General features: G+C 36.3%; 1 protein-coding gene across 6 annotated transcripts; it reads left to right on the top strand.

Annotated features, from left to right (window-relative positions):
- The first annotated feature begins 18,336 nt into the window (after window positions 1-18,336).
- Window positions 18,337-48,428, top strand: LOC129747067 (uncharacterized). Of its 6 annotated transcripts, none has more exons than XM_055741079.1 (6): window positions 18,337-18,451; window positions 27,851-28,594; window positions 37,364-37,618; window positions 45,475-45,624; window positions 45,868-46,031; window positions 46,627-48,428. In XM_055741079.1, the coding sequence occupies exons 2-6, from the start codon at window positions 28,312-28,314 to the stop codon at window positions 47,782-47,784; spliced, it is 2,010 nt and encodes a 669-aa protein (XP_055597054.1). In that variant the 5' UTR covers window positions 18,337-18,451; window positions 27,851-28,311; the 3' UTR covers window positions 47,785-48,428. The 6 variants fall into 6 exon arrangements, with proteins under 6 accessions (XP_055597054.1, XP_055597057.1, XP_055597055.1 ...); XM_055741082.1 differs by having other exon boundaries at window positions 18,348-18,451; window positions 27,918-28,594; XM_055741080.1 differs by having other exon boundaries at window positions 18,352-18,566.
- The last annotated feature ends 4,756 nt before the right edge of the window (window positions 48,429-53,184 follow it).

Raw genomic sequence — 53,184 nt, 5'->3', positions numbered from 1 at the left:
TCAACCAGATGATGCTTGCGATCATCATTTACGGAGCGCAAAATAAAGAAACAAACTCGGACGTGTGCCATCATCATCGCCGAGTAACATAATAGCCTTTCCGTTCATCAAAAGAAGAGTTCCGATGCTGTGAGGTAGTTGGTATCAAAGTTTAAAGATCAGCGGTTATTATCATCACATCACCATACTTCATTACCAACGTGGAGAGGATGACTTTGGGAGTAAATGTTGCCTTTGAAGATACACATGTACATACAATGAGTACTCTGCATAATGGTTTCGTTTAAATAAATTGAATAGATTTAAAGACATAGAAAATTACATATTCGTTTATAATTATGATTTTTTTTTTATAAATATGCGATCAATGTTTTTCCCATTCTCCCCTATGGTTAAATGACGTAACACAGTAAAAAAAGGCATCAAATGCATCATAGATTAAACAATGTTAAAAAAAAACCAATAAACTTATCACCATATTTATTCTGTCAATAATATTGGTCTCTATTGGCCGATTTCTTTCCAATGTAATTTTCTTGAAGCTCTAATTATGATAAATGTTTCATCCCAAAACTACATTGCTATTAGGGCTATGGTGAAGAAGATATGTATGTATAGCGACTTTAAAAGTCTTTAGATCTACCCTAAACATGAAAATTTGATTGATTTCTAAAGTTTTTATTTTTCGAGTTGGATTCGGTTGCATTCTAATGTAAATAAAATAAAACCATATTTCAGCTACACTGCCGTTGGAAGCATAATTGTCACATGTTACATTCTGAAATGTCCTTCTTTTTGATGTCTAGAGGACTTATTTCAAATTATTTGTTTGTTGTTTTTTGATAGGTACATTAAGTTTACTCTAAAAAACATGTTTTTATTGAATGGAATTTTGAATGGTCGTACTTTTACCCCACATCATTCGAACTTTTGCCCCAGAGGTGGGGTAAGAGTACGTTTCGATAGCAGTTAGGCATTTTCACTACTGTTATCAAATGCGTCGATCGATTATCTTCGTAATTTTGTAGAAGAGAGGTAAAAGTCTAAAGAATCAAATGCTGTTCTTGGTTTTTTGGAAAACAACTGGCAAAATTTTCTAAAAATAGGATAGCACTAAGGTCGTACTTTTACCCCACCATACTCTATATTAAAAATATTCATTGCAACGAAGTGGTGGACATCAAAACACCTCACATATCGAAATGTAACATGTGACAATTATGCTTCCAGCGGCAGTACATTACTCTATCAATTTTCAACGAAAATCACATAAAATAAATAGCACAGCAATACGCGTTAAAATTTTATCAGCATTTCTAATAAAATACTGAACAAGATTCAGTAATGTTCATTAACAGGAAAAACTGTAAATAAACTTGAAATGGTGTCTAAAAGTACTGTCTGCATAACCGAATATTCTGCAAAAATACCATTGTATGGCCCAATTTTTGATGCAACTTTCATCTGAAAATGATGATTTTATTATACATCGTGAGATAGTTTTTAATGGTTTTTTACTCTTATCGAAAATAATAAAAATCGAGCAATAGATGCGCAAATTTTTAAATTTTTTCGATGCCTTAAAATTTTTTTACTCAGTATGATTAAGGTTGCCAGATCGCCCGGATTTATCCGGGTTTGCCCGGATATTTAATACTAACTTTAAGAACAGTCCGGCCCGGCCCTTTTGCCCGGATTTCATTAAAAAAGCCCGGATTTTGCCCAGATTTATTCACTTTATCTGGCAAATTAAAGAAAAAAAAACAAAAAAACCTCCAAAACGAAACTTTTCGAGCAAGGTTTATTAAAATAATCATGAAACGTTTTTTGGAAGCCTTAAATACGGTCTAAAATGTTATTTTATTTATTTAAATAGTATTCCGTCTCACGACATAACTTGGCGAACATAATTCCTAAAATTCACTCGGTCTATGGCAACCGTTCTTCAATTTCTTGGACACCCCACGTTCGCCAGATCACGCTCCACTTGGTCTAACCACCTCGCTCGTTGTGCCCCCGCTCTTCTTGTTCCTACCGGATTCGTAGCGAACACCTGTATTGCAGGACAGTCGCCGGCATTCTCGCAAAATTTTCTGCCCAGCGTATCCGGCCAGCGTTCTCCACCTTCTGGATACTAGGTTTGCCGTAGAGTCACGCGAGCTCGTGGTTCATCCTTCGCCTCCACACTCCGTTCTTCAGCCAGCCGCCAAAGATGGCTCTTAACACTCGTCGCTCGAATATTCCGAGTGTACGCAGGTCCTCCTCGAGCAATACCCATGTCTCATGGTTCAAAATTTATTGATGAGTTTTGATGAACAAAAAAAAAAATTTCTTTTTCTGGATTTTTGTTGAGGAATTTCTGAATTTTGAAAAAAATTGCCCGGATTTATGGTCGTCAATTTGAAATCGGATGCCCGGATTATGCCAGGTTTTTATATAAAAATTGCCCGGTTTCTCCGGCCCGGATACGTACTGAAAAAATCTGACAACCTTAAGTATGATGCAGTAGCTTTCTGATATCACCTACAAACTTTATATTGATCAAAGATTCACCTTTCAAATCTCGTTTCCATATGCTGGAATATGATTGTTTTGCATCACCCGTTTGTTAATTTCAAAATTTCATCCATTCAAACATTTATTTTCATAATTTCATCTAGAAATTTTTTTTTGTAGTATTTCTTTACCGCTAAATGTATGCAGCACCCTAATGTTTTTTCTTCAAAAACATTCTTGACAGAAAAAAAAAAAATGCAAAATTTAATTCGAGCAACTCCAAAAATTACTGCAATTGGTGCTTGATGCGATATGGCATCATAAATCGTAGGGTGAAAATCGCATGTTTTTATAAATTTAATATAATTGAGGAAACCTGAAGTTGATGTCCCATCAACCTTAAAACTTTTGTTGTACAAATGGTATAATTATCTGTAGACATTAAGTTTTTTGAACCCATTGACATTGCAAAGTGTTGCATGATGCCCCAGTTGAAGGATTTATTTTTTATTTTTCTGTTTTTCGAAAAATGGAAAAATAGAACCCATCAAAGAGCAATAAGGCAAATTTATTTGGCCCTAATCTCCAGAAAAATACTCAATTTTATAAACGTGTCGTTCGAAATCAACTTGTAGTTGTCCTGCAATTGTTCGTTCCGTGATTAAACATTACTACACAGTTCTGAGAATCAACAGAAGAAGATTATTTAGGAGTGCAAAAGTGTTTTCCATATTTTTTGCATTTTTTATGATATTTCTTCAGATTATTGATAAAATTTGACGGAAATATAATTTTTACAGCAATCAATATGTATAACTAGCATATGAATGTCATTTTCGCAAACTTCTGAATCAAAACCACAATTCGAAAAAAAAAAAACGATTCACAGAGTTGGCTGCATCTGTTAAACTATTGGATCAATTTTCACCACAAATACCAATTTGGAATCTTGTTTATACCTACTTCGTTGTTATTATGTTTGAGCATCGTAAAATTTCAGGAAAAAAACGAAATGGTCCGATAATTATGTTGGTTTTTAACAAAAATTCGATTTCATACTGTAAAAATTACTTCTAAAGCTCTCTGTAGCTGGACTTTCATTATTTGGTCAGTTGAAAGTTAATAATAAACTGTGAGGTGGTCTTCTGCCATTTCAACTTATTTTTATTTGTTCCACTATTCTAAGAATGCTCTGAAGTGATTTGAAGGTAAAAAAGGCACTTTGTATCCAAAAACATAAATTCTTTCGAAGCACCTGAACTAACCTGAACAAAATACTGTGGTATTTTGAAGTAGGCACCCAGTGAGCGGCTCAAAGATATTTATTTTGAGAATCAAATGAAGAAAAAAGTAGATTTCTGTACAAAAGAAGCTGCTTTCAGATGTTGCACAAATTTTTCTGGGTATTGTTGGGCCTAATGTACAATAGTACGAATATGATTTTGAACTAAAATCAAGTAAAAATACCAAAAGATCACAAATGGTCAGTGTTCGGCATCGCTAACTGAAAAACTAGCGCCGCTAGCTAAATCGCTAACTCATTCAAAAATAGCGATCGATAATTAAAAACGCTAAATGTGCCGAAAAAGTTATCGCTTCGCACTTAAAGCGCTAATCGCTAATTGTTGATCAACAATAAGGCCGGAACAAATATCAAATTTGTCTATTATCACTTAGACTTGAAACATCACGGAGGGGGAAAATAAAAAATAATCCAAATTTTCAACAAATGGGAACAAATTGGAAAAAAGCTTGGATGCAATCTACAGTGCACCAAATTGAAAAATTGAATTATTTAAGATCGAAAATTTGAAAAAAAAATTTTTAATCCTAGAGGTGATTCAATTACCAAATTGATTTACGCTCTTTCAATTGTTTACATTTTTGAGAAATTTATCAAATTTTACAATAAACTACCTTACACTGTACTTGGGGGGTCGTTTGAAAAAGAAGAATTTGATATTTGATCCAGCTTAATAATATACTTACTTACTTAATGATCCCGCGCCGATCCTCCGGTGCATAGGGCCGTGGTAAAAGACCTCCACTGTTGACGATCCGGAGCCAGCGTCTTCACCTGGTCCCAGTCAAGATTCTCGTCGACAGTTCGGATTTCAGCGGCTAGGCTTCGCCGCCACGAATTTCTGGGTCTGCCTCTTCTTCGATGACCTTCTGGATTCCAATCTAGCGCCTCTCTGCAAATCACGTTTTTATCTCTTCGCAGCGTGTGCCCAATCCATCTCCACTTACGTTCCCGAATCTCGATTTCTAGCGCCTTTTGATGACACCGGCGATGTAGTTCCTCATTCGAGATCCAGTTGCCAGGCCACCAAGCGCGGATGATATTCCGTAGGCAGCGATTTACAAATACTTGCAGTTTTCGCGTCGTTACCGCATATGTGCACCAAGTTTCGCACCCGTACAGCAATACGGATTTGACGTTTGAGTTGAAGATTCGGATTTTTGTTCGTAGAGAGATCTGGCGTGACCGCCAGATGTTTCGGAGACTCGCAAACGCAAATCGGGCCTTTCTGATCCGTGTTTCGATGTCTTTTCTGGTACCACCATCTGGCGTAATCTGGCTACCAAGATACTGGAAGCACTCCACTATCTCAACTTGTTGCCCAGCTACCATGAAACTGGAGGGATTTCCTGTGTTGATCTCCATCGACTTGGTCTTTCCGACATTGACTTTGAGACCTGCTGCCTTGGAACTTTCGGTTAGGTCGTCGAGTTTGCTCTGCATATCTGGTTGTGTTTGGGCGAGCAAAACAATATCGTCAGCCAGGTCAAGGTCGTTCAGTTGCTCCATTGTTGAAGGATTCCACGGCAATCCTCGGTTCGGTGCACAGTCAATCGATCCAATCAGAATCTCATCCATTACGATTAGAAAAAGAAGCGGTGATAAAATACATCCTTGTCTCACTCCAGCAGTTACCGGGATTGTATCGGACAAGACACCGTCGTGCAAGACCTTGCACGAAAATGCCTCATACTGTGCTTCGATGAGATGGACTAGTTTCTCTGGGACCCCTCGTCGCCTTAGAGCCGCCCAGATGTTTTCATGGTTAAGTCGGTCGAATGCTTTTTCGAAATCAACGAACACCAGCAGAAGAGAGTCCTGGAATTCGTTGATTTGTTCCAGTATGATTCGTAGCGTTGTGATGTGGTCCACACATGATCGTCGAGATCGGAATCCAGCTTGTTGCCGTCGGAGTGTAGCGTCTATTTTCTCCTGGATCCTGTTCAGAATCACTTTGCAGAGTACTTTGAGGGTTGTACAGATCAACGTTATGCCTCGCCAGTTACCGCACTCTGTCAGGTCTCCTTTCTTCGGGACCTTTACGAGGATACCCTGCATCCAGTCGGCCGGGAATGTTGCAGTATCCCAGATGTCAGCGAAAAGACGGTGCAACATTTGTGCTGATAGGGCAGGGTCGGCTTTCAGCATTTCAGCAGGGATGCAATCGATCCCAGGTGCTTTGTTGGATTTCATGCTTTTGATTGCCGCTTCTATTTCAGCCAGCGAAGGCGCTTCCGGGTTGACGCCATTTATGCGACTTACTGTTGGCGCTTCGAGCTGCAGATTCTGTTGGCCATCGCTATTCGTAACTCGGAAGAGTTGTTCGAAGTGCTCAGTCCATCGTTTGAGCTGATCTGTTCGATCGGTCAATAACTGACCTGCTCGGTCTTTCAGCGGCATTCTTGCATTAGTCCTAGCACCACTGAGGCGGCGAGAAATGTCATAAAGTAATCGGATATCTCCATTGGCGGCGGCTCTTTCTCCCTCTTCGGCTAGGGAGTTTGTCCAGGCTCTCTTGTCTCGTCTACAAGCTCGTTTAACTGCCTTTTCCAGCTCCGCATATCGTAAGCGGGCGGCTGCTTTGGCTGACCCGGTACATGCCTGCTCAATTCCGACTTTCGCCTTTCTCCGATCATCGACCATCCTCCAAGTTTCATCCGACATCCATTCACTTCTTCTTCCACAAACTTTACCGAGAGTACCATGGCTCGTCGTGATAAAGGCATTCTTGATTCCACACCACTGTTCTTCGACTGTTCCGTCTGTCGGCAGCTCCGAGGCTCGGGATTCTAGCTGTTCAACGTATGCCCTTTTCACCTCTGGATTCTCCAACCGGCGGACGTCGTATCAACACCCGACTTTCTCCTCGCGCCGTTGGACACGCGCAACTCTCAGTCGTATCTCGCCAAGGACGAGGTGATGGTCAGATGCAATGTCTGCGCTTCGCTTGTTGCGGACATCAAGCAAGGAGGCTCCTTCTCCATTTTCGGCTGATGCAGATGTGGTCAATTTGATTTTCTGTTCGGCCATCTCGGGATACCCAAGTGACCTTATGTGCTGGTCGATGGGGGAAGAGCGATCCACCGATCACCATGTTGTTGTTGCCACAAAATTCTACAAACAGCTCTCCGTTTTCGCTCATCTGTCCTAGACCATGGCGCCCCATGATGCGCTCAAAGTCCTGATTATCGGAGCCAATCTTTGCGTTGAAGTCGCCTAAGTGGATTTGAATGTCACCCTTCGGAATTCTCTCAACCACGCTGTTCAGTTGACTGTAAAACTGCTCTTTCTCCTGCAAGTCGGCAACGTCAGTTGGCGCATAACACTGAACCATTGTAAGGTTTCTAACCCGTGTTCTAAATCTGGCTACGATTATTCTTTCGTTTATCGGTTCCCATCTAATGAGGGCCGCGTAGGCCTGCGGGCTTAACAGGAAACCAACTCCTCGTTCCCGAGTAGCATGTTCTCCTCGTATGCCAGAGTAAAGCAGGACTTGCCCGGATTGTGTTTTGTGTTCTCCAGTATTAGGCCAACGGACTTCGCTCAGTCCCAGAATTTCAAGCTTGAGGCGGCTAGCCTCTCTAGCAAGTTGTTCCAGTTTGCCTTGTTGGGCAAGGGTTAAAACATTCCAAGTTCCAATTCGTGTCCGTGTTTTCATGCTAAAAGTCGTCGCCAAAGTTCCAGGTCGGTCATTTCTTTCGGATTCCGTAACAATTTGAAATCGGGAGCAGTAGGTTGTTAGCCTAAAGTCCCTATCCCGCGATGGGGCTACCATCTTGGACTTAGCTGGCGGGAGCCGCATTTCATAAATTCAGCCGCTTGCTGCAAGACAGACGCTGTTTGAGCCGCCCCTGACCTGGAGAACAGACGCTCGGTTGTTGTTGCACGCCGCCCCTGACCTGGGGAACAGACGCGTGCGGCCACCTTCTCAGTCTGCATGCGACCAAAGCATCCACCGGGGTTGGGTACCCGATCTCCGCTTAGGTTACTCGCACCCCAGCCGGCACCGCGGGGAGGTAGAGATAGGAGTTGTGAATAAGAGGTGATATGACCACTCTGGGGTCTCGTGTTGCTTTGCTTAATAATATATAGGTAAATAAATAATAAATATAAATGGGAATAACTAAATATTAAATATTTTATTGGAGTTAGATAAATTGATCGAATTGTCATATAAATAGATGAACAAAACACAATCTGTCGAAGATAAGAATTTTATCACCTCTCGTTCTAAAAATTAAAAACAACAATCTTATTTTCAAACAATTACAAGAGAAAATTGAAAAATGTGGAAGATATAGTTTTGTATTGTTTAACGCCATTTACATATTGTTTTTTTTTTCTGTGAATGTTGTGTAAAGAAGTGGTAAAGAGGGAAAAATCACCCAAAATACATATTTCCTCTGACTCTAATATGCATTCCTCCACTGAGATTATTAGAAGTGACAAATTTCGCTTGCAGCGCATATTGGGGTCAGAATGGTATTCAATGTCACCTCAACTAAATAAATGACAAGAAGTATATTATAACAGCAATAATTCGAGAGTTTGATGCAAATATATGGAGGTTAGCGGTCTTCAATTAGCGGAACCAAAAATTAGCGGAACTTTTTAATTCGCTAGCTCAATCAAAACTTAGCGCCAAATTTCAACCGCCAACAAAAAGTTAGCGGACTAACTAGCGATTAGCGGAATAGCGCTTTTGTGCCGAGCACTACAAATGGTTTATAGTCCGTTAACTGAAAGAATGAATTGGTCAACTAGGTAATTTTTTACAACGTTTTTACTGTGATGCAATTTGATATGGGGCACTCTTTATATAATATCAGCGAAATAAAAATCACTGTAAACATTTCATTCAACAAACAATCTATTTAACCCTCATCCGCATTAGGGTGTCATTTTGACACCATTGCAAGTTTGAAGGCTTGTAACTTTTTTCAGAAGCTTCAAAATACAAAAATTTCTTCGGGACCCTAAATGAATTCAAAAGTTCTTCAATATTGCATCTTTACTTTTTTTATGGACGAACCCTGGAAACCTGGACAAAAAAACTTCCTTTTCCGACTTTTGGTGTCATTTTGACACCACAAAAGTAAAATCTATTTAAGTCGTTTGAATTATTATGAACTTCATGTAAAACTTATATCAATAGAAACCTTGTAACGTCAGTAAAATATGATTAGGACATTATATACAGCTAAAGTTACAAGTTTTCTTGTTATTCAGCATGAAAGAAAAAAAATCTGAAAAAACATGCCTCACAAAAACTGTTGTAGTTCATATGTTACACGTCCAAAAAAATATTTGCCTTATGCATATGAAAGCTGAAGTTAATGCCTACATCATGATGACAAGAAATATTTTTTTAAATTTTTTTTAATGAAATGGTCACAAAAAGTTCAAAAAAGTGGTCTAAAAAACCTACTTTTCATTCGATTGTTAGTAAATACTGTTTGAGCGATGGTAGAGTTTTGAAAAAAATATGACTACAAAATGTATTAAAATTCCAACATTTTGCTGTCTTTAGATTTTTAATGCAACAAAAATTGAATTTACTGGAATTTTTCAAAGTTCACTACTTTGCGCGATTTTTTTACAAATTGAAATTTCATCTTTTTTTGTGGTCCACCGTCATGTTGTACCCGGATTATCAGTGCTTTTACTTTGTTTGGACCAACCAAGAGTATATTCATTGGAAAGCACATTTAATCTACATTCTAGTGAGGTGCTGCAATTCACGCTGTGAGATTTCACAAAAATATGAAAATTATAAACATAAAATCATTCCTGAATTTCTAGAACCACAAGCACCTCGTCCAGCAAAACGTGTTTGTTTGCTCTCCGAGTAGGTACGGTGGGTGGTGATTCGGGCAGAGAGCGAAGCCGACAGACGAAATAATGATGCGTGTCGTACGTTTCTTGGTTGGAAATTTTCTATTGAGAGTACCTAGGTTACATTTGCTTGTCACGACACGCATCATTATTTCGTCTGTCGGCTTCGCTCTCTGCCCGAATCACCACCCACCGTACCTACTCGGAGAGCAAACAAACACGTTTTGCTGGACGAGGTGCTTGTGGTTCTAGAAATTCAGGAATGATTTTATGTTTATAATTTTCATATTTTTGTGAAATCTCACAGCGTGAATTGCAGCACCTCACTAGAATGTAGATTAAATGTGCTTTCCAATGAATATACTCTTGGTTGGTCCAAACAAAGTAAAAGCACTGATAATCCGGGTACAACATGACGGTGGACCACAAAAAAAGATGAAATTTCAATTTGTAAAAAAATCGCGCAAAGTAGTGAACTTTGAAAAATTCCAGTAAATTCAATTTTTGTTGCATTAAAAATCTAAAGACAGCAAAATGTTGGAATTTTAATACATTTTGTAGTCATATTTTTTTCAAAACTCTACCATCGCTCAAACAGTATTTACTAACAATCGAATGAAAAGTAGGTTTTTTAGACCACTTTTTTGAACTTTTTGTGACCATTTCATTAAAAAAAATTTAAAAAAATATTTCTTGTCATCATGATGTAGGCATTAACTTCAGCTTTCATATGCATAAGGCAAATATTTTTTTGGACGTGTAACATATGAACTACAGCAGTTTTCGTGAGGCATGTTTTTTCAGATTTTTTTCTTTCATGCTGAATAACGAGAAAACAAGTAACTTTAGCTATATATAATGTTCTAAACATATTTCACTGACATTACAAGGTTTCTTTTGATGTAAGTTTTGTTTAAATCGGTCTAACACGCCAAAAGTTATAACGATTTGAGCTTGTGGTGTCAAATTGACACCACAAGTGCTGATTAGGGTAATCAAATCTAATGCGGATGAGGGTTAACTGAACATACATACAAACATCAACACTATCGAACATCTCACATATCACTTTAAAATGATGAATATTGAATGGAAACTATGTTAGTAAATCTTGTATAAATTCCTCAGCATAATAGCCCGAGAGCTGTTTACATAGCATCGTTTAAGGTTCAATTACCAGCAGCCCAAGTTCATTCATAGCAGTCAAGCATAGAGTTGAGAGTCGTTGACCCCGTCTTGTTTGCAGCATCCCCTGCAGCACCAAGCAACACCTTCAAATCGTCTTCACCCTCGAAGCATAGAGGAGCACACTCGTGGTCATGATCCGGTCGCCGATAATGAGCCCCGACGTGCGATTAGAAACAAACCAGAAGCCTCTGTGCAGCCGAGAAGGGGGAGTCCATGAAAGTGAAAACGATCATCGATTGTGGGTAACCGATTCCAGCCCAGCTACAAACATCGCGTCATGCCATGATGCTGCTGAGTAACGATCAAATAAGAGGAGAAAAACATTCAATTGCGGGCCGGCGCAGCAAGTGGAAGACGTCTGCCTTTTATGAGGTCGCAGCTTGACGACACATGAACGCGTCCGTTATTGCTTGCAAGGAGGCATAAATAAGATGATGGCGCACAAATAAATCCGGCCGACCGCCCACTGCCCTTCCGATCCGATTCGATCCAATCCAATCCGATTCGATTGAAACCGAGAGAGCCTTACACGAATGTATGTAACTCAACGGGGTATTCGGTCATTTCAGACGCGACGTCGACGACAAGGTGCAAAGAGGAAAATGCCGAAGTTGCTGGTCGGGAAAATGCGAAGGCAAGATTTCTTCGAAGCGATATCACAGCTCAAAAACACACACAATCCGTCCAACGTTTTTCTGTCGGGCGGTCGGCCCTGGTAATCTCCGCCGGATGGATGAGGTTGATGATGCGAAATTCAAGACTCCACCAGTTGCTCTGTAACCAGTTTTATTATTTACCTTTTTTGCGACATTTGGCAGAGTGTGGCGGAGTTGATCTCGTTTGTAATGAGAAGGAGGATGTTAGCCAACCGAGAGAGGGCGGATTGTGGTCATTTCACTTTCGATTCTTGTCCAGCAGCGTTCAGTGTCTTCCAATCCAACTCAGCACATATGAACGTGAAGATTGAGGCTATACAGGGCCATGGGGCAGGATGAGGATGACTAAGCGCAAATTCCGTCGGAGAAATGTTGTTATTATTAGCTCTCTTGGCAAAGAGAAATTACGAAAGCAGCGATGGTGTCATTCTGTTATGTGTCAACTGTCATGGGGCCACTGTCAATCGGTTTGCCGATAATTTGATTAAATAATATCTGGAGCCATATCATACAGCCAAACAGGGCATCAAACATAAATGCATAAGAATGCCTGGTTTTATCCAGGTTTGCTCGGATATTTATTATAAATTTTGGGATCAGCCAAGCCCGGCCCGGATACCCGGATTTCATTGAAATATGTTCGGATTTATTAATTTTTTTTTGGAAAATCAAACTTTTTTTTTAATTTTAGTTAAAAATTTTTTAATTTTAGTTTAAATTTTTTTTTTTGATTTTTGTATACTAATTTCTTGGACTTGAGAAAATTTCGCTGGATATTGCCCAGATTCATGATCGGCTCTTTTGAAATCAAAAGCTCGGATTTTGCCAAATTTTTATATAAAATTGCCTGCTTTATCCGGCCCGGATTTTTGCTGAAAAAATTCTGCCAACCTTAATCATCAGGGTCTGATAAAGTCAAGGGGAGCTTTCATACAATTTTTTTAATAACTCGTTTGCTTATTTAGCAAATGGTAACAAATTGGGAAGAGTATTAAAATTCAAGACGATGAATTCTTGATGATTTGATTCCCCTCACGGGATGGAAAAAGAAAAGAGGTGCCGTACGTTTATTTTGGCAAATTCTAGAGCTCATCAAATAAATTTAACCAAATTTTGCAGAAGAAAGTACAAGTACACGAGAAATGATTCTATGGTTATTAAAAAAACTTTTTTCACCTTCCAGAGGTGAAGAGGTGAAGCGATGGGAAAATAGTTCCGGACATTTTTTTTTGTATTATGGTAGGTGTACCCTCTTCAGTCGTATCCCTCTTATTCGTCTTAATTCATGAATGCATGTTTTAGAGCCGAAAAATCACTTTCCACTTTAATAGGCTACTTCACATGATAAACTTACGCCTGTGAATTAATTTTCTATCACAAATTTGTCACTTTTGAAACTATTTTTTGAGATATTTGATTTTGAAATCGCGAGGTGAAATGAATTATTGACGCACTCCGCCATATTGAAAGACGAACTTAGTGATCCCTCTAACGTGTTTCTTTGCTTTAACGCTTCCTATCAAAGCCTGTAACGATCAAAATCATAAAATCCAACAGCAAAATTTTTAAATAAAATTAGAAAAATGATCTCAATCTAATCTGATTTATGTAAATTTGTCAATTTTCGATTGAAATCGAATCGCTCGGATCCCATAATTCGTCGTAATTTTGCGACAAGCATAGGAAACCGTTTTGCAATTATTGGAATTAGACCGGTTCATTTTTACTATTTTTTGATGACCACAGTCGGACTCATAAAGAATGAACATAATTGATTTCCAAGTAATTTTGTTTATTTGACCTCATTCAAGCTGGGAACTTAATACGCTGGGATATAAGTGCAAAAAGTCTATTTATATTATTAAATTACTTGAATGTATTCAGCATTGCTTAATGCATGGTTTTAAATGAACAAAGAATTTGATGGCTTTTTAGCTAAGTGGTTGGTGTTTTACAAATTATTTACTACCAGTACTGTGCATAATTCAATAGACGTTATGGTGCACGCATGAATATCTCATACTTTACACATATCTAACGTTCAACTCCAGTGACATTGTTTATTTAAAATTTAATATTTAAAGATTTGATTTTTTTTTTGGTTTTATAATCTGATGACATTAAACATTTTCTTAAGTATTCGAAACATAAGACACATCAATTCTATGAAAATAAGACTTTTTGAACTTCTTTCATTCAAACTGCAATATTTCACATACGTTCAAACGCTTTGCTCTACAGAATGGTCACTGAGAGATTCTTGAAAACTAAAACTAAAACCTCTCAATTTTTTAGAGATTCTTTGAATTGGAATCAATAACTACTCGAGGAAAACATTTGAATTCCTGCACAGAAAAACTCGATTTCTACTGAATTGTAACGATGCATGGAAAAACAATGCAGTTAATTTCCTTTGAAAGTCAAAATGACAAGCAAATTTGGATGAATGGATCATAAAAATTTTGAATTTAGAATTCATGAGTCTCTGGTTTGGATCTCAATACAAGTTGAGATAAAAAATCGGTAGATATGATTTTTTGTACATAAAGTCGTTCAAAATCCAACAAAACCGAACCTGCTTATATTCTGATTTCTACCATATAAGTTTTGAAATTTGACTCATGTTTTCTTCATTTTTATATATTCTCAGTGAATTTGCAACAAAAGATTTGACATATTACAGTTTGAATGAAAAAAGTCGAAAAGTTTAATTTTAGTTGAATACCTTTACGTTATTTCCCAAAAACTTGCAATAAAAAATCAGTATTTGCAACCTTGACAACAACAAAATGTTAGAATAACGAAGCGTCAATTTCCGAAAAATAACATTATTGCAAAAACTTTTATCGCTCATAAAAACACAAATAGATGAGTTGAACCAGTCAAATACACATTACACGCATCAACGTGGCGTTGCTTTGTTTCGATATCCTTCGCCAGGGTTCCCACATTGATAAGAATACACATGTTGACCAAACGCAAGAGTGATTCTGTCTCTCCTCAAATGTCTTACTATTCAGTCTCATTACGAAGAAAAAACATATAGTACTATTAATAAATGTTTATGTTCTTTAAATATGTGCAGTTTCTGTGAAATTAGTGCAATGTAATTTGTGGAAAATATCTGTATGAATGTTTTAAAATCTTATTTTACAGACAATCCTTGATCATGACAGCCCTGTCCGTTGGAGAGTGTGTTAGTATAAAATACATTTGCAGGGTGGATTCAATTTGTAAGGTCTAATATTGTGCTGCCTGCAATTGCCTTAGCCAAGCAATGGTACCTAGCTACAAAAACGCTACCTTGGGATTTCTTGGCCAGTCCATTTTATTGCGACTTAGATCTTATTCGAACTTTGCAGTTATCCTGCGCGGTTGATCCGTGCGAAGTAAATAATTGCATTTGTATGAACCGCAACCGCAAAATTTCAAATCTATCCCTCATGAGGGAGGAATAGTTTGAGACAATTTCGGTAGAATTGAATAGAAGGTATGATACTTTTCTGCCTGTAGATGCATTAGCCAAGCAATGGTAGACCTGTTTAGAATAAAGCTATCCTAGTTTCATAGCTTATTGCGACTGGTTACTCGAGAGAACTTCTGCTGTTATCCTGCGCGTTTGGTCCGTTCGATGTAAGCTGATGCTAATTGCATGAACCGCAACCGCAATTTTTTTAATTTATTCCTAAAGAGGGTGGAATAAATTGAGACAACTTTGGTCTCTTTGTACGACGGAAGTAAGGACCTGGTACGACAATGAGAAAACTTGAATGTGGAAAATAAATCATTAATTGTCTCAAAAGTACGTAATGAAATGATCTATTTCCTGCATAATTTCATAACACAATATTAAAAATATAGTTCAATGAATGAATGACAGTTTTAAACCAACATGGAAGGCAAATCTATTGAACTAATGAAAAAAGCTTCCTTAAGCCGTTGTCATAAAGGCTTTTACCCTATTTGAGAACTCATCCAACGATCCATATCGATAGAAGTTGGTTAAAGGGTGATACGGTCAAAATTTGGTCAAGGAAAACCGCGCGTAAATCGGTGAAATCGTTTATTTAAATAATCAAATTAAATTTCTTTTTCAAGTTTAAATAGTATAAAATTCAGGAAAAATATTCAGTTAGGCTTCCGCTTTTCCAAATCCGAATTGTCGGGCCTTACGCTTAACCCCTGCCATCAGATTTTGTACAGCCACCTTGTCCATCTTCTTCGCCGCAGAAAGCCAGTTTGCCTTGAGTTGCTGCTCGTCCTTAGCAGTTTTTTTGGTCTTCTTTAGGTTCCGCTTGACAATAGCCCAGTATTTCTCAATTGGGCGGAGCTCTGGCGTGTAGGGTTCTTGTCCTTGGGAACCACCCGCACGTTATTGGCGGCGTACCACTCCATGGCCTTTTTACCGTAATGGCAAGATGCCAAATCCGACCAAAACAGTACGGAACAACCGTGTATCTTCAGGAAAGGCAGCAGACGTTTATTCAAACACTCTTTCACGTAAATTTCTTGGTTGACAGTCCCGGAAGCTATGAAAATGCTGCTTTTCAAGCCACAGGTACAAACCAGGCTTGCCAAACCAGATATTTCTTCGCGAGCTTTGACAGTTTCATGTGCTTGAAAATATCTGCTACTTTTCCCATTCCTTTTGCCGTATGAAACTCCTGTCCCGGAAGCTTGTAGTCGGCTTTGACGTAGGTTTCGTCGTCCATTACCACGCAGTCAAATTTCGTCAGCATCGTCGTGTACAGCCTCCGGGATCGCGCTTTGGCCGTCGTATTTTGTTTATCATCGTGATTTGGAGTCACTACCTTCTTGTAAGTCGATAGTCTGGCTCGTGTTTTGGCTCGATGCACGGTTGTAGACGATACACCCAGCTCATTTGCGGCATCTCGAAGAGAGAAGTTAGGGTTTCGCTTGAAACTACCGGCAACTCTCTTTATCGTCTCAGCGGCTTCCGGTTTTCGATTTCCCCCCGATCAAGACTTCCTGGCTGTCGACAAACGTTCCCCAAACACTTTAATTACATTTGTAACGGTTGATTTAACAAATTTTTGCGATTTTGCCAGCTTTGCGTGCGAGTAGCTCGGATTTTCGCGATGCGCGAGCAAAATTTTGATACGCCGCTCTTCTTCCTTGGACGACATTTTGACAACTGAAGAGTGAATTCCAAAATCAAAAGAGGAGCAACATTCTACACACACACCTTCAAAGTGAGGGGTGTTCAGGTTTTTTAAGTGGAAAATTGAAAGAAATACGTCCAGATGATATTGACCGAATTTTAACCATATCACCCTTTAGCTAAAAGTTATTCATCATTTGATTTCAATCTCATAGATTTTCAGATAACTATCCTTTTGTTTCAAAATATATCTTTTCAATGCCAATAATATTACTGCCGTCAAAAGTTTGCGAAACGAAGTTTCCTTATTGTTATTGTTTGATTTTGAACGAAATAGTATTTTTTATCAAATTCAAGGTATTAATCAGTTGTTTGAAAAATAAAATTTGAAATGTAAGCCATACATCAAGGTAGATTTGTCTGTGGTAGAACCATAATTTTTCTTGCTCAATCTGATCCATTTTTCCAGTTTAAATCGTGTGAATTTTTAGTTATCTTGCATTTTGTATTAGCTTCGGAAATTCCCGGGATATTTTAGCGATTCCCGGAAATCGGAAATTCTCGCTTGTTTTTAATTCCCTGGAAAGAGTAGTGCACTCTTGAGTAGATCTTCTTGTGATATCAAAAATTGATGATTTATTTCATGATTTTTGATTTCAAAAGGCAGCAAAATTCATATCTTCGAAGGTGCAAAGAATATAAGAGGTAATTTGAAAAGTTTTGGGGTTCTTATTCCAAATATTTATTTTTTTTTGTTGGTTCTTGATTCTTATATAAATATTTTTTGAAAATAGGTATGTGTAACTTTATTGCATTGTAAACAAGATTTAAATCATTGATAATTTTGAAACAAACCTATATGAAATACTTTAAGACTTCATGAAATTTGAAAAAGTTAAAAGTTTTTTTATTTATAATTTTTTTTAAAAATGTAGAATTTTTTTTTTAACCGTAGAGACGAACCAGCCAAAGGCTGAAAGTCTCTCTAATGAACAAAAAAAAATTTTTTTTAAAGCAATGTTATCACTGAAACAAAATGAACTCGACAATGATTGAATGAAGGATAGCAAATTGATTTGAAATCAGCTTTCAGTTTTCATTTAGGTCTATAAGTTTATCAGTTATCAAAAATCGATTTCACCCAAAACTTATCAATTTTAAAACTTCCACACGACATATCTTCAAAACAAGCGTTGAATCTGACAAATGTTCTGAATGCAAGAAGACTTAATCTTCCAAAATCAGTTTTTAAAGCATAGGCTTCTTCTCTTCTTTTCTTTTGATTTAGTTCAATGAGATTAATCTGGTGAAGAAGAGGCAGAGTTTGGCATTCCTTAACTATTCCAAAATTAACTTTTTTCACTTAAAATTTTGGTTTTTTTATTGGTACATTTTTTAAAATTTGTTTTAGAAACAGATAAATTTATTTTTTGAAAGAAAAATGTGGAAACTGATTTAAACGAGAAGGTTTGTCCGTTTTTCAGATAAATCAATGAAACCCCAGCTCCGAGTAAAATTTCTCAATCGTCTAATGGGCATAATTAGCTGATAATTTCTTTCCGACATTTCTTATGTTTCCCACATGTAAGTGGATGCGTCTAAATGTAAACTGGTACCTATTTGAACAAGCGCTCGGAAAGTCAAGAGATCTTCAACGCCACCACACGCCACGGTCCACGGTCAGGTTCAGATGCGCCACTTGGCTTAAGTCGCGCTGAGTTTAACGTTGACTTTCGAGCGGTGCGGTTGTGTTTTCTGGGGTTTCGAGTTTTGTCTTGCGTTTTCACGCGCAATCTGTCTGGGTACTTACAAAGTATGTAGGAAAGCGTCCAAGATCCGTGATCGAACCAGGTGAAGATGCAATCCGGATTTGCCCAAGCATGGGCAATCGAAGTGGAATAACTGTGGTTACTCAACTGTCTGGGATCAAAAGTGTGTTAGCTGACAGGTTCCGGGAAGATACTTTGTAAGAGAAGAACAAAATTTGCAAATTTCTTGGTTGTGTGACTTTGAAGAAAGAAAAAAACCTGATAAATTTGGTTCCCTAGGAAAAATTGATGCAAAGTCAGGGTGTCTGGAAGATTGGTAGAAATCGACCCTAAAGTGTCATACTCGATGAAAACGATAGTGATTTTGCGCTGAAAGTTTAAGAACCATCTCATAACCTATTATCACGATACCTTTTCGGCTACCGTTGGTGTTATTAATTGAAATTCTTTTTTTATGGGTCCCAGTAAATCTTCCCGAGACCCACAAAAAAGAGGGGTCGCCGGAGGTTCAATTTGGTGCAGAAATTAAACGAAATGGTGAAGTCGAAAACATGCAACCCCAACGGCGGATCTGAGAGAAAGTGTCATGTGATTATTATATTTCGGTTAACGTGAAACAAGTGACAACGTTCAGCTGGGAAGGTAGAAGAGTTGAACGAAGCAAAAAAAAAAAAACCCCAAAAGAACCAGTCGAAGATGTAATTACAGGGGAGGGCATAAAAAATTAAACGTCAAAAAGGGCACACGAGTGGAGTTTTGTGTGATTTTTTTTTCGTTTTTGATAAACCGCACTGCAACGACTGACTGAAAAGTGACTGCAGGCAGGGGTGCGGAGAAATTTAAAGCTTCGTGCATTTATGGATGTGATATTTGTTTTTTTTTTCATTGAGTTTTGTTGAAGAGGCGCTTACAGAGGGTTTATTGATGCATTTAGTTTGGGTAAACATTGCAGTGAAGTGCGTTAAGACCTCCATCTGAATGAAGTGATGTGATAAATGACGTGTAAATAAGAAAAAGATAACCTCGTAATGGTGATTATTTGATTGCTTTGGAAATTAACATGTTGCCGATGCGAGCCAAGGGCGTGAAACATTGTTAAGCGGAACATAAGAGCCTACAAGTGGAAGAAATGATACTAAAAAGTGCTAGCTGTGTGGGAATTTTTTTACGTTATGTTTAAGCTCATGATTAAGTTCATCATATTTTGATTAAGGATTGTATTGAAAAAAAAAATGCACACTCATTTGTGACTAACTTTTGAGCGGATGAATAAAAGTTGATGAAACTTTCTGTGATACTACCTATTAATGTAATGTTCACATGTGCAAAATTTTGTGCCAATCTGTCAATAAGTTTTTGAGACAGCGTCTAATAAATAAGTTCATTGTTAAAAATATTTAGGCAACAAATGCGCCATCTATATTACACACTTTGGACTTCCGTTTGTCTAAATCAAGGCAGGGCAAATCCATCGTTAACGTATGGGACTTTAAATATTTTCGCTCAAAAAACGTGCTGATTCCCGAGAGCCAAGTAGAAGAATCGTATCCATGGCAAAAACCTGTGTTAAAAGAAGCCATGTTAGAAAATCTGAAGGAAATCAAACCGCGTAAAAAAATCTTAGTGTATAGCAGATTGTCAACCTTCTGCAGGAAAACAACATTATGAACTTTTGACCACTCTCTCCTGATATTTTTTTTTTGTGATGGTTCCATGAGGCCCATTTGGGTTGGTTTTTGTAGATATTTTTTGGTATATTTGACCATTACTTTTGCTTATCGTATTGTACCACTTATCGATTTGCATCTTCCACAGATCGTCAGCCAAATTTATAACTGGATAACATATTTATTTTTGTAATTTTTCCTCTCGATCTTCTCCGGAACATTCAGGCGAGGTTTTTAATGAAAAATTTCCGATAGGAGATTCGCCAAGTGCACTCTAGAAAGTCCGTATCGATTTCCTAATGGATTTTTTTTTTAAATTCACCTCACTAATAAGTCTACCATATTACGCACGATTCATGCACCGTATTTTGCTTATTTTATCGATGATCAGCTTTTAGGCCATTTAAACACGAAGTTTGACCTGCTTAACCACTTCTCCAATTGAATGGTTCGGAAGACGCTTTAATAAACCCCTCACTTCCTATACCTTCATAGCATTAATTATTCTTACATTTATTTATATTTTAGCTCACTGTTAGATCCTCTACGACTTTTAGAACGATTTACCAAATGAATTTTGATCTCATAGTTGATTTCCAGCTGTTGTGAGGTCTTTCAATGGGACTTCCCCAGATTTTTTACGATCCTGCCCAAAAATGTTCGTAAATTAATTTATTCATTAGACGCTATCTCAAAAACTTCTTGACAGATCGCCACAAAATTTTGCACATACCAACGTTATATTACTGGGTAGTATTCGTGAATATTTCATCAGTTTTCATCAATCCGTTCAAAAGTTATTCACAAATGGAAGTGTTGCATTTTTTTTTCGAATACGGTTTAAAAACTCTAACTGTAAAATTTTTATAGCGATTTTTAACTTAACAATCTTTGTAATAGGACTGCATATTATGATATTTGAAATTTGTGAATTATTTGGATAATGAAAATGGGATTTCATGGGTAAGTTAAATGTGAAATAAATTAAATTTTCTTAAGTTTTGAATAGAGATCAGATCTCATACATTCAATTTCATTAAAATTAAGTGTTTTTCAACAGTCAATCTTAACCGTTAGGGTGTTTGAAAAAAAAAAAAAACATTTTGTTCTGAAAACCTTTGATGGTTTTATCCTACTCCAGAACTACTCAACTCGATAATAGTTTTGCCGGAATAGGTTTTCAGAAACTGTCCTCCAACTGCCAAATTGAAAAAAGTCGTTGGAGAAGAAAGAGTTTTGGTCGTTGGAGAAAGTTTTTAAGAATTAAAAAAAAAGGAAAAATTGTCCAAAAAATAGCTTTATTTAAAAAAATTAATGCAACCTTAAAAGATCGTTTCTCTGAGTCGCCGTCATGTATAAGTCATATTATAAGCTTTCATTGGAAAAATGAGCACATAATCCCAGACATAATTCAGTTTTGGGTTAACCCAGTATACAATCATAATGTAGGCCTTCGAACGTTACATTACTGGATTTTCCGTTCTTCCCCCTTATATTGTTTCCAAACTAAGACTTAGCATGACAATTAAGAACACAAATACAAAATTCAATTCCAGGATATAATTTCCAGCTAGAAGCAATGCTACCAATCAAGATAAATAATATAATCGAAGGAGAAGTCATTGCATGAAAACTAAATTTGAACTGAATACTCCTTAGCACTGATGTTCAACTGTTTTGCTAAAGAGATTTTGAAAGTGCATCATATTTGTTGCAATTTGCTCTTATTAAGCTATTTGAAATAAATTTTTTAGATTAAGATTTTTTAAATCTTTTTGATTTAATTTCAAAATGTATATTAAGATTATACGTGGTTTTTTCCTTTAAAAAATAACCTTTTCGTTACTTGAAAGGAGTTCAAAATAAAAAAAATATAATACAAAAATTTATTTGATTGCATGAAATACAATTTTGTATTGAATTTTAATCTATATCTGTATATCTTCAACCCGTAACAGACTTGCTTGAATTTTTTATATAAATTTTGTGTTTTTCGATTTCTTGTTTCTCATTTCTGTGATTTATTTATATGAAGGAATAAAAAAGTAACTTATCCTAATAACAGAGCTCTGATTACAATTTGATGCACCCGGTGTACACTGCTACACCATCTTAGAATAAATGACATTTGTTAGAAAATACTATATTTTTTATTTTTTTGGCATTGCTCTATATTAATTTTAGCAAAGATCAGAAACAATCATTTGAAAATAAGCTTGCCAGATTGCCCGGTTTTATCCGGACTCGCCCGGATATTTGACACAAATTAAGGAATTGTCTGGTCCGGATATCGTTGAAAAATGCCCTGATTTAACCCGAAATTATTAACTTTAATTATTTACAAAATCTAACTAAAAACTTATTTTGTTATAGTAATTTTTCATTGTTACTCAAAAAACGATTTTTTTAGCAAGTTTTATCTGAATAATCATGAACGGTTTTTTAAAGCCTTAAATAAGATTTTAAATTTGCAATAGGAGTTTTTTATGGGTAGTTAATACAATATTTCAAGAGTTTTCATTTTGATTTTAATACTTAGAATAAATCTGTGGTTTTGATCAAATTTGCTCGGTTAGTACCTGAATTTCGGGTAATAAAAAATTTGGATAGGAAAGGGAGAGGGGTATCTAATAATTATAAAAACATTTCACGTACTCAAATACCCTCCCATGCTAAATTTGGTTCCATTTGCTCGATTAGATTTCCAGTTATGCGAAAATTTGTGAGGGAGCCCCATAACCCTCCTCATGTTTCCCCAATGGACGGAGGGATGCATACCAAATATTCACTGAAACATTTCTCGTACTCTAATACTCTCCCACGCCAAATTTAGCTCCAATTGCTTGATAAGTTTTTGCATTACATTTATACTAAAAAGACGGAGGGGTCTCAAATAATCATAGAAATATTTCTCTTAGACACGAATGTCATAATGCTGGTAAAATGTCAAAAATAAAACTAAAAAAAAAAATTGAAATATTCTTCGTACCCCATTACCCTCCCACGCTAAATTTGATACCATTTGCTTGATCGGTTCTCGAGTTATGCAAACATTTGTCTTATGTTTGGAAAGCCCCCTATCCCGTTTTTCAGAGAGAGGGGTCTCAAACCATAACAGGAATATTCCTAGGCCTCCAATACCTCCACCTACTTAGTTTCTAGCAAATTGGTTCAGTAGTTTCCAAGTCTATAGGGAACAGATAGATAGAAATCCATTTTGTATAAAGTGAAGAATGGGGATGCTTGATCCCCTTTTCTTTTTTTCATCATATATTTTTGAAAAAAATTAGCAACTCGCCGTCAATTGCATTTTGTGGCAGCGTGTAACTTCAAGTTTATATGCTCCAAAAGTCAACACGATACATGAACCCATATATGAACCAGAATAAATAGGGTGGCTAGAATTTTTTCAGGACTTTTCCGGGCCTGACGAATCAGGGCAATTTTATTTCAAAAATTCAACAAAAATCAAGAGATAATAAACGTTTTTTTTTTAAATTTGATTTGCCAAATAAAGTGAATAAATCCGGGTCAAATCCGGCCCAAATCCGGGTCAAATCCGGGCAGTTTTCGATAAAATTCGGCCGGACTGTTCCCAAAGTTTGGTATTAATAATTCGGGCAAACCCGAAAAGCCATCTGACAACCTTTAAAAAGAAGCATTTTCGTGAGTCGAAAAATTTTTTGAGTTAAAGAAGACATGATCCTTTATGTAATGAGCGAAAATCAAGTAAAATCCATAAATAAATGGGCCGCTGACTATTGTTGTTCTCATTTCACAGTTTGTAATTGTCAGACAAAGAGAATTTTTTTTTCTTTATTTTTTTGGGATTTTAAACCAATTGGTTTATTCATCCCCCCCGTTGAAAGAGAATTAAAAAAGTTAGTCTTCTACCCTGAAACCATTTCATACTTAAAGGCGCAATTTTCTAGGTTGTAGAGAAAAACAGTTATTGAGTCCTTTTTATCCATTAATTACTGGTTAGGAATTGGATAAATATTAGTAATTTCGTGCTAATGATCACGATTCATTCAGAAGAAAAACATATCTTTTTGGACTCTAGGGATCAATTGAACCAATTTCATACATTTTGGAAAACTTTTTCTTAAAAAAAATTGAGAGTTTACTATGGCATTGAAAATATGGCATTTGAAGTTCATATCATACTGAAACGATTGTCGCATTGGAATAAATATTTTCAATATAATTTTATCATTTGGGAATCATTTTAAAGTGATCAAAAAAGATCTTCAAATAACACTTTGTTAAATTTTTCAAACAAAGTTCAATAACTCAAAAATCAAACTTTTTAAAATTAGATTAGTTAGCAATACAGGTTGCCAGATTGCCCGGTTTTATCCAGGTTTGCCCGGATATTTAATTCAAAATTTGACAAATATACGGCCCGTCTCGGTTGCCCGGATTTCATTGAAGAAGCCTGGATTTTGCCCGGATTTTTCAAAATCAAATTCTGTTGTTAAAATTTTTATTTTTGCATCTTAAACGATTTTCTTTTGAGCAAGTTTTATAAAAATAATCATGAGAAATGTTTTGAAAGCCGCAAATACGAATTTAAACTGCTGATGAAAAAAATTTTTTGTCCATGTTTTTTTTTCTTGATTTGTGTTGAGTAATTCCTGGATTTTGAGCAAATTTGCTCGGATATTGCCGGATTTTGGAATCAAATTCACGGACTTCGCAAGGTTTTTAGATGAAATAGCCCGAATTTTCTAGCCCGGGTACGCGCTTAATTCTGGAAACCTTAAGATCATTGATGTTTTGTTCTTTTCAGCATATTTTGATCTTTTTAAGATATTCCGGTTTCGAAATAGAGCGAAGGAATCCTCATTCTTCCCTATAGTTAGTTGCTGTAAAATTCTCTTATTGTTTTCATAATAACTTTAAATTTTAATTATGAATCAATTGCTAAGATATCTTTAGACTTCGTTCCAAACAATTTATCGATAAATAACGATTAAATGTTAGTTGACAAAAATTATTTATTGTAGGATCATTTTTATTAAGTTTTATTAACGACACATTGTAGGATAATGATCAAACCAATTTTATTCAAATATCAGTAATTTCATTTCTCAGTGTAGTTTATTCTTAAAATTTCCTGAAGTGTTATCCTAATATTGGGAAAAAATGTGAAAACACCTTTGATTTGATTATAAATAAAATTGTACAATCCTGATAAAGATATCAAAAATTTTGGAATATATTTTCATTTTCCAGTCTTGCTTAACTTTTTTCGAAGAACCTATCAAAATATTTGGTTTGTTTCCCGTCCGGTTCATAATTTGAAATGTTTCCAATTCATAAAAGGACTACAGAAATCTTCTGTCATTGTCTGTGGAGCATGATAAAAATTTCTAAGATCTTTTCTGAGTTCTTAGATTTTTTAAAATATACATCCATTTAAATCCAATGCGATAAAAAAGAACAATTACTTCTTTACGTATTGCATGTTGAAAAAAACGAAAACTTTGTTATTTGTTAAACAAATTGTGACTCAGGTCCAACCTATTGAATTATGGCTTAAGGCTTACCTTTGAGATTATTGATTGGAGCCACCAGCCCAACTCAGCTCTGTCCCATTTTCGTTGAACTCTTGATGCGCATGTAAAAACATATCAAAACATCTTGTTCGGCAAACACTAATCTATGATCGATTTATCACAGGAAATAATCTAATATATAAAGATGATTTGGACTATATATGTTTGTTTGTATGCACCTTATACAAATCCACACCGCTTAACCGATCAGCCTGAAATTTGGTACAGTTATGTGTTTGGACCATGGTAAGGTTTTAGTAATAGTTTTGAGCCCCTCCCACCTAAGAAAAGAGACCCTCCCATTCAACTTTCGTTTTTATTCCCACGAACCAAAAGTCATGGCACCCATTTTGCCAGCCGATTTTCGTTTCCTTTGGCGGGGTTGTTTTCACCATCACCATGGGCTGGGCATTAGAAACGACCATCCAAAGTTAACGTTCACTGGAAAGCAAATCAAAGCCTGCTTATGATTAAAAATTTGATAAAACAATTTTTGGCGGGCTACTTTATTTCTTCTACTGTTCGTAGCACAGGTTACAAGCACGTGGTTCTGGGATGAAATAGCAAGTCTACTTTTGGGTTAAAAAAATACTCTTAATTGCCTGTTCGGGGTAAATTGATTAGAACAGTAGTGGTTTTCAATGTGGTCCCCCTGGGGGCGTTGAAGGTCTACAGGAATATGCAGCGCGTAAAATGTGGATGCAATGATTAATCTTCGTAATGAATTGACTTCTTGGACTATTTGGACTGTTTGCTGAAAACATATGTTCCAGCTTTTAGGAATCAACCATTTTGATAAGCTTCATAAGCTGAAGGCTGCAATTTCAACGCATCCATAGCGGAGTTGAAATTTAAACGGGGGACTAGACAATTAAACGTGCATTTTCTGGAAAATGTTAAAACCAAATCTATTGCATGAAACTTATTAATCGCATGAAATTTAATCTGGCATTTTTAGTTTTGTACAATTATACTTCATAGCCTAATTTTTAACTTATGAGTTATTGTTGACCATCAATGCGGTCAGTTCTACCATCCAATTATGAGAAAAATTAAACCGTTTAGTACTGCGAATTAAAAACAAGATTTATAACGATTTTCACATTGATCACTTATGATAATTAATAAGATAGTTGTGTCAAAAAATAGAAAAACTTAAATCTAATTTAAATGACATATTTTCCATAACATTATAAATTGGGCGATTTTGGTTCCGAGATGATGAGTGTTATGTTAACTGCGAAAAACTATTAGTGGAACTTTCAACATATAAATAAATTATTCATAAAACAGTGTGAAATTAAACTACGGAAAAACCACATAAAATTAAAAACATTCAGAGTAAGTTTTCAACAAGGTTTCAGCGAAAGTCTTATTAGGAATCTCTTAGTAAATTAAAATTGAATATATCATTCTACAGGTAGATTAAACATCTTGAAAAGTTTGACAATCTTCAAAAGAGGTCATTCGCATATGTTTACAAGCTTAAGATACTGGATTTTCATTAGATAGCTCATGGAAAAGATAATGAAAAAACATCGTTATCATTTGAAGATAAAAAAAAGGTTCAATCAATTCAAGCTTCCTTAAACATTATGGTTTACACTTTTTTTTCGTAATAGGAAATAGGATGAATAAGCATTAGAGGGAAATTATCCTAAATTTCTATTAGCAACTAACAGTTTTTTAAAAATATAAAAACGATAAACTTTGTAAATACGCCCAGTCATAGCTATAAAAGCTAACAAAATTTACAAACTTCACATGGCCTAACATTTATGATATCCTGAGCGACGAGTCATCACAAGAAACAACGATTATGTGATTCATCGAATTAATTGAAACGTAGAACAAAATTTGAATGAGGTCGAGCTATTTTTAAGTATTTTTGAACACGAATGCCATATTCATGGAAAAAGGCCTCTAATAAAATAAATAATAATAATTACGTAGCAAAATAAGGGCAAAATTTGAAATAAAGATGAATTCAAAGCTTACGAAATTTCCAGAAGTCAAATGATTCATATTTATTGATATTTAAAGTGGACCCGAGCAAGGCCGGGTAAAATCAGCTAGTCAGTTTATAAAGAGAAACAAAAATTTACAAAAAATGTGTTCCAGTATTTGGTAAGCAATTGGCCTTTATCAATTATCAAAATTTTTCGGGCCGGATTTGCTCCTTTGTGCAATGGATATCATTGTCATGATATTGAAAATCGACTGCTTTATCCGGTGTTATCATTTGTTTTTCAGCCTGAATGCCAATGTTTTCGTCAGTTGTTAAAAGTCCGAATTAATTAGTCCGTCTCGCCCGTCGTAGACCGTATTGCGTGTATGTAGTGGAAAAACATCACCAATCGATGTTCCAGTTGCCGACCACAATCATTCGGAACCCATCCGTTCCGGTTCCGTTCTCGATTCGGAGCACATCCTGATTTAGTGTATCGGGATTCGAATGAATGCGCGACACCGACTGCAATCAGTGAACCATAATTGGGTCGGAACGTTCGAAATTCCCAATTGTGCCAGTTCAGTAGTGAGTGAAGAGAAACAGTGAAAAAGAGGCACGAGGACGCGACTCGGACGGAACAAACTCCCGGAATAAGTGAAATCCAACCATGCAATGAATTTAACACCGCCACCGCACGCCAAAAGCCACTTCCAAAATCAACAGCAACGAATTTGCATGTGGTGGACCATTCGATCGAAGAAGAATGCTTTTGCGCCGGAAAAATATGTCAAAGTTAAACACAAATAAGTGGGGACCCCGGGGATTAATTAGCGTTGGCGTTGGCGTTCGAGTGACGCATTGCTGGGTCCCACAGCTGATGATCATCTCCTGCTGCAGCATTTGCTACGTCCTCCTGATGGTGGGAGTTCCGGTGGTCCATTCGGCTCCTTCGGTTGCGGCTAAATCCTGGCCGGTGATGAAAAACTATGACATCTGGGGAACGTCCTCTGATGCTGCCGGCCAATCTCCCACGGATGTTGATACAGGTTTGTGTTTTTTTTGGCGTACCACTTACTCATTATGGGGCCATTTGAGCTCGGCATGATAATTTTGGTGGCTAATGAAGTTTTCTATTGAAATGTGTGAGCAAGACGAGTACATCTATAAAATAACTAACCATTCCATGTAAAAGTATTAGTAGATTAAATTGTATACAAAGAAAATTTCCAAATAATAAAAAAATATGGTACACTGAATAACTTTATTGTTCTGAACCTATTAGAAAATTATTTCATCTTTCAAAAGTATGATAGGGTCAAACGCTATATAACGAACCTAATCTTTGGGATTCAGCGAATTCCAAGCCAATAAAAAATAACGAAAGGTTTTTTTTTGGGTGAAATTTCGATAGTGAAGCTTAAGATTGATCCACAGCTTCGAATCGACATGTAGCTGTATTTCCAAAGTTCAAAACATTTTTCCATAATAATCTCTACCATAACTGAACCCATGGTATTGGCTTCCAAGTCCCATACCATGTGATATCAGAAGGTTTAGTTTTATGTTTGTTTTTACCTTTGTAATCAAAATTTTTCGAAGGTTGATGTGAAAATTTGATGGAATATGAAAGTTGTAGGTGCTAACAGACTCCCTTTCTTTGTCACAGTTGGCGATAGCTAAACTTATCCACTAAATTAACGATACAATTTAGCGATATTTAATCTTTAATACACTCTAATTTTTTTTTCTTTTGCCTCCACTCAAGGATGAATGGGGGCAGTTTTGGAGTTATTCCAATAACATCTCTGCCCAATAAATTTCCGCAGTCCATGATTAATTTAAAAAGGTTGTATCAAAAAACGCTACCGTCAAACGGAAATTTTTTTATTATAAAATAATTTAAAAATGTTATATTTAATGAAAACAAAATTATGATGAAAGAGTTTCTCACATCGTAAGATAGTTTTTTTTTAAGCTTTTGATTCTATAAGAAAATTATAAAAGTAGAGCAATATATAAAAAAAGATTTTTAGATTTTTCGATGCCGTGAAAACTTTACCCAGTATGACGGATTGGCTTAATGATATCACCTAAAAATTTTACATTGCTTTCATTATCCTATACCAACACCGTTGGTGTAAAAATATTTTGCGAACAATCACCAAATTTTTATAAATAAATATTTTCATAATTTAGTTACTAGCCTGGATTAAAATGCATCAAAATACAAATCAAAGATTCACCGTTGGAATCTCGTTTGCACAGGCGCGGTCCTATGGGGGGGGAGGGTGATCACCCCTCCCCCCCAAGCGGCAAAAAACCGTTTCAAAATACTCGCAAACGCTGGAATTTCAATAGAAACTTCGAACTTTTCCTATTGGGCGTTCTTTCAAATTTTCAAAATATTTCACTCCGTGGGGGTGATTGTTAAAATAAAAGAATTTATTAATTTCTTAAATCCTTAAAATTGGAAAAAATGGGTCCGCCAAACTAAAACAGCTGTAACTTGAAATTCCCTAGACCGATTTTCAACAAATTACTTTTGTTAAGGCACTTACAGTGTTTAATTAAATTTGCTGACCAAATATGTATCATATATTCATTTTTTATTCATTCATACCTATACAATTTTCTTAAAATACAAAAAATTCTACTTCTAAAATTAGAGGTGATGAACAAAATCTGATAAAAACGAGTTCAAGAATAAACCTCCAAAAACAGTTTTTAAAACATAGGCTCCGAAAACATGCCTATGTATTAATTTTTCCCAGATGAGATTAAACCAGTGATAATAATATCCCGTCTTCACTCGACTGAACAAGGTATTTTTCTAATTTTTGACCAACACGGCTGGGGTTCCAAATTCACACCCATTATATCGCCGATACAGCAGCTCATCAACACAATAATGATTAAAATTTTAAGTAGAAATCCAGCTTAGTAATTTAAGTTGCAAATCCACCCTGAATCTGAAAGTTCCGTAATTCCAATTGCAATTGATTAGGACTTTTCATTGAAAAATAGAATCAGCTTTTAGAAATGAACCCCTTTTTTTTATTTAAAACTGTACAATAAGATAAGAGAAAATCGATGTTGAAAAACATGCGAAAAAAAATTCGCCTTGTCTCCCGGTGAGACTTGAACCCACATCTTGCGCCTCTCCGGGGCCCATGTATTAACATTCTACTACAGGAGACCAACCTGGCGTATGAATATTATACTGGTTGAGTGTCGATGTCTATCGGAATGAAGGGAATAGTTCTCCCATGTGATCATAATCATTTTTCTTGGTCTATTTCTATTCCCATCATTTCATCTTACGGTAGTTGGAATCAAGTTTGGACATTTTTAAACACGGCAAGATTTGCATTGCCTTCTCATATCCTGCACGGGTTGTCAGTTATGATGAGAAATGATGCGTTTGCCGTATTTGGATATCCAGCCAATTTCGGTGTTTGGCACCGCCTTATTTCTATTTTTAAATTGCAACCCAGAGATGGGTCTTGACTCAAACATTCAGTCAGCGAAACTTTTTTTTTTGTAGAGAAATGAATCCAACTTTCGATGAAATTTCAGGGACTAGATAAGAGAAAATCGATGTTGAAAAACATGCGAAAAAAATTCGCCATCATAACTGACAACCCGTGCAGGATATGAGAAGGCAATGCAAATCTTGCCGTGTTTAAAAATGTCCAAACTTGATTCCAACTACCGTAAGATGAAATGATGGGAATAGAAATAGACCAAGAAAAATGATTATGATCACATGGGAGAACTATTCCCTTCATTCCGATAGACATCGACACTCAACCAGTATAATATTCATACGCCAGGTTGGTCTCCTGTAGTAGAATGTTAATACATGGGCCCCGGAGAGGCGCAAGATGTGGGTTCAAGTCTCACCGGGAGACAAGGCGAATTTTTTTCGCATGTTTTTCAACATCGATTTTCTCTTATCTAGTCCCTGAAATTTCATCGAAAGTTGGATTCATTTCTCTACAAAAAAAAAAGTTTCGCTGACTGAATGTTTGAGTCAAGACCCATCTCTGGGTTGCAATTTAAAAATTGTACAATAAGTTTGAAAATATTGACTACATGATAATATACATATTGAGTGTACGAACCAAAAATACGATTTTTCACTTTTTTCAAATTTGTAACAATTTCTTTCGATTCAGTTCCAATAAATTTTAAAATCTATGAGAGCTTGAAATTTAAGAGAAAACAAATAAAAATAATGTACCGAAGGCTGCATACCTAAGAATTTGATTTTAATGATTTTGTTTTAGAATTAAATTTATATTTAGAAATTGAAGAATCCAAACAAGAGTTTATATTAGTTAATTTTTTCGAATCACGATTCAGTAATATAATTCAGAAAAATATTAAAATATTCAGTTTTAAATTAATAGCAATTGTTAACACTTTCTCAAATGAATGTTTAGATTTCCAAAGATATTGTTGCTAAACGAGAATCACTTAAATATTGGTGAGAATTTTTCGGTTATATATAGATACTCAAGAAAAATATTGTAGATAACTTGAGAATTTTTTCATATTTTCTTTTATAAAATGTGTGTATTTTTTCATTTGTAAAATAACATTTATATCGGAAGATTCTTCAAAGAGTTCTTAAATTGTTAATTTTTAAACTGCTGAATATACAAATGATGAAAATGATCTATTTATCAACAATTGTTAACAGTGAATATTTAAGATTCGCAAATTTTTTCATAAAGGGATGCATAAGTTGTTCAAATGGATATCAAAATATGTATGTAGAGAAAGTTTGTAAAACTTCTCTTATTTCATATTTTTTAAAATACAAACCTCAAATTTTGTTCGATGAAATTTGAAGGGAAGAAGTGAAGCAGTGTGCATCATGTTCGTATAATATTGTTTATTTTTTAAAGAAGTGTATCTTATCAAGTTCATCTATTACTTTGATGATTAATCATTTAGATATAAAAATTTTTTTAATCATTACAAATTTTATGCTGATATGAAATATTTTTTCAAGAACGCATTTTCAGCCTCTATTTTTTATCTAAATGTTTAACTTCACATTCAAAAGGGTATTTTTCAATTCACAAGTCCACAGAATTATCAGTCCACAGAATTAACATTTTTTTAGATGAAAAGAATTTAAGAGCTAATTTTGATTTTTGTTGGTGCCCGAAATTATTTTCAAATAGACGCAAGTAATTTTGACTTCTGTGAAAAAAAAATTGAAGTTTTCAGTTTGTTTATTGTTAACAAATTTTGTAAAATAATAGACTATTAACGAATGATTAAAGAAGTAATGACCACATTGAATTTAAGATATTTCTCAAAGCAGAAACCAAATCGATTTTCAGACTTAAGCAATTTTTTTTTGATGGCATAAAATTTTTGTTTTTAAAAACTTTCTTAAGTTATGTTAGAAATACTTGTCTTTCCGAATTATTAAAAACTGTAGATTTTTCAAAATCAGTTTTTTTTTTCATGTTAACTTGTAAGTTCATCAGTTATCAATGATTGACTTCACTAAAACCGATTCATTTAAAAATTTATAAACTCCATATCACCAAAACGAGAGGTAATAAACCAAATCTAGTTGAAGATTCGAGTTCAGCGCACCAAAATCTACTTAACCAATCATTAAAACATAACCACCAAAATGCTATCTCTTGGATTATTTTGGTAAGTCGTTTTTGTTAGAAAAAATCAAAAATTTTCAAATGTCCAAAACTAATCTTTTATATCTTCATATTTATGAAGAGTTTAATCACAGTGATTTTGTTTGTTAATTTAATTTATCGACCTTATCGGTGAAAATTAAAAGAACATAACTCTGATCATTTCAACATAATGAAAATTCTTGGCAAATAGGAAGTTAGTAGAAAGGTATAGATATTGAAAATTAGAGATTAGAATTTTATAAGAAGCATTTTAATCACATCTCATCAATTCTTTCCCCATGGATAAAAAAAATAAACAATTAAATTAATATGGTTAATAATTAACATTATTATCAATTATTCTGACCTGATCTGATTTTTTGTAAGAATTCATGTTTTATTTTTTATCAAATCTGGTGTTGTATTTGATGTATTTTTCTTCTGGCTCAAATTATGGCTTTATTCCAAATTTTAATTCGCATTTCGTTTCTGTTGTTTTGTAAATACTTGATTTTTGTTAACTACAAAATAAGAAACATCATTTCGATTAATTTATTAATGACTTACCAGAAATAAAATTGATTTGAAATTTTGATTCTGATTTATTATGATTCGTATCAGTAATTTTTTTTTCGAGTTTGTGTGAAGATTCTGGGTTTGAATATGATTTTGAAAATCAATTTGCCTATTTATTGTCCTCTTTTTTGGCAAACTCCCCACCCATGGACGTGTCCTTCGCACGGGTCTGGTGTGCAGCAAATATTTCATTCTCATTTGAAACTGTAAACTTCCCCTTCCCAACCCCCACTCGCTCTCACCAAATGAACTTTTTTCCGCCATATATATAGATACGTTATTGACTGATTTTTGAAAATTTGGAAAATCAAAACCCCCCCCCCCCCCCCAAGAGCCAGCTCTAGGATCGCCCCTGCGTTTGCATATACTAGAATATGATTGTTTTGAATCACTCGTTTGTTAATTTCAAAATTGAATACATTCAATTATTATTTTTATGATTTCAACTAGAAGAGTTTTCAGTAGTATTTTTTACCCCTAATCGTATGCAGCACCTTTATGCCTTTCCTTTATAAACATTTTTGACAGAAAAAATGTAAATTTAATTCGAACAAAACCAAAAATTTCTGCCATTGGTGTTTAATGCGTAATAACATCACAAATATATCAAAAATTATCAATTTTCATACGTTTTCAAATGATTTTTCATTAAAAACAAAGTTTGTTGCAACTTACTTCTTTTTCCTAGAAGAGTGAAAGTCGCATGTTTTCATTAATCATTCCTGAATTTCTAGAACAACAAGCAGCGCGTCCAGCAAAACGTGTTTGTTTGCTCTCCGAGTAGGTACGGTGGGTGGTGATTTGGGCAGAGAGCGAAGCCGACAGACGAAATAATGATGCGTGTCGTGACAAGCAAACGTGAACTCCTGTCAATAGAAAATTTCCAACCAAGAAACGCACGACACGCATCATTTGTAGTCATATTTTTTAAAACACTCTACCATCGCTCAAACAGTATTTACTAGCAATCAAATGAAAAGTAGGTTTTTCAGACCACTTTTTTGAACTTTTTGTGACCATTTCATTAAAAAAAATTTGAAAAAATATTTCTTTGTTCCATGATGTAGACATTAACTTCAGCTTTCATATGTATAAGGCAAATATTTTTTTGGACGTGTAGTATATGAACTACAGCAGTTTTCCTGAGGCATGTTTTTTCGGATTTTTTTTCTTTCATGCTGAATAACGAGAAATTTAGAAGCTTTAGCTATATATAATGTTCTAAACATATTTTACTGACATTACAAGGTTTCTATTGATATAAGTTTGAAATGAAGTTCATAATAATTCAAACGACTTAAATGGATTTTACTTTTGGAGTGTCAAAATGACACTCTAAGTCGGAAAAGGGAGTTTTTTTGTCCAGGCTTCCAGGGATCGTCCATAAATAAAGTAAAGATGCAAAATTAAAGAACTTTTGAATTCATTTAGGGTCCCCGAAGAAATTTTTGGTTTTTGAAGCTTCTGAAAAAAGTTACAAGCATTCAAACTTGAAATAGTGTCAAAATGACACTCTAATGCGGATGAGGGTTAAAGAATAACCACATCAGCCCTTTAAAGAATCTTTCGAATGGAAAAAACACACACACATATTTTTAGAGACCCATTTTTTTGTTGTTCATGTAGGTTAGTTTCTCAAACAGTTATCGATAACTGGTATCTGTTCACGAATTTATCAAACTTTACTCCGTAATATTTTATATTCTATTTCAGAATGCTAGATTTTATTTAAATTTGACATGTTGATTAGATTTTTATTCTTAAATCAAAGTTTTTTTTTACATATTTTGTTTTTGATCCTTAATTCCTGATTTTTTTTTAATTATAAAATATCATAAAATACAAGAAATATCTTTATGAGGTACCTTTCGTTCGCCAAAACTTCAATGCGACATCAACATTTGTTATATATTACAATTGATACTTTTCTGAGGAAAATCGATAATGAACAAATTATATTCATAATTTCCATCGTAATTTGGTAAATTAACGAAAAAAAAAATAAAAAAGGTTGTCATTTTTTCTATGCTTTACATATCTGTTGTGAATTTGTTACTAAACGGAAGAAACTCAGAAGACGAATTCCGTAAACTTTAAACCATGGTTACAATGTTGAAAAGAAAGATAAAAAAAACTCTATTGCCAGTGGAGTTTATACGTTGTTAAAGTGTCTCCTGGAAAACTGATTCAACAATCGAAAATTTGAAAACATTTTTAACTTCTCTCCACTTGATAGTATTACTTTTTTTTTCACTACTTGAAGAACTAGAAAATGTTGATAAATTAAGATAAAAAATGATTTCATTCATATTTAGTTTACAAAATTCTTTTTCTTTTCTTCAATGTAGCTCAAATGAACCGTAGATAAATAGTCGGCAAACTCGAGCTCAACGCTCTAAGTAACTCATGAAAAATTATTTGGTGAAATTCAGTCCAGTAAATTGCAAAATAAATCTGTTCAAATTCGATGGGCCGGCTTTTTCAAACTAAAGCCTTTAAGTTGAGTTTAATGAAGCAGATAGCGCAGAAAATTTTTAAACAAGTTTTGTAAAAATAAATTTGAATGATGTTAGAAAGCCTGAAATACAACTTAAAATCTGCTTATATATTGAAGAAAAATATAATGGTTCAAGTGTCTTTCTTCTTCTTTGCCCGAACATCGCTTGTTTTTTGGGTTGAACATTTTGAAATTGCTCGGATTTCGCAAGGTTTTTAGTTCAAGTAATTAAGTGACCCTTATCTCCCCTACATATAAATTAGTGTAAATACAATTTCGCAAATTTTAAGATTGTTTAAAAACTATGTTGTAAAAAATCGTTTGATAAAAAGCCAAAGACAGGCGGGAAATTTGACGAAAAAAGTGGGACATTTAAGATACACTTGAAAAAGCTTATTTGTGTAGCCAAACATATACATATATCTTCAGCCAAGGTTGTTCATAGAAAGTACACGAAGGTTTTTTTTTACGCGGATTGATTCTGCTAAGTTTTTCTTAGCAGAATCAATCCGCAGTAAATTCACGGTTTGTTGCAATATGCACCGTTATTTTCCACGGTTCTTGCAAATTAACACGTTATTTAAGAGAAAATATTTCAAGACGTACATGGAAACGATGTATTTGATACCGCGTAAAAAAAGAAATATTGGAACTATTAGACGCTTTTACTTGTAAACTTCTAATAAACCATATTCTGACTTAGAACCTTCATTAAATTTTTTGCATTTTCATTTTTTGCAGTGTTGTCAGAATTATTTTTGATTTTTTTTTAATTGTAATTTAACCTTTTGCCATGATTTTTTAAGCTTCGAGGCTTTTAAGAGTTGCTTCCGAGTTATCCAATTTGAGTGAAATTTTGTATATTTTCTTATTTTAATAAGTGTCTCAACTCACGGAGGAAAGAGCTGCAAAATGGTGGATTTTGAAAAGCCCCGTATAGCGCAATGCTTTTTGAACAAGACGTCCATTATTATGTGGCGAAACAAAACTTCATCCCCCTAGCAGCTTGTCCGAGTCTCAATCATTCCAATTCACTCATCCGTAGAACTCCTTTTGTCATAAATATATTTTCTCATCAACAGTCGAATCATCAAGGAGCCATTCATCGGGGCCACTGGATGCCAATTTGCAAAATGGCACCGAATTGGTCGGCGGATGGCTGCGAAGTGGTGGCCGGACCTTTGGGCTGGACCATTTCGGCAGTCATCGGGCCAAGAATGAGCTGTTCCAGGTGGAGGAAGCAGCCGATGGACAGTACTTGTTCGATGATGAAGGTGATGGTGCCAGAAGACGAAAACGGCCCCCTGGTGGACGAGGACGTGGGCGAAGCGCCAAAGGTAAGTTTGTATCATTTTCTGGAGAGTTCTTTTTTTTTTATCACCGGGTAATTTATAAAACGACCAGACAGTATTTCACGGTCATGCTATTATTTCAATGAATTATGATTGAAAGTTAAATTGAGTCTGGTGGCTTCTGGGATTATTCTCATTTTTTCGGACGACTTTAATTAATTACCAAAGTTGACGAAGTAATTTGAAATAAATTTGATTCTTTGGTTTTGGCAGTGCTTTGCATAGGAGTTAAGTTTTGGATTGTTTAGAATGTATTCTAGGAAACTTAGGGAAACATTAAAGAAGGGTAATATATCAGCAAATGAAAGCAGTGTCAAATTAGATTGCGATCAACGCTTTGATCCCGATCGAAAACATTTTCAGCAAACGTGGAAATGGTTTTCTTGAGCTTCCTCACTAGTAGATTCACTAAATTCCTCACCATTGAAGATATATGCACTAATCCATACTTCCATATGTATGTCGCATTTCTCATGTTGAACCGTCTTTCCTACCAACTGTAAAATCCATAAAAGATTGACGCCAAATGTGCAGGTTCGAGAAAGGACTTAAAAGGAACAGTTCAACTCGTTAGTGTTGAACTTCTTAAGTGCTCATATGAAGGAATAGTTCAAATGATATGTCAAACTTAAATTATACGAAATTGATTTCATCCCAAAAACTATCCTTTTATGGCCAATGACACAGTGTCGATTCTCGATTATTGACTCTTGTCGACTTCGGAAGGCTCTGATTATACTTTTGCATGTGCACTGACTGTAACATCAAGCTTTGGTGCATAACTACTCTTGGGACGATGGCTCACATTCCCTCTAAGACAGATGGCGTAAAGCTAAAAACGGGACCATGCCAAATCGTTTCCATCTGCCTGCCTGCATAACGATTGTGGCAAGGTGCCACCAACTTCTAGAACTAAGAGTGCACATTTGTCGTGATGCACGAGGCAGTGATCCGGAAAATGTGGGTCGAAATTAGAATAGTTTAGTTTCAGTGATATCGATTTTTCGATCTAAACAAATATAAAAGTTAAAACCTTTAGTTATAAAAATTGTCAAAATTGTTAAAATTGTCAAAATTGTCAAAATTGTCAAAATTGTCAAAATTGTCAAAATTGTCAAAATTGTCAAAATTGTCAAAATTGTCAAAATTGTCAAAATTGTCAAAATTGTCAAATTTGTCAAATTTGTCAAATTTGTCAAAATTGTCAAAAATTGTCAAAATTGTCAAAATTGTCAAAATTGTCAAAATTGCCAAATTGTCAAAATTGTCAAAAGTGTCAAAATTGTCAAAATTGTCAAAATTGTCAAAATTGTCAAAATTGTCAAAATTGTCAAAATTGTCAAAATTGTCAAAATTGTCAAAATTGTCAAATTGTCAAAATTGTCAAAATTGTCAAAATTGTCAAAATTGTCAAAATTGACAACATTGTCAAAATTGTCAAAATTGTCAAAATTGTCAAAATTGTCAAAATTGTCAAAATTGTCAAAATTGTCAAAATTGTCAAAATTGTCAAAATTGTCAAAATTGTCAAAATTGTCAAAATTGTCAAAATTGTCAAAATTGTCAAAATTGTCAAAATTGTCAAAATTGTCAAAATTGTCAAAATTGTCAAAATTGTCAAAATTGTCAAAATTGTCAAAATTGTCAAAATTGTCAAAATTGTCAAAATTGTCAAAATTGTCAAAATTGTCAAAATTGTCAAAATTGTCAAAATTGTCAAAATTGTCAAAATTGTCAAAATTGTCAAAATTGTCAAAATTGTCAAAATTGTCAAAATTGTCAAAATTGTCAAAATTGTCAAAATTGTCAAAATTGTCAAAATTGTCAAAATTGTCAAAATTGTCAAAATTGTCAAAATTGTCAAAATTGTCAAAATTGTCAAAATTGTCAATATTGTCAAAATGGTCAAAATGGTCAAAATGGTCAAAATTGTCAAAACTGTCAAAATTGTCAAAATTGTCAAAATTGTCAAAATTGTCAAAATTGTCAAAATTGTCAAAATTGTCAAAATTGTCAAAATTGTCAAAATTGTCAAAATTGTCAAAATTGTCAAAATTGTCAAAATTGTCAAAATTGTCAAAATTGTCAAAATTGTCAAAATTGTCAAAATTGTCAAAATTGTCGAAATTGTCAAAATTGTCAAAATTGTCAAAATTGTCAAAATTGTCAAAATTGTCAAAATTGTCAAAATTGTCAAAATTGTCAAAATTGTCAAAATTGTCAAAATTGTCAAAATTGTCAAAATTGTCAAAATTGTAGAAATTGTCAAAATTGTCAAAATTGTCAAAATTGTAAAAATTGTCAAAATTGTCAAAATTGTCAAAATTGTCAAAATTGTCAAAATTGTCAAAATTGTCAAAATTGTGAAAATTATCAAAATTGTCAAAATTGTAAAAATTGTAAAAATTGTAAAAATTGTCAAAATTATCTTATTTGTCAAAACTGTCAAAATGGTATAGATTGTGAAAATTTGTGAAAATTGTCAAAAATGTCAAAACGTCAGACAGACAGACAGACAGACAGACAGACAGACAGACAGACAGACAGACAGACAGACAGACAGACAGACAGACAGACAGACAGACAGACAGACAGACAGACAGACAGACAGACAGACAGACAGACAGACAGACAGACAGACAGACAGACAGACAGACAGACAGACAGACAGACAGACAGACAGACAGACAGACAGACAGACAGACAGACAGACAGACAGACAGACAGACAGACAGACAGACAGACAGACAGACAGACAGACAGACAGACAGACAGACAGACAGACAGACAGACAGACAGACAGACAGACAGACAGACAGACAGACAGACAGACAGACAGACAGACAGACAGACAGACAGACAGACAGACAGACAGACAGACAGACAGACAGACAGACAGACAGACAGACAGACAGACAGACAGACAGACAGACAGACAGACAGACAGACAGACAGACAGACAGACAGACAGACAGACAGACAGACAGACAGACAGACAGACAGACAGACAGACAGACAGACAGACAGACAGACAGACAGACAGACAGACAGACAGACAGACAGACAGACAGACAGACAGACAGACAGACAGACAGACAGACAGACAGACAGACAGACAGACAGACAGACAGACAGACAGACAGACAGACAGACAGACAGACAGACAGACAGACAGACAGACAGACAGACAGACAGACAGACAGACAGACAGACAGACAGACAGACAGACAGACAGACAGACAGACAGACAGACAGACAGACAGACAGACAGACAGACAGACAGACAGACAGACAGACAGACAGACAGACAGACAGACAGACAGACAGACAGACAGACAGACAGACAGACAGACAGACAGACAGACAGACAGACAGACAGACAGACAGACAGACAGACAGACAGACAGACAGACAGACAGACAGACAGACAGACAGACAGACAGACAGACAGACAGACAGACAGACAGACAGACAGACAGACAGACAGACAGACAGACAGACAGACAGACAGACAGACAGACAGACAGACAGACAGACAGACAGACAGACAGACAGACAGACAGACAGACAGACAGACAGACAGACAGACAGACAGACAGACAGACAGACAGACAGACAGACAGACAGACAGACAGACAGACAGACAGACAGACAGACAGACAGACAGACAGACAGACAGACAGACAGACAGACAGACAGACAGACAGACAGACAGACAGACAGACAGACAGACAGACAGACAGACAGACAGACAGACAGACAGACAGACAGACAGACAGACAGACAGACAGACAGACAGACAGACAGACAGACAGACAGACAGACAGACAGACAGACAGACAGACAGACAGACAGACAGACAGACAGACAGACAGACAGACAGACAGACAGACAGACAGACAGACAGACAGACAGACAGACAGACAGACAGACAGACAGACAGACAGACAGACAGACAGACAGACAGACAGACAGACAGACAGACAGACAGACAGACAGACAGACAGACAGACAGACAGACAGACAGACAGACAGACAGACAGACAGACAGACAGACAGACAGACAGACAGACAGACAGACAGACAGACAGACAGACAGACAGACAGACAGACAGACAGACAGACAGACAGACAGACAGACAGACAGACAGACAGACAGACAGACAGACAGACAGACAGACAGACAGACAGACAGACAGACAGACAGACAGACAGACAGACAGACAGACAGACAGACAGACAGACAGACAGACAGACAGACAGACAGACAGACAGACAGACAGACAGACAGACAGACAGACAGACAGACAGACAGACAGACAGACAGACAGACAGACAGACAGACAGACAGACAGACAGACAGACAGACAGACAGACAGACAGACAGACAGACAGACAGACAGACAGACAGACAGACAGACAGACAGACAGACAGACAGACAGACAGACAGACAGACAGACAGACAGACAGACAGACAGACAGACAGACAGACAGACAGACAGACAGACAGACAGACAGACAGACAGACAGACAGACAGACAGACAGACAGACAGACAGACAGACAGACAGACAGACAGACAGACAGACAGACAGACAGACAGACAGACAGACAGACAGACAGACAGACAGACAGACAGACAGACAGACAGACAGACAGACAGACAGACAGACAGACAGACAGACAGACAGACAGACAGACAGACAGACAGACAGACAGACAGACAGACAGACAGACAGACAGACAGACAGACAGACAGACAGACAGACAGACAGACAGACAGACAGACAGACAGACAGACAGACAGACAGACAGACAGACAGACAGACAGACAGACAGACAGACAGACAGACAGACAGACAGACAGACAGACAGACAGACAGACAGACAGACAGACAGACAGACAGACAGACAGACAGACAGACAGACAGACAGACAGACAGACAGACAGACAGACAGACAGACAGACAGACAGACAGACAGACAGACAGACAGACAGACAGACAGACAGACAGACAGACAGACAGACAGACAGACAGACAGACAGACAGACAGACAGACAGACAGACAGACAGACAGACAGACAGACAGACAGACAGACAGACAGACAGACAGACAGACAGACAGACAGACAGACAGACAGACAGACAGACAGACAGACAGACAGACAGACAGACAGACAGACAGACAGACAGACAGACAGACAGACAGACAGACAGACAGACAGACAGACAGACAGACAGACAGACAGACAGACAGACAGACAGACAGACAGACAGACAGACAGACAGACAGACAGACAGACAGACAGACAGACAGACAGACAGACAGACAGACAGACAGACAGACAGACAGACAGACAGACAGACAGACAGACAGACAGACAGACAGACAGACAGACAGACAGACAGACAGACAGACAGACAGACAGACAGACAGACAGACAGACACAGACAGACAGACAGACAGACAGACAGACAGACAGACAGACAGACAGACAGACAGACAGACAGACAGACAGACAGACAGACAGACAGACAGACAGACAGACAGACAGACAGACAGACAGACAGACAGACAGACAGACAGACAGACAGACAGACAGACAGACAGACAGACAGACAGACAGACAGACAGACAGACAGACAGACAGACAGACAGACAGACAGACAGACAGACAGACAGACAGACAGACAGACAGACAGACAGACAGACAGACAGACAGACAGACAGACAGACAGACAGACAGACAGACAGACAGACAGACAGACAGACAGACAGACAGACAGACAGACAGACAGACAGACAGACAGACAGACAGACAGACAGACAGACAGACAGACAGACAGACAGACAGACAGACAGACAGACAGACAGACAGACAGACAGACAGACAGACAGACAGACAGACAGACAGACAGACAGACAGACAGACAGACAGACAGACAGACAGACAGACAGACAGACAGACAGACAGACAGACAGACAGACAGACAGACAGACAGACAGACAGACAGACACAGACAGACAGACAGACAGACAGACAGACAGACAGACAGACAGACAGACACAGACAGACAGACAGACAGACAGACAGACAGACAGACAGACAGACAGACAGACAGACAGACAGACAGACAGACAGACAGACAGACAGACAGACAGACAGACAGACAGACAGACAGACAGACAGACAGACAGACAGACAGACAGACAGACAGACAGACAGACAGACAGACAGACAGACAGACAGACAGACAGACAGACAGACAGACAGACAGACAGACAGACAGACAGACAGACAGACAGACAGACAGACAGACAGACAGACAGACAGACAGACAGACAGACATTCTTCATTGTTATTTTCAATTATTATTTTACTAATTTATAAATATATACTCATGTTCAAAGGAAACTTCAATGAAAGAAGCAAAAAATTAAAAAATCAAAAACGTTTTTATTAGAATCTATATACCTATATAAAAAGCAATTTCTGTGGGTTTGTTTGTCCTCTATAGACTCAGCCGTCTTAAGAGCTAGAGGTCCGAAATTTGGCATGGATGCTCATTAGGACCAGGAATGATGAAAAATGTTTTCAGAATTTTGGTTGACCCCTTCTGAAGGGGGTCGTCCATACAAGACAAATATTGTTTTCGCGTTTTTCACGTTATTTTTTGTCGGATCGAGATGAAAATTTGCACATGGGGGTTTTCAAAGATAAGAAATCGATTTCAGGTATTGCATTTTGGGACAGGGGTCGGCAAAAGGGGTCGTCTATATTAACTTTTCAATATTTTTGGGATATTGACGTTAGTGTACATCAGATTTAGATAAAAATTTGCGCTCGGATGGTTTTAGGGACGGGCAATCGATTGCCGGTATCAAATTTTTTGTAAGGGGCCAGCCAAAGGGGTCGTCCATATTCACTGTTCACTATTTTTGTGATACTGACGTTATTATACATCGGTTTCAGAGAAAAATTGGTACACGGGAATTTTGAATGAACGAAAAACGATTTCATGTATCAAATTTTGTGTAAGGACCGGCAAAAGGGGTCATCCATATTACTTTTTCAATTTTTTTTGTGATATTGACCTTATTCTACATCGGATTGAGATGCACATTTTCACATAACAATTTTAAAAGACGAACTATTGATTCCAATTATCCAATACTGGGTCAGGGGTCGGCCAAAGAGGACGTCCAAATTAACTATTCACAGTTTTTTTTGCAATATTGACGTTATTATGCAATGGATCGGTTCGAAAATTTGCACACGGGAGTTTTGAATAAAGGGCAAACGATTTCAGAGATCAATGTTCGAAAAGAGGCCATCGATCTGCAACCATCGAGTCGAAATTTAAACACGGTTTATTGGGGTTGGGACGGTCAATTGATTTCTGATTTCAATATTTGTATCAAACGACAAAAAAGGGGTCTTATTCACTGTCAAATTTGCTTTGTAATAATTACGTGAGTTTGTATCGCATTTAGTAGCAAACGACAAAAAAGTGATCGTTCATATAACGTGTTCAACATTTTTGCAATTATTGCTTAAAAATGCATTCGGAATTGCATATGGAAATGCCTGTAATTTGACATTCATTCAAACTGTTAGTGACATATTCTAAATCGAAAGCGAAACGGAGTTCGTATGGGATCAGCTAGTTGATAATAAATCCATTCATCAATTAAATTTTCTTGATGATCTTATTTATCAATCTAAACAACATCAATAAACTAAAAAAAAAACTTCAAATTCTCCAGGTGAAATTAGCATCAATTGGATTAAAATTTGATTCTGATTTGCAGCTCACTGTGTGTTTGTCTCATTCCAGTTTTAAACTTTCTCCCGGTTCCGGTCGATGATGAGTGCCTCTCGGATGATGGCCTCCGGACTGGCCAGTGCATGAACGTGTACGAGTGCCGCATTCAGGGTGGGTCAGCACGTGGCCAGTGTGCCCTCGGATTTGGCGTCTGCTGTATTTGTAAGACTTGCTTATTTATTCATTTACGATTATAACCGGGGACCAAACTTTATCCTTCCGAACATCCTGTAGCCTTGCTTTGGGATTGGGGAAAAAAATTCCTTCAAACGAGGGACGCTGTAAGCGAATTCCAAACTTTCAGAATGTATGCATAAATTCTGTTTTGTTTGTTTCTCTCTCATTTTTTCGTTTTCTTCGGGTGGAACCGGACACACACCTTCGTTGGACCCGAATTGGATGCAGTTACGGCCACCTGTGACCAAGAGATGGCAAACAACATCACCTACTTCGTGTCCCCCGGTTTTCCGGCTCTGCTGCCTAAGGATATGAGCTCCTGTAAGCTGAAAATCAAGCTGATGAACACCGAGATTAGCCAGCTGAAATTCGATTTCATCCACTTTGCATTGGTAATTGGAATGTTTTAATTGCTCAGAGTTGCCAGTTGAAATTGGAACACGACAATATAACAATTTTGACAATTTTGACAGTTTTACAATTTTGACAGTTTTACAATTTTGACAGTTTTGACAATTTTGACAATTTTGACAATTTTGACAATCTTGACAATTTTGACAATTTTGTCAATTTTGTCAATTTAAAAAATTTTGACAATTTTGCCAATTTTGACACTTTCGACATTTTTGACAACTTTGACAATTTTGACAATTTTGACAATTTTGACATTTTTGACAATTTTGACAGTTTGACAATTTTGACAATTTTGACAATTTTGACAGTTTTGACAATTTTGACAATTTTGACAATTTTGACAATTTTGACAAATTTGGCAATTTTGACAATTTTGCAAATTTCGACAATTTTGACAATTATGACAATTTTGACAATTTTGACAATTTTGACAATTTTGACAATTTTCACAATTTTGACTATTTTATAAATGGGATAATTTTTTCAGAATTCATTTCATCTGGCAGCACTATATACGAACTTTTGTTTCGAAAAACTACACCACTGAAGTTGTTGTTTTTTTTCCCCTCACAGGGTCAGCCGAATCGCCGGACCGGAATCTGCGATGGCGATGTGTTCAAGCTAATTGGCGGGGTGTTGCCGTTTGACCTGTGCGGGTTGAACAGTGGCCAGCATCTGTACTATGACCTGACGCCCCAAGCTCGCGCTAACGAGGATATCGAAATGGAGATGGTTTTTTCGCCGCGGTCCTTTACCCAGCGGCTGTGGGAAATAAAGGTGACACAGATTCCGTTCAGCCAGCGAGCTCCCAGCGGGTGTATGCAGTATTTTACCGGGAGCAGCGGTGTTTTTCAGACTTTTAATTTTGCCGAAAACGGGCGTCATTTAGCGAACCACAATTATAGGGCGTGTTTCCGGCAGGAGAAAGGAATGTGTTCGGTGGCCTATGAGCCTTGCGATGACCAATCGTTCCGGATTGGGAATCCGATTGGTAATGGAACCATGATTGGTGGTTCACCAGGTTCTGCGCCAGGAACTGGTGCTGGTGGAGTTCCTGGTGCTCCAGGTGCTGGCGCAGGAACCCTAGTGCCTGGTGGAGTACCAGTAGCTGGTACGGTGCCAGGAGTTCCGGGTGGAGCAACAGGAACCTTTTCGGATCCGTCACTAGCAGCTGACCCCTTAGCTCCGGCAGCAGATGTTCCTGCAGCAGATGTTGTTCCGCCACCAGCAGATGCAGAAGCAGACGATGGCCCGGGCATTTTCGACTCGCCAGCAGATGAGCCAGCAGCTGACGAACCAGCAGCTGATGAACCTGCTGCTGATGAGCCGGCTGCTGATGATCCAGAGGCGGAAGAAGGATCCGGCGGAGGAGATGGAGGTGGCTTTTTCAGCAGCTTCTTTCCGTCGTTCTTTTCAAGATCCTTCCATGGATACTCCCATCGACAGGCTCGATATTCGAGACAACTCTTCACATCCTCCTGTACAGATCGAATAACGCTTCCCTGCATAGTGGAAGACTTCATTGGAGTGGGAATGGGCGACCTTCCGCGATGTCTGCCGGTGCACTGTGGCAATTCTCTCTGTCCGGCTGGAGTTTCGCCTTGTCGAATTGAGACCACGGTTACGCCATTCGCCCTGGGCATTCATTTTGGTGAGGGTTTGGACAAGGGAAGTCCCGAAGACAATATTGGAGCCTGTTTGAGGTACAGTCAAATTCCTTGCGCAGGATGATTGGAAATAGCATTTACTATTTGTACAGAAGTTAGGTAATAATTAATGAATGCGAGTTTATTTATATGTTATGCGTGATTTGAGTGAATAAATGGATCTATTTTCTTTAAATGTAAAGTCATCAAACTCTAAATCTTTCCGATTTTTGTGCTACAACCTATAAGTATTGTAAAAATATATAATTTTTAAGTTTTAAATTTTAATCATTAACAGTACTACTTATTCACCTGAGGCAGATTGAAAACGAGGGTTAATTGTCATAGTATCTCTGCACGGCTCATTATTAAAAATAACGCACATTGTCTGGCGTTTGGCTGGGAATTTACCAAAATTGTCACATGGAGGGAAAGGGAATTGGAAACAAAATTGTTTTTTGCTTTCCTACTGCCTGCTTACATACACAGCGCACAGCTTAGTTAGTCGGAGGTTGTTCGCGGTGATTTGAAACAAGGAAATGGCATTTATTCTGCACCGCGAGTGAGGTGACGATAGTCGAGTCACTCGATAACAGGAGTCGCTCCAGGTGAGGAACGTCACTTCGGATGAACTTTAGGAATGACATGGCGTTCACATCATATGCAAATGGGGTTGAAATATTGAGAGCTCATGATTGGAGTAAAGGCTGAATTTTGAGTGTAGATTCGAATCTATTTAGATCTAGAATTAGATTCAACTCTATCTTTATTTACCAAATGTCTGTGGGCCTTTTTCTCGGTATCTTCTTATTTAGATTTTCGAAAACATTTTTCGGTTTTTCTAAATATTAAAAAAAAAAGAATGATCAAATTCAGCTCAGAATCCTAGATTGAAATCAATTTCAAGTGTTGAGCAAAATTTTGCATCTGTTTCTGGCTGCATTTTGAGGAGACAAATCTAAAGTAAATAAACGGCGTCAAAACTATTTCCAGGTTTGATCTACTTAGAACTCGTTCAGAATTTTAGTTTTGCAAGTTTTGCAAATCAAGAAAATTTGATTTGTTTTTCTTGTTTAGACTACGGTTGTCCGATTTTTTCTCGCACCTATCCAGAGCGAGCAAATATGGGCTCTTTTATGTTAAAACCTGGCAAAATCCCGGCATTTGATTTTTCAAAGCTCACTCGCGACGAATGAGCTTTATCTCGCGGCGATTATTGAAGACTGAATGTTAACAATAACTGAGAATTGCAAGTGAGAGAGAACGTCAATTCGCTATTATTCTTAAATCGACGAAGAGTGAATTCGTAGTGTTCACCGGAATTGTGAGGTGAACAGATAGGAAATTATTAAGGAAGTGTTGCCAATATAACGAATGGATAATCCGACATATCAATCATTATAATAACTTGACCTTTTTATTAGACTTGACGAGAATAAAGATGATTATGTTATCAGTTCCCAATACAAAATAGTATTTCATTGGATTTCGATACATAACAACAGATTTCAAAATTTTCAATCCAAAATCTGAGCAATATTCGGGCAAATTTTGGTCTGCATCGAAAGACTTTCGCTAATTTAAAAACGTATTTTAGCTTTCCTAAATTCCATTTTTGATTTTTTCGTTAAAACTTTTTCAAAAAAAATCGTTTAAGGACGCAAAAATCCAAATTTATAGTAATCCAACTTGAGTTTATTGTATGGTTTTGCGAATAAAGTGAATAAATCTTGGCAAAAATGCCTTTGAGTGGACGAAGGAACATGTAAGCAGAGCCGCTTACATTTCTAGAAAAGGATGGGATAAAATTGTCTCCACCGAATGAAAATATTGAAATTTTATTAAGCGTTCGATTCGAGACATTATAAAGCTAAGCGCTCAACTGGGTGGGGATGGAACCCCCAAAAATCCCGAATACATTTAAAATTTGTATCCGATAGCAATCAATACCTGTTGCATGTTTCAATCGAAATGTTCATTTTTATTATTTTTTGTCAATCACAGTTCTCACATTCAGTATTTTAAAAAAAATTCATAAATTTCAAATATAAAGCCACTCTTTTGTTAAAATATTAAGAGATAACAAAAGTCGAAATTTTTAAAATTTTGAATAATAGGTATTACATTAAATTTTCCAAATTCAACTTTTTATTAAGTTTCCTAAAAAAACAAATTAAAAAAAATTGTTTAAAAACATAATGTTCTACATTCTAATTTTTTCTGTAATCCAAACCTCCACATGTTGTATTTTTTCAGAGAATTCCTTAAAATGCCAAGTTGTCAAATTTTTCGTAAAGTTTCAAATTTATGCAAAGGATTAATCCTAATTCCAATATTTTGAATTTCCAATTCCTAAATGATTCCAATTTGAAATGAGCATTCGTGTGTTTTTTTCGTTTTAATCTGAATTGTTATGCAGTGTATGAATTAAATGAAAAAAGGGAACAATCTCACTAGCTTCCGTTTTCGTCTAATCTTTGTGGAGGTATTTTTCCATGATGCAACGTGACAAAAGTGTCTCGAAACTTTATCAGCGATTTTCTTGAAACATGCTTAACAGTTCATACAACCTGTTCAAAACTGACCAAAATGTTGTTTTTTTTCTCAGTTTGGTTTTTCGATTGAAAATGATTGCTTTCATTTTAATGCCTAGTAGGAAATCACCAAATTGGTAGATTATTGGTTTGAAAATTCAGATTAGTAAAACCTTGTGTACGTCTCGGTGGTCGAGTCATGGCATGGGTTCGATTCCCATCTCGGTACTGGGTGTTAAATGTTAATCTTAAGTTGTCCACGTCATTTATTCAGTCTGTAAAGCCTAAATCGGCTAAGACGGTGTATGACTTAAAAAAAAATTCAAATTTATTAGCTTAATTCCATTTCGTAATAGTTTATACTCACTAATTAAAACTAGATGAAAAAAATACATAAAAAAGACATTTTCGTTTGAAATGGAAGATCTTGATTTTCATTTGAAATCATCAGATGCACTTTGAAAATCATTAACGCAATCATCATTTAAAACTCCCTCGAATTGCAACTGAAAGCATCGCAAACAAACTTACAGGAGTAAGCTGTTGCCTTTCATTTGACAGATTTTTTTGTTGTGAGTGTGAAAATTGGGTGAGCGAATATTCTTGTGTTTATAAACTAACTAATTGAGCGCCCCGCGTACTCCTCGCCTACTTGCTGTGAAAGTCGAAGAGCCTTGTTTCTAAAAACCTTTTCTAGTACTGCTATAAGCAATACACACTACATTCACAGACACCATGTGAGAATTTTCAGCAAGGACACAAACCAATTTCAGTAAAATTTGTATGGTGAAACGCTTTGTCTGGTTCGTTACGTAAGTTAAAATTTTTTTAAACTTTTCAACACGCGAAACAAAAGCTTTTAAAACGAAATTGTGAATTTGTGAATTAAAAAATTCACCGAACAGTTCTCTAACGTAACGCTATTTTGGAAATATTTTTGAATCATGAAATAACACGGTAGAACAACATCAAATCACATAAATTACAACGAATTTCACTGTTTCCTCGCACTAATTAATATCACGGAACCGAATAACCATTCAAAAGGAATAAATATATTGTATTTCACCCGCAAAAAGTAAATTTTTTCATCGATTTCGCAAACACTATACTAACACGCGGCATAGTTGCCAGTTCTCTAGATAAGAAATAGTTAGTTTGAGGCCAAAATAAATCTACCGTGCGAAAAAAAAATTAGGAACAGAAAAAACTTTATGATATCAAGGAAAAAAGGTAATAGAGGGTTGTACCCGTTATTTCCCAACCGAGAACTTCTAGGAATAAAAAAAGGGGAACTCCCGAATCCCGGAAATTTAAATTGGAAAAATGGATCAAATTGAGCAAGAAAAACGAAACAGTTTTTTTTTTCTTAAAACTGGTTCATACCTTGAATTTGATAAAAAATGTTATTTCTTTCGAAAAATAAGTGTTTACTTTAAAAACAGCAAAGAATATTTAAAACCAAACAATTCCAATAAAGCTCTCATACCGAAATAATCTGAATGTTCTATTTCGCAAAGCTCATCATTAGGAACTTCAGTTGCGCATACTATTGACAGTAGCTAAATTGTAAGGAAAAAAAAAATTTTTTTGAAACAAAAGGATAATTATCTGAAAATTGGCGAGATTTCATGAATAACCTAAAGTCTAGCTAACCAACTTCTATCGATAGTGGAAAAATCATTCTGAATTATTACAATTTTTTGCGTCAAGAACAAGACAATTTTATCGGTTAAAGTATTAAGTTTGATGGTCTTGAGTTTAATAATTGCTAATTGATTTATTGGGGCATTGAAAAGTTTGAATTATTTTGCAATTCTACCACCTTAAAATTTAAAAATACTATAAAATACTCTCAGTGATAATTAGGGATAGTAAAACCGGAATATTTATCCAACACCGAGATTTGATAAAGTTTATAATAAAACATATGATTGAACAATAAATTTTGCCTTTTTACATAGTGTTGACGTCTGGACTTTAGCTCAAGGCCAAATCATCCCATAAAACTTTCAGAGCCAGGGAGGAATGTGAAAATTTGATTTAATCTGGTCTCATAGTTCTTCGATCATCTGGAATTTAAAATAAGAATTATCATTTTCAAAGAACCTTTCAGGTCTCTAAAAATTTCAGTTCTCAAGTATGTTGGGATGATGAACCGGACAGCCCAGTCTCCTTTGGATTTAATTTTAATTCATATTTAAATAAGGTATCAAAAGCGTCTCAGGGTTCTGATTACTTCCAAGTTTAAAGCGACCTTGAGATTTTTATAGATTTTCACGACAGCTTCTTCCGAACAACCATTTTTCACAACCGCTGTTTGTTCCAAGAATCCAAGCGATCAGCATCCAACATTTTCAGACTTCGACGTGAAGCCGAAACGGACGACCAGCAGCGGTATATCGTATTTGTCCAAGGAAAAAATGAATCGAAAAAAAAAACGCGAAGAAACCCTTCTCGCAGCTGGCAGCTCGTAAAATTGCTAGATTAAATTTTCATCCTTCGGAACAAAGTCGAACACACCCAAAACGGCCAGGAAAATCGCGTTAGTCGCTCGCGTTTCATCACAAGCAAAGCATCCGGCCAGCATCCAAATGTGTTTTTGGGGTTTTGGGCATTTGAAAATGAAAAAAAGCAAATAATGGATGGAAAGCTGCGGGGCTTCTGCTCGACGACAACAGATGTGTGGTCGAGCAAATCCGAGGAGGACTCGCCAGTATCAGAGCAGCTTTTCCAAATAACGTCTTCAAGTTTTCGGTTGAAAAACGATTTTCCAAACCGGGCGACGAACATTTTGGGCAGCAATCTAAAGGACACTACTTGAATGCAACCGGATGAGAGACATCACCGAGAAGATTCCAATAAATAAAGCATCAAATTGTCCATAAAAAAGGAACACGACTAAACAATAAATAATATCCTGTGGCATGTGTTTCTTTTCCGATCCGATA

Source organism: Uranotaenia lowii, chromosome 2 (assembly GCF_029784155.1).
Source record: "Uranotaenia lowii strain MFRU-FL chromosome 2, ASM2978415v1, whole genome shotgun sequence".
Taxonomy (NCBI): domain Eukaryota; kingdom Metazoa; phylum Arthropoda; class Insecta; order Diptera; family Culicidae; genus Uranotaenia; species Uranotaenia lowii.
The sequence above is the reverse complement of the archived record's forward strand: the minus strand, read 5'-3'. Positions and strand labels throughout refer to the sequence as shown.

Bases quoted from the DNA above. Each gene is read 5' to 3' on its own strand.
- LOC129747067 (XM_055741079.1), top strand. From the start codon at position 28,312: ATGCTTTTGCGCCGGAAAAATATGTCAAAGTTAAACACAAATAAGTGG. The intron at 28,595-37,363 runs GTTTGTGTTTTT...TCTCATCAACAG, and splicing joins TCCCACGGATGTTGATACAG to TCGAATCATCAAGGAGCCAT. The intron at 45,625-45,867 runs GTAAGACTTGCT...AATTGGATGCAG, and splicing joins ATTTGGCGTCTGCTGTATTT to TTACGGCCACCTGTGACCAA.